This window comes from Lactuca saligna, chromosome 9, assembly GCF_052625555.1.
Source record: "Lactuca saligna cultivar CGN05327 chromosome 9, ASM5262555v1, whole genome shotgun sequence".
NCBI lineage: Eukaryota > Viridiplantae > Streptophyta > Magnoliopsida > Asterales > Asteraceae > Lactuca > Lactuca saligna.
This window is the reverse complement of record NC_136425.1, coordinates 41,653,529-41,725,617: the sequence shown is the minus strand read 5'-3', so window position 1 is coordinate 41,725,617 and position 72,089 is coordinate 41,653,529. Positions and strand designations below refer to the sequence as shown.

Sequence of the window (72,089 nt, the reverse complement as noted above, 5' to 3'; positions counted from 1 at the left end):
CCTATCCTTGATGTTGCATATGGAGTAGCCCTTAAGATAGAAAAATGAGAGACACCATAGACTTGGAAATGATACATATGGATGACTATCACATGGTATTGGGAATGGATTTTCTAGACAACGTATGGACATGGTCATTTGAGAGAGATGATACCATGCGTATCACTAAGGGTTCAATAATTCACATTGTATGCTTGAAGGGAAATAGGATTAGGTCCTAAATCCTATCAACTATGCAACTCAACAAAGGTCTCAAAAAGAGTTAGACAAAGTTTATGACAACCTTGAATGAGGAAGTTGTTCCCTCTAAGGTGGATGTTCCGAAGGAAAATAAGAACATAACATCACCAGTGTTGCATAAAAAGTCTCATCTTAGATGAAAAGTGGAACATGTGATGGAGAAACTGGATAAGGTGAATAAGAAGAAAAACACATTGATTCGTAAGAGCAAAGTAGAATCTCTCAACCAAACATGTAAATGAGATGATCATCTCAATGAAGGATCATTTCATAACATCTTGATATTGCGGGAATTTTCCAAGGCTTATAAATGGTACAAGCCACATGCTTACAAGTTTTCCAAAGGGAGACATAAGAAACTATAAATGATAGTTCAACGGGGTCAGGTACAATATTATGGTGCAACAAAAGGCAACTAGTTTTGAGGGGGAGTGTTGAAGGTCATCACTAGCCCAATGGAGCTTAATAGAGTTTATCCCTTTATAAAAAAAATGTTATAATGTTCTAGAACAATCTAGAAGATTCTAGAACATATTGGAAGCCTATAGCATATTCTAGAACATACGAGAAGATTCAAGAATATTATAGAATGAGATGGAAGACCGTAGAATGTTATAGAACATTCTAGAAGACCATGAAAGACACAAGAACAACCTAGACTTATCTAGGAAATTATAGAACATTCTAGAAGAATATATAAGCAAGCTATATATTAGATTACGGTAAAATATTCTAGAATAATCATGAATGTATGTAGCTTGTAAGAAGATCTAGAAACTTCCTATAAGGAGGTGGAAACACTTATAAATAGGTATGGAACTCATTTTCTCCATCCCATCCCAACATCCAAGTATCCAAGGAACACTTCAAAAAAATCAAAGTGTGTAGTAGTCTCTCAAAGTGTAAGTTTTTCTTAAGTCTCTTAATAAAAGTATTGTTGTTTCCCACATAAAGAGTCGTGTTCAACACTTTCTCATTGCCATACCATGAAGGGGTCAAAATATTTTTTTTATCTTTTTTGATGATCATGCGCCAATTTTCTTGGATATGTCCAATGAAAAACAAGTTTGGACTGTATTAAATATACATATGATTCAAACCCAATTTTCTTAACACATAAATATGTATGTGCTAACAAGTTTGAATGTTCTTTCATTGACTTCCTCTACCAACAAGGCATCACGTCTTAATGCTCTTATTTGGGAACTTCTTAAAAGAATGGTAGAACCTAACACAAACATCTCAATATCCCAGATAATGTTAATTCTTACTCTACTTATCTCTACTCGGTACCTATAACATTTTTTTGGGTAAGACTGCTCTTTTAGTAGTCGACACCATCAATTTCCATCCCATTACTATTCTATACATGAAGCTTTGGATAGATAACCTCCTAATTATAATATTCTCAAAGTAGGGGGTTATACTTGCCTTGTCTTACTACAACCATATGAACATACCAAACTTCAACCCTATTATTGTGTTTATCTTTTTTTGGTAAATGATATCAAACAAAAAGTATATCGTTATTGGGAACCTATCTCTAAATTTTTTTTATCTCATTATGTTGTCTTCTAGGAACATAAATTATTCTCCTACATTCAAACTTTTCAGTTACAATATGATTATTTTCCTCCCTTCTTTACCGATACACTCATTCAACTTTTTCCGACATAACCATCCCTTTCTATGACACCTTTAAATAATAGTTTCCACCACCAACTGATTCCTCACCATTGTCTATCTTTGAATCTTTTTCACCCGTTGACTTTCATCTACCCTCCACATCATTTGATCATTCAACATTGTCTACTTGCTACTCTACTCCTAACTTCCCTCTATGGACTCTCCTAAAATGTTGGCCACTCTTGATGATTTTGCTACCAAAACTTGTTGATCCACTTGAATACATAATATACCTTATTATATTTGTGATTACAAGTGTTATCCTATTCTTTTTTTCTTCCCATGCACCATCTTTGCATAGAATGTTATACATGAAGAATTACATGTTATTAATAAGGCTCGGACATGGGACATTTTTCCTCTTCCTTTTAGAAAGAGAATTGTTGGCTCTAAATAGAATCATTGGCTCCAAATAGATTTACATTCAAGGATATGGAACTCCAAAATGAAAATGAAAGAGGAATTTGATTACAAGTGTTAACCTATTCTTTTTTTCCCACGCATCATCTTTCGTATAAGAGGCATATATTGACCCACTTTGGTAGAATGCTAGATCTAAAGAATTACATGCTTTTATTAAGGCTCAGACACAGGACACTACCCCTCTTTCTTTTAGAAAGAGAATCATTGGTTCTAAATAGGTGTTCATTCACGGAAATGGAACTCTAAAGTGAAAACGAACGAGGAATTTGAAGTAGATGTTAGCATTTTAAAGTCAAAAGTTGTTGGGTAATCTTGGCATGGTTGGCTTATTTGGGTTGAGTTGATGAGTCACAGTTTTAGTTAGATTAAATTTAGTTCTAAATTGGTTATATGTTGACTAAGTATTAGGAGAATAGTGTGCGTTAGTTGCCACTTTTATAGGGAGCACATGCACATGCAACCTTTGTTTTTTTGTTTGTTTCTTTAGCTATAAATAGCACACCTTGTAGTCTATTTTGATGTGGGAGTAACAATAGCAAATTTCTCATCTCCTCTCTTTTCTTATTTTTAGTCGTGTATAGTAGTAAAAGTATACCAGTTCGTTTCTTTCTTTCATATTTGTTCACAGGTTGAAAATGATTTTAACCAACAAAATTATGGAACTTAAAAACGAAACTACATTGGTATAAGTGGAAAATATTTATGAACATTATATCTATTTTTTTGCAACATCTCGGTTCCTAGAAGCTGGTATATGAAGAAAGGAAGGCTGAGGTTCATCTTTTATGGAATTTGGTGTTTTTCTTTTGTTAAGGAAGCATGTTTGTTTAACTATGTTGTTACAAGTCCTACATGCATGGAAACATGTAATTTTCTAAGGCACATTTCTACAGTTCTATTGATGTAAATTGTTATAGTTTATGCAGTCCATGGATTATAATATTTGAAGAACAATTACAAGAAATGGCTCAACATGATATACTAGGACATGAAAACTAATCTAAATTCATTCATCTTGTTGAGTTCTTGCATTCTTTATTCTTACCTTCAACCCTTTTAGTTAACTTCTTCTTCGCAATCCTCTTTGATATTGTAGTAGCATTTGGTTTTTAAAATGGTACATCATTCTCTATATTATAATGTAAGAAGAAGATAATGATGTATATCTCCTTGGGGAAGTTTATATAAAACCTCCTTCAGATGTTTCTCATCCACATGATCATGTTTGTTATCTCAAAAGGGATCTTTATGGACTCAAGTGGCACTGAGGGTCTGGTTTGAGAAATTCAACACCATTATTTAGTATTTGGGTTTTACCACTGATAACTATCACGCTAGACTGTTCATTAAAACGACTTCCTCGAGTACTTTCTTCTTATCTTCTATGTGGATGACATGATTATTACAGGTAGCAATGATCACTGTATTCTTAATCTAAAACATTCATTTTATTCTTATTTTCATATAAAGGATATGGTTATACTTCACTACTTTCTTGGTCTTGTAATGCTTCAACATGAACATGAACTGGTATCTATTCATCTCAAGCAAAAGAGGCATATGATCTTCTCTCACGTGCCAACATTACTGACTGTAAAGTCATTATTACACCATTAAACTATAAGTTTTTTTTCTCTCACTGGATGATGGTTTTTTCTACGGATGAGCAAAAACTGACTGCAAACCGAAAAAACCAAAAAGAAACCAGAAAAACCAAAACCGAACAAATAACCGATGAGTGTGTTTCTTTATTTTGTAACTACCGAATATTTGCAATGTGGTTCGGTTTTGCATTATATATCGTACTGAAAAAATTGTGGTGCACCATTTGTAAAAACTAGATACCAAAAACCCACTATAAACTATGTCACATGATATATTAAATATTTAAATAATTTATATATTATCAATTTAATATTTATAAAATATATTACTTTTTTATGTTTTTTTTTTCAATTGTGTCTCATTAGAAGAGGCAAAGAAGGGGATTTCATTTTTTGCCCTAAGAATCTTTTTTTTAATGGAAAATATAATATACTCCTAAACTACTCCTTAAATTTCGCATATGTCCACGATGAGACTTGAATTCTCAACCTGAATTAAGAAGGCAAACACCTGATATCGCTGGACTACAAGCCTTTTGATAACTCTAAGAATCTAAGTCACCGTAAAGTAGCTTTACAGTTGTTTCGGTCATAAATTTTTTTTAATTTTAAGTGGTCACAAATATATATTGGTGACGTTTTCTAGCATTTTAGTTACTAACTCTCTACAAATCCATTTTATATTTGTGTTCGACTTATTATAAGCCCAAAGAATACTATTATAGTCGATCAATTTTGTCGTTTTAAAACTGTCCCAATGTAAAAACCACATCATACATATTGTGGTTTTTTAACTAAAATGAACCACATAGTAACCGAACTTCAATTCAACTAAAATCACACCAATCATTAAAAAAAATTGTGCCGTTCTAGCAAGCTTTTGTGTGATTTTCGTTGTGGTTTTAGTCAAAATTGCACCACCCTCACCCATAATTCTCGTATATCTGATCATACCCTTTTACCATTAGCTCGTTAGTTCACTTGTCTACCTAATTGTTAATTTTCCTAATATTTCTTTTTTCATTCATATCTTTATCCTATTCATGGTTTTCTATCCGAACAACTACTATATTGTAATTTTGCATGTCATACAATATAGTAAGGGTCCCATATTTTTTTTGGTCTCTACTCACCTCATCCATAGATATTTCATGCCTTCCCCGGAATAGAATGGGATGAAGATCTCAAGTTTCCGTTTCTTCCTTGGTGATCTGCTAATTTTATGGTGTAGTAAGAAACAACTATTAATTACACGATCTAGCACTGGAATTGAATATTGTGTTTTTTACACCACTCATGAGCTTGTATGGTTGCACCGGCTTCTACAAGAATCTTTCTATCCCTTCATCGACCATCATATGGTATGATGATAAAAGTGTCATTCTGATTGCTCACAATGACATGTTTCATGAGCGCACCAAGAATATTAATATCAATAGTCATTTTGTTTATCAATATTTCTCTCATAACACTCTTACTTTAACTCCTATCTCATTTACCAATCAACATGTTGATATATTTGCTAAAGCTCATCGTCACTACTCTTCTTTCCAAAATCAATTTGGTCGCTCATCATTGAAGGACTCGTTTTGTCATTTATATATAGTTTAATAAGAGTATTGATTCTTTGTAATTTCATCTTTCACTTTTAATTACTTTGGAAAAGAAATACAAAAATATTCTCTCACTTTCAGCTTTTCTTTGTGGTGACTAAAATCCATTGGTGTTGCATGTAGAATATTTCATCTTAAAGACTCGTGTGTTAGTTGACTATCGCATTGTATTTAGTATATTTGTATATTGTTTATATTTGGGATAATGACTTAAAAGGATATATATTTTTTTGATTTGTATACATTTGATCACTGACTTTTTTCTGTTTACATTTTACCATTTTACTTGTTTTTTATACACATTTAGTCCTTATAACTGGCTACTCCAGGTTATGCAGAAAAAAATGAGTTAATAGGGAAATATAATTTTTAGTTTGTATACATTTAGTCCTTAATGTTTTTGTACATATTTAGTCCTTATAACCGGTGTCTTCAGATTTTGCTCTTGACATCCTACGTGGGACAATCACTAATGAGGTATTCTCATACGTGACTCATCCTTCACTTATATCAGCAACATAATTCATGAATATATCAAATAATGTTAGTGCGCTAGTTTTCTCCAAGTAGAAGATGTCTTCGACTTCATTTTCATCAATTTCCATAAGAGACAACGAGATTCTTTGTCGTGAAAGTGCAAATTCGACTTGGGAGGAAGCAGTCACAAAGAATCTATTTATCTGCTATGGAGTTAGATGGAACTTTTTGCTAGAGTTTTTTTTTTTTGTCTTGGAAGTGCAAATTCTTTTAGTTTCTTCCTTAATTTTTTTGTCTTGGAAGTGCAAATTCAAGTTGGGAAAAAGCAATCACAAAGAATCTCGTTGTCTGCTATGGAGATAGATGAAACTAAAGCTAAAGACATCTTCTGCTTGGAGAAAACTAGGGCACCAACATTATTTGACCAATTCGTGAATTAGGTTACTGATATAAGTGAAGGATGAGCTATGTATGAGAACACATCATTAGTAATTGTCCTACGTAGGATGTCGTAAGCAAAATATGAAGAAACGATTTATAATGACATAATGTGTACAAAAAATATTAAGAACTAAATGTATACAAACTGAAAAATGTATAACCATATTTAATCATTTTCCACCTTAACCTTAACCTGTGGTAGCCAGTTATAATAACTAAATGTGAAAAAAACAAGTTAAATGGTCAAATGTGGACAAAAAATCAGTGACCAAATGTGTACAAATCAAAAACTATATTACTCTTTTAAGTCATTGTCACTTTATATTTAGCCCATGTAGTATTTGTATGTATCGGCCCATGGCTTTGTCATTGTGTGTGTGTGTGTGTGTGTGTGTGTATATATATATATATACCTTGTTAAATGGTATTAGAGAATTATTTTCAACCCTAAGCAGCCGCCTTAACCTCGCTCTTTTTTCTTCTATCGTTTACTTATCTCTTCATCAGTAAACTTTCTTCCCTCTTTCTCTTCGATGGTTTCTCTTATATAAAAAATTATGGTATTACTAATATTAAATCGGATGTTCCAACGACTATTGATCTCGACCAACTGAATTACGATGTTTGACGTGAGTTATTAAACATCATTGCATTGGAATGGTCTATCGGGTCATGTAGTTATTGCTAATGACAAACCTACATATGAGGAATAGACTAGACTGAACTCTATTGTCAAGTCTTGGATGTATGCAACCCTATCTCAACCCCTCCTACAAAAGATTATGAAGAGGGATCAAACTGCAAGCAACATTTGGAAGACCCTTGAGGATCTTTTCTGGGACAACAAGGATTCTAAACTGATTGAACTTGACAATGAACTTCATAACATTGTGATGGATGATTCATTCGTCACTGAATATTTCTCTTAGATCAAGACCGTCAGCAACCTTCTCGACAACATCGATGTTACGACTCTCGGCTTTGGAGAACAACACTACCACTTATTTGATCAATGCACTCTCACCAAAATTTAACTTAGTGGAAATCATGATCCGCCATAAAATTCCACCGCCTTCATTCTTAGAGACTAGGTTGATTATATTATTTGAAGAACAACGTATGTCACACCCCCAAACCAGGACTGCGGAAACGTCTGGGGGCGAATGACATCATTGTATAGTATCACAACAATTGAATATGAATGAAGCATAACAACCAAACAACATACACTGAGATAACTCACTTACATTGTTTACATTTTGTATTTGTTCATGAAATTACACAAAAGTGACATAAAGTATGAAATTCCAAAATGCAGAAAATCCGGTTCTTAGGTACCTGCTTACTGGTTCCCTGAGAATACAAGTCATTTTGAAAATCTTCAACATTGAATGTTGGTGAGTTCATAAGCATATTTGTATGAAAATATTTGTAACGTTCTTGTTTAACGTTCTTGTTTGAATGACTCTAGAAAACCATATATTTTCTATGAAAATGGTTTGTAAGTCTCGTTCCAAAGTTGTGAATATATATATATATATATATATATATATATATATATATATATATATATATATATATATATATATATATATATATGCATGTCCTTTGTTTTCTTTTGTTTGTAAATGTAAAGCGTACGTTCCCAGAAAATCCAATATTTTCCTATAAGTAAACTGTAGTCTTAACCCTAAGACCAGAAGTGTAAGTGAGTGTATACTAAAAAATGATATGGAATTTTATATTTTAATAAAATTGGTGATGTGTAAGCTTCCCGTAAACCAAGGTAGTATTGTTAATTCTCTAAGTGAGTTCTTATAACCATGTTTGATATGACTGTTATGCCTGAATGTCGTTCTTCAGGTGTCATAATTGGTAGACTTTGGTCACCCTAGACTTGTCGGTCTAACTGTAGCGAACAACTGAGGTGTGGGGTTGTCAATCCCGTATAGATCTATACACAACGGTCTCTCTCTCTCTCCCTCCATGAGACTTTGGTTATAAAGCATGACTTAAGGTGTACGCTAGGTAGGTATGGTGAAGACGGTGTCTCACTAGAGCCTTAACGGATTTACGCGAACTTTGACTCCCATTATTGAATAATGAAAATGACATTACTAATGTAAGTTTATGATTGAAGTTTTATGTCACGTGTTTTTCTAGCTTTTATGACATACAGCTTACAACTCATGCTTTAAAAACTTTATGATAGGTAGATTATGACACGCGGATCTTTCTGTCATAAATTCTGTTTTGTATACTATTTTGGATTAAACTATTTATAATACTTTTTATAAATAATCATTAGTGAATATGTATAAGTGTAACATATGATGTGAAAATAGCACAATATCTTAGGTTTTAAGCCATCATAATAGTGACACATAGTTACGACTATTTTACAAAAAAAAAAAGACTTATTTTTTAGCAAAATATCAAGCTTTGTGGTTTGTTTAACACATCATACCCGATTTGTAAGTTTTGTAACACCAAATATTCTCTTTTGTTTTGACTCTAATATGTCACGATTTTTACAATACACATATAGTAACCTTGATATTTATTATATTCAACATGTGTGTAAAATATAAGAGTTAAAAATGCATGTGTCCAAGAGTTAAACATGTTTGGGCATAGCACCCATATTTTTGCCATTGTTGATTGTACAATCATAACCACAAAACTTTTATAACACAAAGATGTTATAAACATTTACTTTATGATTTTATCATATGTTAATAAACTTTTTATTCAAGAACTTGTTCCATTTTCAACTCATAACTATGATGCATGTAAATAACAAAAGGGTAAACAAGACTTGACTTGTATTCTCCCTCCCGAAAAGTATGAAAAACACGAAAATATGAGGGTATGAAGCTCTCCTTGATTTTCATGTGGTACGAAGAACAAGAAAGAAGTTGTTGAGCCTAGCTTTGTGTAGCTTGAAGACCACTCTAGATTGATGATGCTCTAGAAAGCATATAGATGAAAATGGGTGTGTAAATGGAATGATCTTAATACTACATGTATATAAGCTCTAGAGTTTTACAAGGAACCTACCATGTTTATAAGTTTTTGAAGAAGAATCCTTGAAGATGGCACACACACATGAATTTTTAAGGGAGGGATGGGAGGAAATTCTTGAGAATGTGTTGGAAGAAAGTGTTTGATGTGTGTGTGTTGTGGTAATTGGCTGTAAGTAATAAGAGGGGGAAAAGGATGGGTTGACTTCTTTGATTTTTGAAGGGAAGCTTGCCTAGAAGTATGATGGTCCATAACTTAGTTGTTTGTGCAGTAAAAATGAGGTGGCAAGCGTTTTGCAATTTTTTTATTTTTGTTAAATGGGTTTTCATTTTTGGCTTGGCCCATTAAGAGGTTTTCGGTCCATTAAAGCCCAAAGGTAGAAGGGTTTTCGTTTTGGAGTATGTATGTGCTTTTTAGGTTTAATTGGGTCAAATAAAAGGGTTATCTGCCCAATAAGGTCCAAAGAAAAGTTTCCGGCCAAATAAGGCCCAAGGAATAGTTTTTGGTCCAATAGGGTGTTGGGCCAAGGCCCAAAATTGAGTGGGCTTAGCTATTGGCTCGAGTTTTGGGCTTGCATGAGGCTATTTCAACTTGATTCTCAATGGATGCATGTATGTAGTCAAGTAACATTGTAGTTTGATGTTGCAAGGTTACATAGAGGAAATTTTTGTGCATGAATCACCATCTCAACCCTAAATTTGCTAGTTGTGACATCATCCCCCGATATGGGGAATTTCGTCCCGAAATTTGTTCTAAAGTAGCCTTTACGAACTAGGGAAAAGATGGGGGTACTTCTACATCATTTGGTCTTCACGTTCCCAGGTGAACTCTGGTCTTCTCTTGGCACTCCATCGGACCTTCATGATAGGAATGCGGCTTTGCTATGTTTGCTTCACTTCCCTGTCCATTATTTCAATGGGTTCCTCGACGAAATGATGGTGTTCATTTACCTCAATCTCATCAAGCGGGACAATGAGAGTTTCGTCAGGTAGGCATTTCTTTAGATTGGACACATGAATGATAGGGTGTACATTGCTAAGTTCTGGTAGTAGCTGGAGTTTATAAGCCACGAACCAATCCCAACAAGGATTTCAAGGGTCTGATGTATCTTGGGTTCAATTTCTCGTGCCTTCCAAAGCGTATCATCCCTTTCCAAGGAGAGACCTTTATTGGTACTGGATCGCCAACTTGGAATTCCAAGGCCTTCTGTTGCTTACTTGCATAATTCTATTGTCAGTTTCTAGATGCCTTTAGTCGTGCTCGAATTTGGGTAATCTCTTCGGTTGTCTCTCTAGTGATTTTAGGGCCGGTGACAGTACCGTCGGGTACTTTCCATTTGGCTAGCCATGTGTTGGTCATCTCAGCCCATCACAGAGGTGGCCCGGATTTGCGTCCTATCTGGTGAGGTGAATTGATGGTCATGGCTAATGAGGATTGAGTACTTGATGCCCCAAAAGAGTGTCTCTAAACCATAATGCAAACACTATTGTCACCAAAGTTAAGGTTGCATGTGGTGTAGTTAGCCTTATAATCCTTAGGTTGCCTTGGGAATTTCTTCCTACAAAATTCTGAGCTAGTGGTATGCCGACTTTCATTCGTTCCTTGAGACTGGTTGAATAGGTCATCGATTCGGGGTAAGGGGTATTGGTTACGTGAGTGGCTCTAAGAGTTGAGTCGATTCCAAACTCAACTTAGCATATGGGTAGTATTTCCGAAAGATTTTTTGGGAACACTTTGGGAAGGTCATAAACCTCTGGAATATCCTTGATGACTTTCGCTTCCTGCTCCCTATTTCTATTGTGGTCCAAGAAAGAGTGTGGTACCCATTACATAGATACTTCTGAGTCTAGATGCAAAGGACGATTCAGAGGTTTGTGTCAGGTTTGTCGCTATAGATAGCATGGGTTTCGTTATTTAGTAAGTTAAGTCGAACGGCTTCTCGTAATGTATGATATGGGTTTGGCGAGGGCTTATCTAAAACATGTAAATGGTCGCGTCAAAGTTTCCTATTGTTACTGATTTTAGGTCGATTTAGAAAAGAATATTCGTTTAGAGTTAGAGTGTACCCTAGGTATGTATTTTTGGTGGTTTTAGTTTTTCTCCTAGTCATTTCTACCAGGATTATTTCTGTGAATGAATTAGGGTTTTGATTTAGCATGCGATTATACCTTGGGACTTATGATTTTCCTTTCCGCATCTCTATTGTAAAGTACACATGCGTATGAGTTAGTTGGGGAGAAGTGTACTGGTAATCACAGCGGGGTATTTCATTGCTTCCTTGGGCTCCATTGTGGCAATGCTTCTGATGTCTCTGACATCTTTGTTCTTAGTCCTTGGGCACTCCCTTTTGAAATTCCCGGTCTCTTCGCACTCGTTGCAAACCCGACTCATTCTAGTTTTAGCGGCTTGGGTGGCCTGTCCCGTTGGCACTCTACAACAGCGAGTGGTATGCCTTTTTCTATCGCAATTCTTGCAGTGCATCTCTCGGCAAGTTCCTTGGTGATGGAAGTGTTGGATTAGGTGTCTAAGTTCATAACTATTTCTGGGATGTACATGACCCGGTTGGTATGGTCCATTTAGGTTGCATGGCATTACAACACAGAGAAAGGATACTTAAGGATTATTAATATATTATCAGTTCTAATATATTAATAATATTATTTAATTAGTATTGATCAAATAGTTAATTTGGAATTAATTAAGTGATCAAAAAGAGACTAATTAAATACATGGGGTTGATTGTGTAAATAATCTATACTTATATAGTGGGCTAATGATCCATGGTTTGTATGGATTAGGCTAAAACCCATAAGGTGCTCCATGGATAATCCATGGAGGTTACAAACCAATGGATCATGGAATATGAAAAGCCATGACAATTAGGGTTTACATGGTGTAACTCTACTTGTGCCACAACTATATAAAGACCCCTAGTCTAGCAAAATTGGCACTACTTGTACAAGATAGAGGGCTAGCTAATTTTGAGGTGTAAGTGACTTCTCTCAAGTCTATTCCAAGAGTTGTAGTGTTATGTGAGATATTTGAGGCATCACACTTGAGGTGCTAGGCTTACAAGGTTCTTAAGGAATCCAAACTACAAAAGGTATGTTATTCTTCTACAATTTTTGTTTAAATGTTCCCCATGGTATGCTAGATAGGTTAAGAACCTTGGAAAATGAATTTTGCATGTATCATAGTAAAACATAGATCCAAGGTTTCTAGGGTTGCATGTATACCTTAGGAGTGTTAGAATGCTTAAAACCCAACAGGAAGTTACACTTGTGGCATTTTAGGAGGCTTCCAACATATGGTTTTCTCGATGTCGAGGTGGTAGGGTCAGTGGGGGTATGGGTTGCTACAGCTTGTTGCCTTTTGGTAGGTCCTTGAGTCGAACTGCCCCTTTCCCATTCCATGACTTTCATTTATTGTTCTTATGTTTGTGGTTTGGGGTATCCTTGTAGGCAGCCGTTCGTTGGTGCCCTTGGTTATCACTACAATTGGAATTGTCGACACCGATTCCATTTTCGTTTGTGTTGTTAGCGTTGAGTTATGCCATGAAGACTGTCATAGCAGCTGTCCCTGCAACTTGGAAAGTAGAGGAGTATATCTGCAGGATTGGTGATTTGCTAGTTGGCCGCTTAGTGCCATGCGAAGGCATGATTCTATTATATGGCGAGAAACGAGCTCGTAAGTAACTGTGGTAATTTCTAGTTGTATCTCATCTATAATTATAGATATACATTTATGTATGCACTTATATAAGTCAACTGTTTTGTTGTATGATTTTGAATGTTTCGATCTACATTCCTTTGGTGTATTTATGGTAATAAGTAGTAGTAGGTATTGGTCGATCGTTAAGTTTAACAAAAGAGAATATAGATATTAGTACAATTAGTTGATTCGGATCACATGGGTTCTTGGGGGGTGTACCTCTCTTGATTTACTACTACTAGTTGTAACGAAATACATAATAAACCAAGGACATAGTACAAGTAGTGTACTTACTAGCTCACTTGGCTATCCTAATCTATCATATGCCAAAATAGCGCATAAGGTGCCTTTCCATTTTGCTCATTTCACGAGTGGCCTCTTCCGCTCTCTGTCCTGCTAAGGATGCCCTAGCTCAGCCACAATGATCTGTTGTCTCAGGATGACCACTTCCTCCTCTAAAGAGTGTAGACGTTTTGTAAGGTCCTCCTGCTCTACTTGCTGATTCAATATTGCTCCTGAATAGTGTTCTTGCTCTTTGTGGAGGCGTCGAATTCACATTGTTGCACTCCAGGCTTTGCCTCCAACCTCCATTAGTTCATGATGGAGAGCCTGAACCTGGGTGCTAGTTGGGCTACTTGTGGTACAATTGGAGGTTGTGCTTGATTCATGAAGGTGCTGGGGCCCGGGGTGTGGTGTAGTGGGTGCACGTCCAATGTGGATCGTTAGTTGTTTCCTCTACCTATGCGTGTAGCTAAGCTGCTCCTTGTGGAGGTGCATCCTGGACAAGGTGAATGTTAGCAACGAAGCTTGCCCTTGTATGAGGAATATTTTCTTATTAGGTATGTTCATTCCAAGAGAACTTATATTGGATGTTTACGTACCTGGGAGGAGAGAGATAAAAGGGTCTCTTGCCCGCTCTTGTTAAGGTAAGGCTCGCTAAGTATCTCTTCAACACCTTCATCCTCGTTTGAAACCTCATCAGAACCCTCCCCCTTGTAGTTCCATATCTTGGTATTCTTCAGAACCCACTTCTGGGTTCTCCCCATGAACCTCTTCTGTCTCCTCCTCGATCCACCCATTAGCTACTATGGCATAGCAGTGGGGGTCTTCGTGGTGAAACTTAGCCATGTTACATGTGTGAGAATAGAGGTATGAGAAATATGTAGGGGGTGTAAGTGTGTGGTTCCATAGTATCCTAAAATACTCCTATAGTATTTTAAATGTTGTGTTTGATTTTGGGTATCTTGGTGTTGGTAAGTGTAGACTTGTCGTTTACTACGAATATTTCCCAGCATATGTTAGTTACACCTCGGATAAATATAGTTGATCATGCTATATTTATTCAAGGTCTGATTACATATCCCGAGGCCTACCCGTAGTGTTCAACTCCTTATATGACTTTTATAATGTACTTATTATGACACTGTTCCTGGTATATATGTATGTATGTATACTTTTATAAGAATACTTATATTTGGAAAAAGTATATTTTTAGTCAGAGTATTTTAGTCCTATTGTATTTATAGTTGTATATATTGTATGGTTAGATATACTAGTTCACTATAAACAATGCTCTGATACCAATCTGTCACACCCCCAAACCAGGACGACGGAAATGTCCGGGGGCAGATGACGTCATTGTATAGTATCACAAAAATTGAATATGAATGAAACATAGAAACCAAACAACATACATTAAGATAACACACTTACATTGTTTACATTTTGTATTTGTTCATGAAATTACACAAAAGTGACATAAAGTATGAAATTCCAAAATGCACCAAATCCGGTCTAACTGTAGCAAACAACTGAGGTGTGGGGTTGTCAATCCCGTATAGATTTATACACAACGGTCTCACTCTCCCTCTGTGATACTTTGGTTATAAAGCAAGACTTAAGGTGTATACTAGGTAGGTACGGTGAAGACAATGTCTCACTAGAGGTTTAACAAATTTATGCGAAGTTTGACTCCCATTATTGAATAATGAAAATGACATTAATAATGTAAGTTTATGACTGAAGTTGTATGTCACGTGTTTTCAGCTTTTATGACATACAACTTACAACTAGTGCTTTATTAACTTTATGATAGGTAGATTATGACACGCGAGTCTTTCTGTCATAAATTATGTTTTGTATACTATTTTGGATTATATTATTTATAATACTTTTTATAAATAATCATTAGTGAATATGTATAAGTATAACATATGATATTAAAATAGCACAATATCTTAGGTTTTAAGCCATCAAAATAGTGACACATAGTTACGACTATTTTACAAAAAAAAAGACTTATTTTTAGTAAAATATCAAGCTTTGTGGTTTGTTTAACACATCATAACCGGTTTGTAAGTTTTGTAACACAAAATATTCTCTCTTGTTTTTACTCTAATATGTCACGATTTTTACAATACACATATAATAACCTTGATATTTATTATATTCAACATTTGTGTAAAATATAAGAGTTAAAAATGCATGTGTCCAAGAGTTAAACATGTTTGGGCATAGCACCCATATTTTTGCCATTGTTGATTATACAATCATAACCACAAAACTTTTATAACACAAAGATGTTATAAACATTTACTTTATGATTTTATCATATGTTAAGAACCTTTTTATTCATGAACTTGTTCCATTTTCAACTCATAACTATGATGCATGCAAATAACCAAAGGGTAAACAAGACTTGACTTGTATTCTCCACCCGAAAAGTATGAAAAACACGAAAAGATGAGGGTATGAAGCTCACCATGATTTTCGTGTGGTAGGAAGAGGAAGAAAGAAGTTGTTGAGCCTAGCTTTGTGTAGCTTGAAGACCACTCGAGATAGATGATGATCTAGTAAGCATACACATGAAAATGGGTGTGTAAATGGAATGATCTTAAAACTACATGTATATAAGCTCTATAGTTTTACAAGGAACTTAACAATTTTATGAGTTTTTGAAGAAGAATCCTTGAAGATGGCACACACACACGAAATTTTGAGGGAGGGATGGGAGGAAATTCTTGAGAATGAGTTGGAAGAAAGTGTTTGGTATGTATGTGTTGTGGTGATCGGACGTAAGTAATAAGAAGGGGAAAAAGATGGGTTGACTGCTTTGATGTTTCATGGGAAGCTTGCCTAGAAGTATGATGGTCCATAACTTGGTTGTTTGTGGGGTAAAAATGAGGTGGCAAGCTTTTTGCAAATTTCTTTTTCTCTTTTTTATTTTTTTATTTTGCACATGCCCTAACCGAAATCCTATAGGGTTTTCGGCCTTCATGGCTTCTTAAATGGGTTTTCGGTTTTGGCTTGGCCCATTAAGAGGTTTTCGGTCCATTAAAGTCCAAAGGTAGAAGGGGTTTCGTTTTGGAGTATGTATGGGCTTTTTGGGTTTAATTGGGTCCAATAAAAGGGTTATCGGCCCACTAAGGCCCAAAGAAAAGTTTTCGGCCAAATAAGGCCCAAGGAAGAGTTTTTGGTCCAATAGGGTGTTGGGCCATGAATTCTTGGGCTAAGGCCCAAATTTGATTGGGCTTAGCTATTGAATCGAGTTTTGGGCTTGCATGAGGCTATTTCAACTTGATTCTCAATGGATGCACGTATGTATTCAAATAACATTGTAGTTTGAATTTCACTAATTTGATGTTGCAAGGTTACATAGAGGAAATTTTTGTTCATGAATCACCATCACAACCCTAAATTTGCTAGTTGTGACAGCATATGGAGCACAACAATCATCGCTTTGGTCTTTCTTCTCAAAATGATTATGCATCATCTCCTACTATTTTAAATGTAAGTCAATCACATCAGGGGTTATCAAGTCACAACGATCATAATAGAGGTGGGTAAATACTGTCCGACAATATCGAGTGGGAAGAAACGATGACAAAAATCATAGTAGGGGTACTGGAATTTCGTTATTGGGGCAAATCATTCATTTTGCTGGCTTCATGACACCAGCGACAATTGGATTTGGTATTCGTAGGCAATGCATACAACGCATCCTTTAAATTATGTTGTTGGATCCCTAGGGCAGCCTTCTTCACGTGACCTGTTACCCTCACCAGCCGAATACCGTTCTCTTTATGGCCTCAAGAAAGCACCTCGGGTTTGGTTTCACCGCTTTGCTTAGTTCATTACACAATATGGATTTACACATAGTCGAAAGGATTATTCTTTGTTTATCGTCAGGGCACTCAAACAACATATCTCTTACTATATGTTGATGACATTGTGTTATACCACTTCATCCTCATATATTCTTCAGCAGGTCATTACTACTCTTCGTTCCGAGTTTTCCATGATAGACCCAAGCACTATCAATTACTTTCTTGGCGTTATAGTTACTTGAGACCAGCATGAAATGTTTTTGCCTCAACATAAATATGCTACAAAGATTCAACATGCAAATATGCTTAATTGTAAGCCTACTTGCACTCTAGTTGATACTTTTGTCAACCCCCCCCCCCCCCCCCCCCCAACCCAAAATAAAAATCCATGATCCGACTTTATGTAGAAGCCTTGTAGGTGCCCTACAATACACGACTTTCACCGGACCATACATTGCATATGTTGTTACGCAAGTATGTTTATTCATGCATGATCCTTAAGAGCCTCATTTCACAACTCTAAAGCGTATTCTTTGCTACTTATAAGGCTCTTTGGATCATGACCTTTAGTTATATGTGTCTCCTTCTCATGGTCTTATAACATATTCGGACGCAGGTTGGTTGGCTACCCGACCACTCGACGGTCCACCTCCAGATACTATGTTTTCCTCGAAAACAACCTTCTCTCATGGTTGTCAAAACAACAATGCACTACATCTCGCTCCGGTGTAGATGATGGATATCGTGGCGTTGCAATTGTTGTTGCGGAAATCAGTTGGCTTCGCAACCTCCTTCGAGAGCTTCATTATCCTCCATTATCAGCCACTATTGTTTAGCGCGACAATGTATGTGTACTTATCTACTAATCTTGTTCAACACCAACAAACAAAGTATGTGTACTTATCGACATTCATTTTGTTCGGGACAAGGTTGTTATTAGTCATGTGCATGTTCTTCATGTTCCTTCATCATCGGAGTATGCAGACATCTTAACTAAGGGTCTACTCTCTACTTTGTTTTTTGATTTCACATCCAGTCTATGTCTTTATGTATCAGCCCATGACTTTGTCATTGTGTATATATACGTTTAGTCTTTATGTATCAGTCCATGGCCTTGTCATTGTGTATATATACTTTTATCTAATGATATATACTTTTATCTAATGGTTTCCAAGATTATGGAAAATATACCTAATACCTTGTGACGTCATGATTAGTTGCTATTTTGTTAGTTTACCTCATTGATCCTCTATGTTCGGTTGATGCATACTTGCCTAAATTTCTTGTATTGTAATGTTTGGCGTCCGTCTCTATAATTTTGTTTCTTTGTATTCCTATCAGTTATCCATTGTCTAAGGGGTTTGTTTGCAATGTTAGTCAAAGTGTAGGGGGGCTAAATTCTTTTTGTCAGCTTCCAGTGCTCTACAATATACAAGTGATGGCCCACTTTCACAACAGCCGTTAACAAGTCAGCTCTTCCTAGTCCCCACCTCATCCTCTATTAGATACCCATCCCCAGGGCACACGATTGACGTTTTTGCTCAATCTCTATCCGTCCAAAACGAATTCCCCTTTTCATCTCTTGTATATATCTGTTACCAATTGCCCAAAGTTAGGTTTTTACATATTCTCTCTCAATCTTTATTCCAAGAACCCACAAACCCATCTTTCCTTTCAACAATTTTCTGATAATTCATACACGGGTTGATCGATTCATCGGCATAAAAAGATGGAGCAGTCTGTTCTTGATAGTATAGTTCGTAGGTTGCTTGAAGTTAAAGGGAGACCTGGTAAGCAGGTTCAACTTGCCGAAACAGAAATCAAGCAACTTTGTGTTGTTTCCAGAGATATTTTCTTGCGACAGCCGAATTTGTTGGAACTCGAAGCTCCGATCAAGATTTGTGGTATCATTTTCGATTTTATTTTATGTATCTGTTTGAATTTCGATTTTACGTGATTTTAAAGGTTGATTTATATTGGATTGAAATCAAATATAGTTCAATACATGATTAATTTTGTTATTTTGTTATAATCCTTATGTGCATAGGGTTTGAGTTTTTGTTTACTCTGTAATGCTTAATTGCATCTTCTATCATCAATTTAAGCCTTGACCTTTAACAAACAGACCCCTTTTTTCATTATTGGAAATATTCGATTATTTTGCCTAATTTTAATAAGACAGTGTCAAATGGTTTCGAAAGTTGACATAGTGTTTTATAAAAGGTTTTCCTAACTTGGATGTTTTTATAACAATTTCTGAAGTCCATTAACCAAATTAGAAATGTGGCAAAGGTGCTTAGTTGTTATTGCAATTTGCTCTTTCATATGGACATTTCATGCAATTAGTTTTCATTCTAATATGTTTGATTGTAACTTAATATTATATTACAAATAGAAATACATTGGTGCTACATCCTTCACAAAATCTGTATCAAATTTCCTTCTAAAAAGTTCAAGCCATGACCTAAAAAGTCTTTACTTTTTCTAAAAATGGCATTAATTTTCTTTTTGAATTCTTTTGGTGTGGCCTTTTACTTTGAACATCTTATAGTTTATTTTATCCAAAGGTTATAATTTCTATGGTGGAGTTACTAATAGTCTTTCAAACTTTTATGTTGTGAAATGTTTGATGCATAGTGAATAAGATCACTTATTAGAATCTTTGCATTTTTGTAAGTTTCTAAGTACTAACATACATTGTTTTATACCATATATGGATGTGTGTTTTATAACTTATTATGTGATTAGTGCTTTTAATTAGGGTAGTAGAGTAGTATAGGCCCCCTTTGTCCCTTTCCCCCTACCCTTTTCTCTCTTGTGTGTGTAAGCTTTTTGCTTTATTGTCAGTATCTGCTTTCTGCTTTATTGTTTGTATCTGCTTTCTGCTTTATTGTCTGTATTTGCTTTCTGATTGTTTATAATATCAGGCGACATCCACGGGCAATATTCGGATCTTTTACGCCTATTTGAATACGGTGGACTACCACCTCGATCCAATTACTTATTCCTAGGTGACTATGTTGACCGAGGGAAACAAAGCCTAGAGACCATATGCCTTCTTCTTGCCTACAAAATAAAATACCCAAACAACTTCTTTCTTTTACGTGGAAACCATGAATGTGCTTCTATAAACCGTATATACGGATTCTATGATGAATGTAAAAGGCGATACAATGTTAAGTTATGGAAGATCTTTTCAGACTGCTTCAATTGTTTACCCGTGGCTGCTCTTATTGATGAAAAGATTCTTTGCATGCATGGTGGACTTTCACCCGATCTTAATAATTTGGATCAAATTAGAAAGTTGAAAAGGCCAAGTGATGTTCCCGATGGTGGTTTGCTTTGTGATTTATTGTGGTCGGATCCTTGTAAAGATGTTAAGGGATGGGGGATGAATGATCGTGGAGTTTCGTATACTTTTGGTGCTGATATTGTCACCGATTTTCTTCAGAAACATGATCTTGATCTTGTTTGTCGTGCTCATCAGGTTTTGTTATCTTCACTTTCTATACATAACAAATGATTCATCATTTGATGATAAATGCACATTGAGAAAAAGCTTGTTTGAGTTTAGGAATATTTCAAAGTAATTTGATATAGTTACTAAAGCTATGTTTTGCGTACTAGCTGAAAAGGTAGCTTTTAGCTGAAAAGCTAACTAATAAAAAATGATGTTTGGTAAAAACTAACTGAAAGATATAAAATGACATAAAAGGAATTTAGAAGAATAGGTTTTTTATAATTAATTAAGGGTATACTTGGAAAAATTTTAAAAAACTCTTGAAAAGCTAGTTTAAATAGCTGTTTAAAAAGCTAGCTTATAAGCTACTTTTTGGCTTGCCAAACATGACAGCTTAAAAAAACTCGAAAAATAAGTTGGCTTATCAGTTAGCTGATAAGCCAACTTATTTAGGCTGTGTTTGTGACGCGACAAACACAGCCTAAATCCTGATATGAATTGCAGGTAGTTGAAGATGGATACGAGTTCTTTGCAAATAGGCAACTTGTAACGGTTTTTTCAGCACCAAATTACTGTGGAGAATTTGATAATGCTGGAGCAATGATGAGTGTTGATGAGACTCTTATGTGTTCATTCCAAATCCTAAAACCCGCTGAAAAAAAGTCAAAATTCAACTCCGGAATCAGCCTCTTCGGTAGCACAACAACATCTAAACCCGGAAACACTCCACCCGGAATCAAGGTATAAAATGTCCAAAACGCCCTCCATTATATGTGTACGATTGTTGGTTTTTTATTTGGTTACGTTTTGCAGTCTTTTATGGGAGCAAGAGTATGAGACATGAAGGATGCCGATATTGAAGGGTAAAATTGGAGATATATATTAGGAGGGAATTAATAAAGGTTTTACCTTTTGATTATCTAAAGATGGGGTTGAGATTAGGTGAAATGTTTTTATTTGTTGTTGATGGTTGTATTGTATGTAGTTATATATATATATTTATATACGTACCCCTGATCCCTAACCACATTTCTTGATAAATTACGGGGGCAAATAAAATGGTGAGTTGGTATAATTTGATTTGCTAATCTATAAATACGTTTTAAGAATCTCATATTTGGTTTTTGGTAGTGTGTTAGAGGGTGAAATTATTGATAGAAAGGTAATAAGTGCCAGCTTTCAAAGGTAATAGAAAAGAAGTCAAACGGAAACAACGAAATTATCAAAGATTAATAGATTCACAATCACCAATTCATTAATAAATGGTAACACTATCAACCTTCATGGTTCTTTTACCTTCACCTTCAAGTATGGCCATTCTTTGGCATATATTTGGGTTTTAGTTCACTTGCATCTGATACCATTTATTGGAACAATTTGGATCAAGTGTATGCTAATTAAGAGGTTCACAAAAACTGTGGTGTAACTTGGGGCTTTGTTGCTGTAAAAAACAGGAAGAAAAGAAACAACAAAAACATAAGAATATAGGTGAAGAGAAGTTGACAAAAAGCAAGTTTTTACTTTAAATTGAAGAAGACATGAAACGTAGAGCTTAAAATTCATTAAAAGTGTAATGGGATTTTTAAAAAAGCCTAAACACTTCTAATATTTTAATAAGCTCTGGCTCGAAAATGGTTATCAATAAGCTAATTTAGCTCAATATGCATACACCGCTGAATTGCATCCCAAAACATATTAAAAAAAAAACATCGGATCAGAAGAGCTTGACAAGCTTAAAAATCAAAAATGGTGAGGCGAGCTGAAAACGAGCCGAATCGGGTCAAATTATAACCATCGGGTGATGAACGCCGTACAATTTACAAAAGTGGTCTTGGAAATTTTTGTTAATTTTATTTTCATTATCAAAAGTTTAAAGAACAAAAAAAGGCATGTTTTTGTTTTATATCTTTAGTGCAATATAAATATTGCATAAGATCGAAAAAGAAATGAATATATTCGATCAAATCCAAGTGTTTTTAAAATTACACTTTAGCATCTCTCGCATAAAAATATTTTTTAATAAAATAAATGTTTAATAAAAGTTACAAAAGTAATCAAAATAAAAGACTTTTAACAAGATAACCACATGTTTTACTCTTTATACAAAGTAATCATATACTTCACTAGGCATGTTATTCATTTTATGAGTTTGTTTGCAAAATAATCATAAAACTATAACGCAATTCTTTTGAAGGTTGTTAAGAGAATGAAAACAATGAAAGATCCGATCAACAACCCTCTTAAATCTTTTCAGTTTATTTACTGATTTTTTACTTTGCAAAATTCTCTCTAGATTTTTTTATTGAAGGATCAATGACATAAAAGCTCTTAAGTTTGTAATAAATATTTGGTTTTATCTTTTAGACTTAGGGAGCGTTTAATAACTTCTAGCTTCTAGTGTTTGACAAAACGCTCCGTTTTGAACAGAAAGTCTCGTTTGACTCTACAAGCTTCTAGTGTTTAGTTTAAACAAAACGCTTCAAACTCAAATGTTACTTCACGTAACGTTATCTAGCTACCCGCTACTAACAGTTTTTGCCGAACACGCTATAAATATTTGTTCTAGGTTCCTCACGTAACTCAAATGCTATAAGTGTTATATCTTTTAAAGCTTTTTGTTTGACATTTCAACAAATATAATATGAAAAAATAAATATTCTCCTATATTTTCTTCCTACTTATCATGTTATCCATGTGAAATTGTGACACGTGTCATATTTGGATTAGATTAATGATATTTTAATACACTTGTCATCATTTCAAATATTCATATTCTAATCTTCCTATACTAATAAAAAAGTAGTTTGTTTGTCATGTATCATCATGTTAGACATTGTAATTAATATCATGTCACTTGTCAATCTATTAATTATCCATTTCAAATTTTATATTTTAAATTTCTCATTTTAGTTACATTAAATTAGTAATATTAGAGTAAAAAATAAAATAAAATGTATATAAATTATAAGACGATATAATTTTACGTATTTGTTTGAATCAACGATTATAATTTTATATATAACTAAAAATATCTCTTAATTAATAAGTTATTTAAAATAATTAATTAATAGTTTTGATTTTTTACTTAAAAAGTTTAATTAATTTATTAACCGTGATTCCCATGTGTTATAAAGTAGTATTCTAATAAATGAATAGTTTTAATCTTCTGTTATTAAATGTCAACTTCTCATTAATATTATATCATGTGTCATGTAGATATATTAAGCAGCTCATTTCACAACTCAAATTTACATTTTCTAATTATATATTAAATTTGAAGTTATAATAACTTTAAAATTTTGATATATCTCTTAATTAATAATTTATTTAAGATAATTGATTAATAATTATAAATTTTTATTATAAAACTTTAATTAATTTTATAACCGTGAAATGGGTTATAAACTATATGTAGGAAGAAAAATAGGACGATATTTAATTTCTCATATGGCATAACTTAAATACATACATTATCCACTTTAAACCACATAAAAAACCCGACAAATTGTGTGGAACTCAAGCTTCAAAATAAGATCCTATATCACAAAACTTACTGATTATACTTCCGTCGCAACGCACAGCTTCAAAACCTCGTTATTATAGATGGTTTTATATACTAAAAAAACTAATGTTTTAAAAATCGGTTTTTTAGTTGAACGGATATGACGATTAGTTTCCGGTTCAACCATCGGGTCAACCCGATATCTAGAATATTCATGTATTTTCTTATTTTTATGTATACACAAAAGTTCTAACATTAAAAATACATATAAAAACAAGTTGTAGATCACTCTAAAGACATTAAAAATATATACATAACCATTCGTTTTACATCAAAAAAATAAAATAAAAAATATAACACCGACACAAAATATAGTTATAGATATATACACACATCAAAAAACTTCATAACATTTATCATATTTTTTTATGTTTATGAGAGATTTATATAAATGTGAAACAACCACCAAAGTTTGTTATGCAAAATGTTTCATTTCCATATGTTTATTATTTTTTATTCAATTCATCTGGTTCAACCGATTGGTTTGATTTTTTTGTAAAAACCAATCGGTTAGTTCCGATCTAGAAATAGACTTAAAACTGGTATTAGTTAAATCGCTCCCTTCACCGGTTCCCAGTCCAACCTGTTCAACCGGACGGTGTGAACCTGTTTTTAAAACATTAAAAAAGAACCCAATAATACTTGCTTTTCTAACACAAAGATTGTAAATTTAATCATATATTTAAGTTTTTTTTTTAAACAACCCATCTTACTGAGAACCTTTTGCAATTATGTAATATAACAAGTAGATAACGAAACAATTCTAAACTGTAATATGAAAATGGATCAAGTAGAGTTTAAATTTTTAAATCAATTTACCAATTTACTAAAGTTTACAACATGCAGGTAAAATCAAATACCATTGTTTTTTTTTTTTTTTCAACCAACAGTTAACATATTATGTTAAAAAAAATATATGAATATGTTACCCCTAAAATAAAACAGAATTCTCACTTGCTTGGATTGTGCATACAGGCACTTTACTTACTGATGTTACAAATTAATTTTCTTCTCATGACCTTAAATCTTTTTTGAAGTTCCTAATTAACTCTTTATAACAAAGTACAATCCTACTGCATATTATCTCATGCCAACTGTACGTACATCCGCAGCATCACACTAGTTCTTAACAAATGGTATACCACATGGACCAGATTTGTACTTTACTCAAAATGTTTGTATATAATGTGATCGATAAACCTCCAGCATTCCTATTTGACTCTTGTTCAAATTCTACAAGAGAGGATTGCTATTTACCTTCTGAGCTTTTTACAATGACGAGTCTTGATGCAGGCATACTTCCAGTTCCACACAATATTTCGGCTTTTACAAAAGTACATAATGTAACTTCAACTCCTTTGTCTATACCCCGATCTCATGGTCGATCACCAAAGAGAAAAACTAAAGTTGCAATAGTTCTCAGTTCCACAATTGGAAGTCTTATACTTGTTATTGTGGTCGTAGGTTTTTACTAAATTCATAGTTCAAAAGAAAAGTATGGATAGTGAAAGTGAAGAAGAGTATCTAGATCAAGTTTCAGGAATACCCACTCGGTTTTCCCATGAAAAACTAAAAACAGCCATAAAAAGTTTCAGTAAAAAGCTTGGGGAGGGGGGATTTGGATCAGTTTTAGAAGGGACTCTCAAAGATTGCAGTAAAATGTCTTCAAGGTCTTGTGCATGTTGAGGTTGAGTCCATCACGTGAATCTAGTTCAACTTAGAGGATTCTGTGCTCAGAGATCACAACGACTTCTCGTGTATGAATTCATGAGTAACTGATCATTAGACCAGTGGATCTACAATGGAGACCGGAAGCAGGTTCTTGAATGGAAATGTAGAAAGAAAATTGTTCTTGATATAGCAGAAGGTTTAACATATCTTCATGAAGACTATAGGCAAAAAATCATCCACCTCGATATGAAACCTGAAAACATACTCCTAGATGAAGATTTCAATGCCAAAGTATCGGATTTTGGGTTGTCTAAGCTCAAGAGATCACAACCAATGTTGCCTTTAGATCGAGGTTCTTGTGTATCGTTGGAAATGGACTAGAAGATTGTGATGCAGACATAGGAGATGAACATGAACTTACATTATAAAAGCATAGCATTCTGATGAATTTGGATCAACAATCATCATTCCAGCAGCTCTGAAGTTATCTGACATTCCCCACTTTGAAGAATCGGAATCATACTAAACTAGAGTTGCTTTGACATGCTTGTTTGTGGCCGAAGTTGAGCTTTCCATGTAGATCCAATTATCCGATTGCAGTGAGATTCAACAGTGCAATGGGGTGAACAGGATAATATAGCAGGTGGCATGATATCAGATGCACTGTTGGTATGAGGTGCAGGTTCCATTACAGAAGAATCCACAGGCGAATGATACGTTGCGAAATTTCAAAACTATAGAAATACTGTCTGTTACCAAAGATATACCATCTTCAGTCCAAAACTGCAAATACGCGAAGCAAAAAAGTAAAGAAAAGGAACGAGAGAAGAGAGACTCACAGCGGATTTCAATAACCTTCTGCTTCTTCTTAAGTCATGAGATTCGATTAAGGAATCGCTTTTCAAAACCGAGCTTGAAGATGGTTAGGTCAATAAGGGGTGCTATTTTATAGACATTCGATACTTCATTCCACTTTTTCTTTTTGTCCATCACTATTCGTATTCACCCATACCACTTTTGCTATTTTACAACACTCCATACTCCATACTCCGTTACACTTTTTGCTTTTTGTCATCACTATTCAGTATTTTACCCACGCCCCTCTTGCTATTTTACAGACACTCCATACTCTATTCCACTTTTCGTTTTTATCCATCACTATTTACTATTTACACATGCCACTTTTGTTATTTACAGACACTCCTTACTCCATTCCACTTTTCGCTTTTTGTCCATCACTATTTAGTATTCACCCATACCCATGCCATTTTTGCTTTTTGTTTATTTAGTATTCATCCATTCCACTTTTGCTTTCTTTTTTCTTCTAAATCACTCTTCACAATTCAGTATTAAAAAGGGGGTTCGGGTTGGACAACATTATTTTCCATTTTCAAACTATGTTGTATTGTTTCAATTTTTAATAAAAATAATAATTTTAAATTTTAACTTTTTTTTATTAACAAAATAACAATCAAAAAACAGAAATTAGTAATCTAACCATAATCTAACCATATATATATATATATATATATATATATATATATATATATATATATATATATATATATATATATATATATATATATATATATATATATATATATATTGAAAATGGAAAATAATATTGCCCAACCCGAAGCCCCTTTTTAATACTATATATATATATATATATATATATATATATATATATATATATATATATATATATATATATATATATATATATATATATATATATATATATAGAGAGAGAGAGAGAGAGAGAGAGAGAGAGAGAGAGAGAAAAGGATAGCCAAATTTCTATGAGGATGATGAGATGGCAGAAATTGTAGTTGATACTGGATTACTAGTCTAATATTGTATTACTATAAATCATAGAGAAATAAAAGAAAAATTAAGTTGAGAGGCAAAATAATCATTTTAAATTAAAAAATGAAACCGGGGGAATGAAAACAACAACAGAACTCTTTTTTGGACCCAATTCCAAACAAATGGACCAGATTTGTAAATTTATCGAAAAGTTTAAATATAGAAAATGTGCAGTGACTTGGAAACAACGAGGAATACGATATACCACATGATTTTTCCACCATTTAACGAGAGGTAGACTTGGCCCGAAATGAGTCAATTGTAGCATGTACTTGAGCTTTTGGAACCTCCTCATATGTTAGCTTAGATAATTATTTCATATGTTTAATTTCATATATTGTTGTGGGTTAATTATTTAGTGATGAGGGCAGCTTGGATCTGTAACTTTTTCTTTGGCTTCTTTCTCATCTTCTCATCCATCCCTGCTCAACGTGATTACTTTTCTGCAGATCTTTCGACCACATGGATCAACGATGAATCTTCTAACCCTTCCTCCACTTCCTCAGATGCCACAAGCGTCACAGTCATTCTTCTTGAAAATTACAGCTCTAGCAGTTACGGATTCACTTGTGGCTTCTTCTGTAATGGAGCCTACACAATTTACCTCTTTGCCATTCTTCTCAATCAATATGATCCAAGAGTCATATGGTCGGCCAATCGAGACAATCCGGTCAGTAAAGGTGCAATCCTGAATTTCACTGCAGCGGGAGAATTGGTGTTACAGGATGCCGATGGAAGCATAGTTTGGACAACAAACACTACAGGGAAATCTGTTGCTGGAATGAAGCTAAATGATAATGGAAATCTGGTATTGTTTGATAGCCATAACTCGATGGTTTGGCAATCTTTTGATCACCCAACAGAATGTTTGGTGAAAGGGAAAAAATTATATCAATTACAGAAGCTCATACCTAGTGAAGATATGCAATCACATGGTATAGAAGTTACAGAGATGATGAAAGTGGCTTCATGGTGTTTGCAGACTGATTTTACGAGAAGACCTTCAATGTCATATGTGGTGAAGGTGTTAGAGGGAGTAATGAATATTGAATCGAACTTGGATTACAATTTCTTGGATCCAAGAGTGCAGAAAACAGCAATAGATCATGAGAAGATCTCGAAACCAATGTCGCCTTCCATTCTATCAGGGCCAAGGTGAGTTAGAAGAGTTAGAATAAGGTTCTTGTTGATCAATTCTTAGGATCCTTATAATGCTTTTGTCTTTGTTTTTTTCAAGAACAATTAAAGTGAAACTTATGAACGCATTTCCTTCCAAGAGATATCCATCTCTTTATGTTGGACGGAGTGGCAGCGGGTTGGTGGCTCTTATGCACATCTTGTAGAACCAATTCTCCGATCGCAATGAGATCCAGTATTGCACAGGTGCCAATATGATAGTCTGGGTTAGCACACCAAATGACTAGATGGAACCTATAGCAGGTGGAAACGATATTCGATGGTGGAGGGTCCATTGCAGAAGAATTTACAAGCAAATAATGTGGTGCCAAATTCCAAAATTATAAAAAGAAATTATCGATTACTTAGAGGATATCATGTTCTTCTCAAAGCAAACATAAAAAACTGCAATAAATTGACCAAAAATAAGAAAGAAAAGGGAAAAAAGAAAGAGACATGCAGTAGAGTTCTCGAGCATAGATAAAAACCCTGCCACTGATAAATTTTCACCTACTGATTATCCCTATTCATGAAAATCAATTGAGGGGATGGCTTTTGATCAACCGAATTTTAAATGGAAATCCAAATGCCCCATTCCTAAATATTATTATCTCTCTTCCAAATTAATTGTCTATACTTAATTTTTGAAGTATTTATTCTTCAATTTTAACTTTAAATATTTTTTTTTGATAGATAATACTTGATGCAAAGTATAAATGAATTATATTTTAAATGTTTTTTCATTATTGTAAGTTTCATCAAGTAATATATAACACAAATAAAAATATTTAAGATCAAAATTGAAGAAAAAAAGTTCAAAAATCAAAAGTTGACAAATAATTTTGGACAGAGAGAGTATAAGGTTTAAGTTTTGAAAATGGGTTGCAATTAGGTCAAACTATAACCATCAGGTGATGAATGTCGTAGAAAAGTGGTCTTCGGTTTTGGATTGTCAAAGTTTACAAAAAAAACTTTAGGTTTGCTTAATGTCATGAAAGAAATATAAATAATTAAATATTGCACAAATACTTTTGGAGATTAAATATCTTCCTATCCATTTGAAATGATGATAAATGTATTAAAATATTATTAATTTTATCTAAATATGAAACATATCATCATTTTATATGGATAAGAAGAAAATATAATATGATATTTAATTTCTCTTTTTTTTTTTTATATCAAAACCATAAAAAATGTCTTAATTATTTTTGTAATTTTCTCAAACGTTAAATATATTTAAAACACAAAAGATTAAAAAAAAAAGCAACTGAGTCATTCTATGTCTTATAGAAAAACATATAACTAAGTTTGTAATTTACTCAAAAATAATTTACCTTGAGATGTGAGCTTGAATTAATGACAGTAAAAAAAACAGTTCAACTTTCGATTGCAATAACGACAGAAGAATGATTCAAGCGACTGAACTTCAATTTTTTGTAGGTATGTATAGATTATAATTCATACCCTAATGATTGTATATTGGTTTTTTTTTCTTTAACTAACTAATGATTAGATTATAATTATACATTTTATATTTATTTACTTCATGATAATATAATAATGTTTATAATTTTTTATCTATTAGATTGTGGGGTGTGGTAATGATATTACAGCCAGTATGCATACGTGGAGCATATTACTGCCGATGAACACCACCCCTTATCCATTTGATTTGTCGCGAGTAGCTTTCATCGGTGAAAGTATATCGATTTCTCTTTCCTCTTTTACCATTCAAACCAGGGGCGGAGCTACTATGTAGCCCGGGGTAGCCCGGGATACCCCTCCAATTTTCTTGTCAAATATAAATTTCGTGTGTTTTTTTTTCGGAAATCCGTCACAAATCCGTTGGAAATCCGTCACAATTCGTCACTAATCCGTCAGCAATCCATCACAAAGCCTGATAATTATAAATTTAGTGTAAATTCACTGGTTTAGTGACGATTTTGTGACGAAAACTTCTTTTGGTAACAAAAAATTTCTAATAGTGCAACGACTAAAGAATTTGTGCAACTCCTGATTTTTCTTTCTCGGTCCGCTAGTGATTCAAACTCTCTATTTCTTACTCATTCACTCTAATCATTTTGTCATTGGAAAAAATGACACTATCATCTTATGTATCTAATGGTAAAAATTGTGTGACGCTTATGTATCTAATGGTAAAAATTGTGTGACACTACATATGTAGTGATAGTGAGCGAAGATAATGATGTCGTTGCGTTGGAAAGTGTTGATTTTGTGACGGAAACTTCTTTTGGTAACAAAAAATTTCTAATAGTGCAACGCCTAAAGAATTTGTGCAACTCCTGATTTTTCTTTATGGATCCGCCACTGATTCAAACTCTCTATTTCTTCCTCATTCACTCTAATCATTTTTGTCATTGGAAAAAATGACACTATCACCTTATGTGTCTAATGGTAATAATGGTAAAAATTGTGTGACACTACATAGTGATATTGAGCGAAAATAATGATGCGGTTGTGTTGGAAAGTGTTGATTTGGATTCCATTCAATTCATAAATGCTAGAATGTATTACAACTTTTTTTTTTAATATTTAAGTTTTATGGTATTTTGATATTAGATGAATTCAATTAAAATTTTGAATATTTGGTATTTTTATTCATTGTTGAACACAATTAAACTTTGTATGTTTAGTATTAAATATTAATTGACTAGAGAGTTGGGGTTTGAGGAAAAGTTGTTAGAAGTGAATAACAAGTTATAAGAGTGTATAAATTTTGATTCCATTGTTAACACATGTAGTCATCATCATCATGCAACAATTGAATTTTAGACAAAGATGGACGATTCCATATCTTTTCTACAAAAAGAAGGTCAAGTACATTCTCATCATCATAACTCATTGCAAAGTTCTATCCCTCCCTCCCTCCTAGTTGATTAGTTTCTCATCTCTTACCATATTTACAACGTTTACTTCTCTCGTCATTATTTATTCTCCAAACATTTACAAAACTGATCATTACCTTATTCACCTACAAGCAAGCTTTATCTTACTTCTTATGTTTTCTTTATAGCTTGAAGAAGAAAGGAGCATATTTCAGTTTAAATCAGCCACTTGATCGATTCGCACCTCCATTTATAACCCATGGATGCCCTTCAAGAATATTCAACAAAATCATTCAATCATTACCCAACAAACACTCACAGATTTTCAAATTATGAAAATAAACCTTAGAAGAAAACGAGATATATGTCTTACTTGAAACTTGTTCGACTGAAAATCGCCTAGAAGCATCCTTGCAAAGCATTTTCCGCAACAGATCCTTCGCTTCAGGTGAAACTGACCTGAAAATTCTCGCCGGAAACCTTAAATTCCCTCGCAAAACAGCCTCAAATGTCTCAACCGACGTTTCACCATAAAACGGAGGAACTCCGCCTAATAAAATGTACAGAATCACACCGGCACTCCAAACGTCGACCTTCTCATTATACTCTCTCCCCAACAAAACCTCCGGTGCAACATAGTACGGCGTGCCAACTACTCCGGTCATCGTTCCACGTTCAGTCATCCCGAACCACTCCGCCGATCCGAAGTCCGCCAGCTTCAATTTCCCGGTTGAATCAAATAACACATTATCCGGCTTAATGTCCCGATGTGCAATGCCTAATCTATGACAATAACTAATCGCTTCAATCAACGGAGTGAAAATCGAAAGCGCTTCAGACTCTGAAAACGCGCCACCGCGTTTCGAGATGCGATCGTAGAGATCCGGACCATCACAAAGATCAACCACCATATGGATCCATTTCTCGTCTTCGTAGAGACGATGAATCTGAATCACATGAGCTTTTCCGGCGAGGACGCGGAGGACTTTCGGCTCTCTGTTGACGCATTCCCGATCCGTGGAGTCAGAGAGGAGACGCTTGTCAATCGATTTACATGCAAAAGCTTCACCAGAAGTTAGTGAAAAACAACGATATATGATCCCGAACTGACCTCGGCCGAGTTCTTCACAGAGCTTGTAATCGTTCTCCAAGCTCTCTGGCATGGCTGTGGTCGTCACATTAACTCCGACGGCTGTTAATGAAGAGAGATTTAGAGAGAAGATGGAGGAGAGCGGTGAAGTCCAGGTTGCGACTGTGTGAGGGAGAGAGTGGTTATAGAGAGAGAGGAAGTGAGCAAACAAATAGTATGCGAACGGTTAAATTCGGTACAGGTTTTAGGCGTGAGGTGACACGTGCCGTAAAAGACTGGTGTTTTCTCACGTGGACTGTTGGTAATTGATATGACAAATTTGCCCTTTTGTGATGTACACGTGTCCTGGTGTCGCAGAGTACATAGGCGATGAGAGGTGATGTGTATCTCGTCCTTGTAGTTTGTGTAAATGCTACTTACAGCCGTTGCAGTTTAATACCTTTTTTTCTATATAAAAACTGCAACATATATGCATTGACGTGTCTATTTTTTATTATTATTCATTTGTAAAATATATTTTTATTGAAAGTATGTATGCACAGCTGTACCCCAAAATAAATTTTATATATTACACTTTATATATTAATTTTCTATATATAAATAATATTAATTATCTTGCACCCATAGTTTGAAACCTCTAATTATCCCCTGCAACCCCTGCTGTAAAATCCTACGTCCGCCTAGTTTTTTTTCTTCTCATGAATCAAAGCGATCTTATCAAGAGTTTAGAGACAATAACAAGGTCGATTCCACCATCCATTTGAAAACTTTAAAAAAATAAAAAATAAAATTCTAATTTCAAGAGGCTTCATGCTTTTATCCATATTTTGATTGTTCAAATGTTATTTTAAATTTTGATTATGTTTGTATCCAATATTAAAATTTCTGACTCCGCCATTGTGTATACATATATGGATATCAAAATAATAGACATTATTTGTTCTCAGATTGCTTTTATATTAGCTGATACATAATAGGTTTAGTCTACGATAAAAAATCTAACGATTAATGAGTGAAATTTCACTCATGAGCTTTATCGTTCACACCTTGAAACACATAAAATATTATTAGTTACATTTATTGATCTTATATATGGGCTTTATAATTAGCTAATTGTGAGCCTTTAGATGGTACAATTTACAATTTATACAATAGGCTTAAAAAATCGAAAACAAGCATAATAACAACTCATTTCACCTTGTTTTAATATTGATATACCATCATAAAATAACACGAAGTAGCTAAAAGATGAATAAGAAAAAAGTACATCTCAATAATAAATACGTATTGGGTGTGGATGATAAATTATTCATAATATGAAAATATCTAATCATGTTTATGAAATTGAGGGACTGTTACGCAATTAAAATTGTTCATGAAAAGCGTTGGGTTTTGATTTGTTGGATGTCACGTGTGTGATAAGTGGAAAATGACAAATTTGTCATATCTCATTCCCATCGTGGACTCCGTGTCAATATAGGTAAACAGGAGTTGTCGACCACCTTATAACAAGACGAGTAATATGTAAAGTGTAAACTAGCTTTTTTATACATTTTACTTGGTAGTTATTTTTAAGGTAATTTACGGGTTTCCTTTTTATTTTTTAAAAACTACGTAGTTTGTATATAGGGAAAATGACTCTTGAGGGTAATTAACTTTTGCGTTTGTACTCATTTGGTCCCTTTTCTTTTTTTTGTATTCAATATACCATCGAACTTGTTGTTGGTGTTTACCATAGCCCTTTTGACCGGCTTTTGACCTGTGATAGCCGGTCAAAGGGTTATGGTGAACACAAACAACAAGTTCGATGGTATATTGAGTACAAAAAAAAAAGAAAGGGACCAAATGAGAACAAACGCAAGAGTTGGTTACCCTCCTGATTCATTTTCCCTTTACTCATTTACAACAAATCTCACATCATCTCCTACTGATATTAATGACTTTATCATATTCATTCTTGCTTCTCTTCAAAACATAACTCACGAAAGGACATTATTCATGCATGTACAACTTTGTAATGCACTTGAATATTTATTAGGGGAATCTTGACTAAGTAGGCGTATTTCATGACTACATTTACATTTGCAATCAAATGATTTATCGTATCATGGATTCTAGATAAGTCTACAAACGAGTGGAATCACAAGTGCTGTGATTTTTGAGTTTACTTAGCTTTAAGATCGAACTCATGGGATAAGATGTTGGATAAGGTGTCTAAGTTCATAACTTATTTGGTATATACTTGATCCGACTCGGCATGATCCATTTGGGTTGCACTTCACCCGAACTATTTATGGATAATTTTATGAGAGTTATACACATATGATTATTAATATATTATAAGTTATAATATATTAATATGAAGTCATGTTATTTAATTAGTCTCAGTCTTAAATTAATTATGAATTAATTTAGAGATTAAAAAGAAGACTAATTAGATTGTGGGCTATTGGTTTTATATGGTGTGGGCTAACACTCATTTGTTAATGGGCTAGGCTTGTATGGAAGTCCATGGATGATCCATGGAGCTTTTAACCCATGGATCCTTGGAAAAGGAAAGGTCATGGGTTATTAGGGTTTCACCCTAACCATGCACACTATATAAGCATGCTTATGTTGCATGAAATAGCTACTAGTGTGTGTGTTTGTGTGTGGTTGAAATTATAGTGTGTATACACTCTCTCAAAGTTTTCCAAGTGTTTGTGGTGATTTGTGATTCCATTTGAGGCATTCACACTATTGGTGCTTGGCCCTCAAACTCCTTAAGAATCAAACTCATCAAAAAGGTACGTAATCTCATCTAATTCTTTTATGTTTAAAAGTACCCCATGCCATGTTAGATAGGTTATGAACCTTGGAAAATTATTATTTTTCATGTATTTAGACAAACATAGATCCAAGGTTTATTAAGGTTGCATGCACACTTAGGAAGTGTTAGATTGCTCAAAACCCAACATAAGATACAACATCAATATGTACAATATTATGGTGATGTGTCTACAAAAGCAGCATGATATTGTACATATTAATGTTGTATCTTATCCCATGAGTTCGATCTTAAAGCTAAGTAAACTCAAAAATCACAGCACTTGTGATTCCACTCGTTTGTAGACTTATCTAGAATCCATGATACGATAAATCATTTGATTGCAAATGTAAATGTAGTCATGAAATGCGCCTACTTAGTCAAGATTCTCCTAATAAATATTCAAGTGCATTACAAAGTTGTACATGCATGAATAATGTCCTTTCGTGAGTTATGTTTTGAAGAGAAGCAAGAATGAATATCATAAAGTCATTAATATCAGTAGGAGATGATGTGGGATTTGTTGTAAATGAGTAAAGGGAAAATGAATCAGGAGGGTAACCAACTCTTGCGTTTGTTCTCATTTGGTCCCTTTCCTTTTTTTTGTACTCAATATACCATCGAACTTGTTGTTTGTGTTCACCATAACCCTTTGACCGGCTATCACAGGTCAAAAGCCGGTCAAAAGGACTATGGTAAACACCAACAACAAGTTCAATGGTATATTGAATACAAAAAAAAAAAAGAAAAGGGACCAAATGAGTACAAACGCAAAAGTTAATTACCCTCAAGAGTCATTTTCCCTTGTATATATGAGGTTATCAGGCATAATTACATGATCAATTAAACATAAATTTGATAGATGTTAAATCAAGTGAAGAACAATTATTTGGAGAAGATACATCCTCTTGCTTTTAGAGTTCATTGATGATTTCATGGTTATTTTCACTTCTATAAAGACGCTTTATTGATTTTGTAGCTGACAATCTCATAATTCTTTTCACTTCCATAAATATGCGTTTCTGAGTTATTGATAAATAGATCTTGTTCACACATGCTGATTATGTTTATAAAAAAACTATAGAGATAAATGAACATGATGCTCAATTTCCATATAATACATCTCTAAATGTGTTATAAATTCTCATAATTGTAACATATGAGAAATTACATGACCCTTAAAGTTTGACTTTAACACTTTATATCTATCATACTGCATAATTTAAAATGTAGAAACTTAATGTTTTACTATAGAAAATGTTATCATACAAACTTTTTAGAAACTTAATGTTTTACTATAGAAAATGTTATCATACAAAATGTAATTATACCTAACATGTAAAGTAACATTACAAAATAATCATAATACCACACTAATAATTATTTTTCAACATTTTCTACTTGGTCAGGTGACTATTTGTATACATAATTTATTATCTTGGCAAGTTATTTTCATATTGTTTCATATTATGATATTAACAGCAAAACCGAAAAGTACAACATAATGTGTCGTTTTTAGACACGGGATCCCTGTACCGATTATATTTTAGTGTGTAACATCCCAAAAATCATGATAAAATTTTTACTTTTCAATTAAAGTAAAATCATTGTTTCAATCAAAACCCAACTCATAAAAACTAATTATCAGGTACAATTATCCCAAAATCAGAGTGTCATGACATCTCCAAAACATATCGCCGAAGGATGTGTAAGATCACGCTTTCAATTTGCCCCTATCCTCTGAAGTACCTAAAACCATAAGATCAAATTATAAGCCAAAACTTAGTGAGTTCCCTCAAAATACCACACACAAACAAACAGATAACAACATGCATATATGAGCCTTCAGCCTGAATGGACCGTATCGTAGGGCCTGTATCCTATCTGGACTGCTCTCTGGGCCTTTGACCTAACTAGATCGCCTTGCAGGCCTTCATTCTATCCGGACCGCCTCAACCCCACAAACCATAACATGTCGACATATACATAACAATCAATAACCAGCAAATACATGTAATCATACATATTTACAAGCCTAACACATATCCAATGAATACAAGTAATCATACATATCTAGCTGTCAATCATATAACCAACATAACATCATCTAATATACCAGGATACATAATCCAGTGGGTCGACATTGGTGCCTTCGACCCACGAGTATAGCGAAGAAAACTCACCTCACAATCTGAAAGATAACTGAAATAAATGATCCTCCAAATACCGACTCTACAAGTCACCTATACAACAAAAGGGACCTAATCTCAAACTACAACTCAAATTACCCAAAATGCCCCCAAGTCAAACTTGGTCAACTCCCTGGTCAAAGTTAAAGTCAAAAAGTCAAAGGGTCAATACAGACTGAGTACACCCTATGTACTCAGTCACTACGCTCTGCGTAGCGAGGCCCTTCCTAGTTACGGGGCTCCAATCTAGTATGTGCAGTGTACTGGTGCTGAACCCAAAACTTCACGTCAAGTCCTTAATGCATAAAGCCAACTCATCAAACTTTAGATCTAGGTGAAAAGGGACATTTTAATGGATATAGTCTCTGACTGTATCTATTTGCATGCATACAAAAGGGTATAAAATCAAACCCTATGTCTAAAATCCATCCAAGGCCCCAATATGGAGGAATGAGAGTGATCAATATCTCATTTTTATGAATCCATGAACTCAATACTACGTAAAACTACACCTCAAGGACCTGGGGTAGCTCATACTCCACTAGACCAAGACTGTGGGACCAAAAATGTACATAAACTCTAGAACTAGCAATATCTTAGAAAATAACTCATCAAGTTCCAAGCTTTATACCTTATGGGGATGCTTGAGGCTGAGATACTTTTGGATCTGAGTTGCCTTGAACTTCCAAGCTAGTCTACCACCTTCTTCCTCCTTCACAAGGACAAGAAACACATTTGAAGCTCAAAAATACACACCAAGGGAGTAAGGTTTGCAATGAACGTTTTTGGGAATTAGAGATTGATGGGGAAAAAGGTCTCAAGGGAATTAATGACATTATATAGGGCTCAAACCCTAAAAATTTAGGGTTAAGCACAGCGGTAGTACGCCCCCGACATACCAACACACGTCCTTACATCCTAATTGAATGAGTTACGCCAAGCATAGCCCTACCTTACACCCGATGTAAGGACCAAATTGCTAATAATTAAACTTTTAGGCCAAGAAAAAGAAAATACTTGAACAATGAGTGTTACATAGTGCTTCTAGGAAACATAAGATTAATTTAAGCTAAATGAAGTTAGAGTTAAGTGGTAATATAATATATGTGTATTTTATAAATTAAGCATCCATAAGTTATTAATATAAACTGTAACATCCAAATTCTCGATACCTATTTTATTATTACTAAAAGCTGCTTATTCATTGAAAATCTATAAACTAAAAAATTGTGAATTTATGTTGGGGCGCCCATGCCCATTGGTGGGATGACTATTAGGGTTTGTGGGACTTTTCAAAGCACCTTAACTCATATGAGCTGTGATTTCTTAGCTTCTATTAGCCCTAGAACATCCCTTGAGAGAAACCCTAGCCTCCTTTGAGTGTTATGAGCTGATCATATCTCCTTGAACCACTTTTGGTGTTCATTTTGGTGTTTTTAGTTAAGCTTGAAGATCAAGAAGGTTTCCTTTGTGGCAAGGAAAGTTGTTCCAAGTGTAGATCCAGTAAACTTACTTCATTTCTAGACCTTTGTAAGTATAAAGTTCTCATCTGACTCTTTATTTCATTAGATCTTGTTATATGTAGTTTTTGACACTTTTTGGTCCATTTTGCTTGTATTCTTGGAGTTGACAGAACCCCGGTACCTTTTGATCACCTTGAATCATTCTCTAGACTTTTGGGCTTGGAAAAATAGGGTCTTGTGCATTCCCATTAATTCATGCAAGAGTTAAGGTCTATTTAGTTATTTTGGAGTTCCCCCAACATACCCCTCACAAAAAAATACATACAATGTACACAAACAAGGCCTATGACATAGGGTTGGACTGTCACCGAGCCTACAACATAGAGTTGGACCGCTCCCTAGCCTATAACATAAGCTGGACCGCTCCTTTGGGCCTACAGTGTTACTAAACTACCCATTAGGACTATAATATCTACTAGACCGCCTGGGTATCTTGGCCTTCAACACAAAGCAAAACTGCCTCAATCGAACCACAATATGTCGACATATGCACATAAATAAATAACCTACTAGCACGGGTAACCACACAGTTCTACCAATCTAACATATCAATATAGCATAGAAACATTCTTTACGCAAGGATACATAACATAATCTAGTGGGTCGACATTAGTTCCTTCGACCCACGAGTACAATGAGGAAAACTCACCTCAAAGCCCAAAAGATAGCAGAACTGATCACTGCTCCACATACCCGCTCTACAAGTTACATATACATCAAATAGGGACCAAGTCTCAATCCATTACTCAAAATACCCTAAAAGACCTAAAATCAATCTTGGTCAAAATTAATGGTCAACTTCCAGCCAGATTACGCCATGCGTAACTGTATTACGCCCAATGTATCCTGCTGTTGTCCAACTTTTTCTGCTTAATATATAAAGTTAACCATCCAATTCTCAGATCTGGTTCATGTTAGTACATGAAAGTGTCCCTTATACAATCCGATATGTCTAGCCATTCCGAGATAGTCATGGTTTCGAGATGATATAGAGATTCAGAGATAGTCTTTTGTCTGAGATGAAATGTTTAGAAGTAAAGACTCTAAGATTAAGTGTAGAGACTCCGAGATCGTTCCTACTTCGAGATGAAGAGTCCAAGATCATCTTTATTTTGAGATGGAATATTGTTTCAAAGATAGAGTGAATATTCATAGATGAAATGAACACTCCAAGATGAATAGTTCTAAGATGACTCAGATTTGGAACTTAGTCAACTTACTCTGACAAGAAGACAATTCTTTTGGTTGTATTCCATTTTTAGCCTACTATTAGTTTAGATGAAATCCACTTTATCAAAATTTAATTTACTGTTCCACACACTCTTTCTTCAATGTATTGGTCTTGTTGTGCATCCTTTGGCTATAAAAAGGAGTGTCAACCTTGTACCCCAAACACCCACAAATCAAGAATCAAATAGAATCCTTCACTTCTATCATTTTTGTCAATTTTCTCATATATTCTTCATGTTCTTAATTACTTTACTTTGCCCATACTTTGATTTACTTTAATTTTCTTGAATGCTTTGTTGAGTTATTTACTTCAAGTCTTGACTGGTTTAACCAGACTTGACTGGATCTTTAATTACTGGGAACCATTTACATTAAAGGTTAATTCAAGGTTTATGTTTGTAAACATTGTCCATGCATTTAATAGAGTTAAAGTACTTATAATTGGTATCAGAACCTAAGTGGTTGTCCTTTGAATCTATATGATCAAATTATAGTTGATTTAATATTGCCTTGATATTTTAATCATTTCTGTGTTAAGGATAAAAGTTGTTCTATATACCACTTCAACTCTAATATCTTTTAATATTAATAGATGCTTCTAATCAATCTCAATAAATGTATTCAATGTAGATGACAAATAGCGTGGTTTGCCTATCATGTGCCCCATTGCTAGTTGTTAAAGAGTATTATCATTAGAAAGTTAGAATGGAGAGATTTTTGCTTGGAAAAGAAAAAAGGTGAAGAGATATGTAGGTCAATGAAAGAAGGTCCCCATGTTACTATAATACAAGTTGTTATAGATGATGTTTCCACTATCATGGGTTAAGATGAAACACGACAGGAACCTCTCATTGTGAATGACATCGACAAGATCCATGCAGATCAGACCGCTTTCTCTAAAATGGTGTTTGGTGTTCCACCATCTTCTCTTTGAGCACATTAAGTTGTGCAAATCTGCGAAAGAGATACGTGACACACTTTAATATTTGTTTGAAGGTTCAAAGAATATGAAGGACAAGCGATTGAAATCTATGGTAAACGACTTCGACACTTTCACTACCACTCCTGGTGAATTGGTTGCCTATACATCAAATCGGTACAGAATCATTATAAACAACATGATTGTTCCTGGTGTTATTCGTGCTCCGTTTAAGTACAACCTGAAGTTTATCAATAGTTTAGGAAAAGGATGGGGAAACTTCAAATGGTGTCTTCAGATTAATGGATCTTTGAAGAAGTTGAACCTCTATCGGTTGGTCGAAGAACTAAAAGGCCACGAATCTAATGTTGCTCAAACATTGAGAGAACTCTCTAGAGGTCCTATTACACTAGTCAGTTCCATCAACACACTTCTTCCAAAACTAGTTGTTTCAGATCCCTTTAGAGTTACCCCATCTGTTCCACCTGTTCAACTTACTTAACATATTCCAAACATTCCTTATGAAGAAAACCCTAATCTAGAAGCCTTTGATCCCGAACTTCGTTTCCAGCAAGGGTGCACACTTCTCTCAATGAAATACAAACAACCATGGAATCCTAATAAAAAACACATCACAACTTCTATCAAACTCCTCACCAAAGCAATTGTCAACCTTATCCTAAACTGACTGAAATTCACCTGCTTATCGACCCAAAATTCTGAACCGTACCTCGAAGCCTCAGGAAGTTCCAAAATCAGCCAATCTAAAGATTGTATGTCATAAATGTGGTCTTGGTAACCACCATGCAAAGGACTACTTAGCTGACGATCTTCCAAAACCAAAGTTGAAAGGCTCTTCTTATTATGATCGGCATGATCAGGAGTTAGTAGAGAGGGAAAAGGCTTTTATCACCACTGATTTATGAAATGTTGATGGGTATTGGTCATCTGGTGATGAGCATATGTAGCACCTGGTTCTTGGTATGTATTTTATTCTAGTATCTTGCATTTTGGCCTTGGACTCGGTGAGTTGAGGTCTAACTCGTCGAGTCGAAGCGTATTGGACACAGAATCAATGACCTACTCGATGAGTCCGCGTCCGGACTCGGTGAGTAGGCGCTGTCCGGAAAAAACCCTAGATGAGGGTTTTCACCCTATTTAAAACACTTATCCAGCCTCCCTTTTGTCCCCAATGCTTCCAGAACTCCCCATAGCAAACCCTAGCCGTTTTGGAGAAGAACTAAGGCATTTTAGTGGATCTTGCTAGTTGTGACCATAAGGAGGGAGGGAAAGGCTTGAGGAAACAAGTGAAGACCAAGGGAACCTGAGTTTGTGCATCTTCCACAGTTCATTGGAGGTATAAAGCTGTAACATTGCTCTTTCATTTGTTAGATCCCTTTTGGGGGAGATTCAGGGCTTTTATAAGCCACTTTTGGTGAACAACCATGATTGCAAGCATGGTTGGGGGTTGAGGCTTCAGAATCAAGTCATTAAGGGAGTCACAAGGCAGTTAGGGGTTGCTTTTGCACCCATCTAAGGTCCCATGCATCATAAGAGCTTATTTTATGTCCTTTTGAGCTCAAAGTCCCATGCATGCACATAAAGTTTGTAACTTTACGTGCTAGAATGATTGAAGGAGCTTAGATCTATTTTGGTCAAGAGTTGTACGCTGGAAATCGAGAAATGAGACTCGGACATGCCCGAATCGACGAGTTGTTCTTGGGACTCGGCGAGTTCGAGGCAAAACTCCCTTTTTCTGTTAAGGATTGAAGGAACCTAGTTAAGCACTAGAAGGGTTTTTAGAGGGTCCAAGGGAGTGACCCAACGTATTGGACTTAGCCTTAGATCTGGAGTTCATGGGACTCGACGAGTGCAAGAACGGACTCGGCGAGTCCAACGCAATCTCCTTACAGTTGAAGATGAACTCAAGACTCAACGAGTTGTTCATACAACTCGGCGAGTCAAGGACATGACTTGTTTATCAGATGAAGGTGAACTCGACGAGTTGTTCATCCGACTCGGCGAGTCGGATGAAGATTCATTCGATGTTCATAAAGAAGGGGGAACTCGTCGAGTCGTTTCTAAACTCAACGAGTAGAGTCGTGGATATGGGTGGGTAAAGAGTTAGGGACTCGACGAGTTGGCGACCCAACTCGACGAGTCGGGTCAACTGGAAGTTGATTTTGACTTGGACTTGGTTAGGGGTAAAATAGTCATTTTACCATAAGAGTAGATATTAGACTCTAACTGCGTGTTTTTTTGGGATTATAGCCGGAGGGTTACCGGAGCAACAGTCAGTCAGTCGTCAAACAGTTTTTCAGCAGTCAGCCTTTCGAGGTGAGTTACCTTCCAGTAACGGTGGGTCTACGGACACAATGTCGGCCCACTAGTAGGAGTTGGATGTTAGATGATTGTCTTTGTGATATTCATCTAGGTTTACTGCTACCTGTTATGTTATATGCTTATATGATATGTGTTTATGTGGTAGTAGTAGTAGGGGTGAAATAGTCACCGGTTGTTGGGTGAAATAGACCGACGGGTACATCAAGCACCCTAGAATGGCTTGACCTGGGTAAGTTAGACACCCCAGAATTCTCAGACACCCCAGAATTGTCTGACTTGGATTTTACTAAGGTTTGACCTAGGGGTATTTTAGGTATTTTGACCTATATACTGAGATTGTGTCCTTGAATTTGTTAAGGTGATTGGTAGCGTTGATCTCGGAGCGGCTTGCTATTCAGTTTTTTTATTTGTCTGTGAAGTGATTTTTCTCACTATATCCATGGGTCGAAGGAATCAATATCATCCCATTACTTGTGATGTGGAATGCTAGTTGTTTCTGTGATACTTGCATAAAAGAATAGGATTTTCCCCCTGAAAATTGTATGAAAGACCAGGATCTGGCCTCTAACAGTTATATGAAAGACCAAGATTTGGCCATCGGCATTGCAAGGAAAGACCAAGGGGGTAGCCTATGGATCTAGTATGTAATATCGGGATTTGGCCCTTGGCATTGCAAGGAAAGACCACGGGGGTAGCCCATGAAACTTGTATGTTTTTGGTATATGGTATTTTGAGAAATTCACTAAGCTTTGTGCTTACAGTTTATGTTTATGGTTTTAGATACTTCCGATTCGAAAAGGAAGGGTCCGACATGATGGCACAACATCCTCCCCTCATGATTTCCGCATTTGAAATAATTATACTCTGATGTTTGAATATTATGACTTGATGTTGGTTTAAACAATTAATGAATGGTTTAATGGACTTTCAAATGAAAAATTTTATTACCATTTTCGAGACGTTACAACACAAAACTCTCCAACTGTATCTGCTCACCTCTCCTTTATGCCATGATTGATACTTCATATATCCAAATAAGATAACATGAATAGCAAATCTCAGTCCACACCATAATTAAACTAACTCTCTACTTGCCTGAGGTATAAAATTCCTTCTTGTATCGCATTTGGATTTATTCCTAATAATCCTAACGTTCACCATCACTTGAATTCAACTGCACTTTGTCAATCCCATAATTGTTAGATTTCCGAACCATCTCACAACCCTATCTGATGACAAGCACAACTAAACTCCTGATCGAAACGGACGAATCGCCCATTCAACAACTCATTTGCCAAAAGATCGATGTACTAAAAGTCCGCTAATAGATACCATTCGATTTCTGCTAGCAATCCCAATGGCTGAAACAACCCATGCGACCAACACTTTCCCATTTTTAAGAGTGATACGCTCCCACTGCTCATTCCCTACTGTTGGTATCAATCATCAACTTGTGCCTTACAATAGCTAGCTTTTCTTTATATTTTTATACGTTTTTTTTTCTTTCTATTTTTAATACTAAATACTAAAAAAAGTACAAAATACAATTGGTGGTGATGGCTTTTGTAGCGACGCATTGTGTAAGTGGCAACAAAGCGTTAATGACAATGTAAGGAGCATTAGCGGCGACATTCCTTTAGCTGCGATGGAGAGCATTAGCGGCGACCTTTGAAACATTAGCGATGAACCAACAGATCTTTTAGCATCGACAACCTGGAACGCCACTAAAAATCGCTATTCTTGAAGTACATAATACCAAATGAAGTTAGCCATCCTCCCAATTTGATTAGTTTTGTGAATAAATTTTCATAATTATTGTTAGTTTCGTGAATAGCCTTCTAACTTTTGGTAATATATTATTTGGATAAAAAAAACAGCAGCAAACTAGTAATAAGTAAATAACAATGTATATATATATATATATATATATATATATATATATATATATATATATATATATATATATATATATATATATAGTCCATAGAACTCTAACTTAGATTTTTGTTTTTTTGTAGTACTTGTTGCTTTAACAACACAATTATTGGAGTTAATTCCGAAGATACAACAGTAATTTGAACTTTGGAAATTTTTATATTTTTTTTTATTAACAGTTCACATATGATGGTTGATTTACCAAGCAGCATGTCGTACAAAACTAAGAATATGTTGACGGAATATTGTTTAAGAGTCTTGAATGCACAAGTATTCGCTTTCTTGTCTCCTAAATAAAAAAAGTCTTCTAAAAAGATAACTTCTATTCCTTCAACTGTCGTATACTCACCCATAACACCCCAAAAATGGTAACTTTGATCATTTTCATTATTTCCTTGACATATGTTAATCAAACCACAACCATGTCCTCAAACCCGGTTCACAGCCTTCAATCAATAGAACCACAAATGTCTACCTCCTACTTGGACTTCCTTTCGGTGGTCAACATGTCGACAATAGTACTCTGCATGGGCGGTTTGCTGGCGGTGTTGATCGCCCGATGGCTCAAAAGATGGCAGAACCCTAAATGCAACGGTGTGCTTCCTCCTGGCTCAATGGGTCTCCCGTTCATAGGTGAAACCCTAGGGTTGATCATACCTAGTGCTTCTCTTGACCTCCCTCCATTCATCAAAACCCGAATCAAAAAGTAACATACAATTGTTTTAATCTTTATCATGATTAATTACAAATTGATATTCCAATTAATATAATTATTCAGATATGGGCCTATCTTTCGTACAAATTTGGCTGGTAGACCGGTGATAGTGACTGCGGATCGTGAGTTCAACCACTTCCTCCTCCGGCAAGATGGTAAGTTGGTTGACACATGGTCGCTTGACACATTTGCGGAAGTGTTTGACCAAACAACACAATCTTCAAGAAAATACACGAGGAATTTGACTTTGAACCACTTTGGGATCGAGGCGTTAAGGGAGAAGCTACTTCCTAAAATGGAGAACGCCATAAACGATACACTTCGTGCTTGGTCAAGCCAAGATTCTACCGAAGTGAAAAGCGCAACTATCACTGTAAACCCTTTGGCATACTAGTATATATACTACACAGTTTATGACATTAAATATAACCATTGTTTGTTGCAGCTAACCATTGATTTCGCTGCAAAGCAATTGTTTAGTGGTGATCTCGATGATGCACCTCTGAAGTTAAGCGATATGTTCAATAACCTCGTTGATGGCCTTATGTCTTTCCCTTTAAACATCCCGGGAACTGCTCATCATAGGTGCTTAAAGGTATATACATATACATACGTGAACAGCTGAACGTGATTATTAAACTACAATCTATATATGATGGATTATTTCTAATGGAATTTGGGAATACACGTAGAGTCACAAGCAAGTGCGTGAACTGATGAGTGAGGTGTTAAGAAAGAGGCGTTGTTCAAACGAGAAACGTGAAGATTTACTCCATTATCTAATCAACGACATGGACACTGAAGATTTCTTATCAGAAGGGTTCATCATACAGTTGATGTTCGGGCTTCTCTTTGTGAGCTCAGATTCTATCTCAACGACATGTGCCTTAGCTTTCAAGTTTCTCGCTGAACACCCTGAAGTTCTAGATGAACTAACTGTACGTATCTATATCTATATACATATATAAAAGAAGACTTATTGATTGGCATATTCATGTAAATTTGTAAAAAGGTGAATCGATGTATTTCAGGCCGAGCATGAAGCTATACTCGAAAAGAAAGAAAACATGGATTCCCCACTTACATGGAGTGACTATAAATCCATGACCTTCACTCTTCAAGTAAAGTAATCTCAATATACTAGTATATGATGCACATATTTAATTTGTTATTTAATTACTACAAAATTACAGGTTATAAATGAGATACTCAGGCTAGGAAACATATCTCCAGGACTGCTTCGACGGGCCCTACAAGATATTTCAATCAATGGTATGCACAACTGGGCCCACAAAGTCTGATCCAAATCTGGTCCAGTCTTGGTGTCAGGGTGAGAACCGGGCCTATCAGGCCCGGTCCAAGTTTGTTAAGTTGTTCCGACTTATTTTCTGAAAAAACTAGTGGGTCCAAAATTCAACGGTCCAGCCCAAGTTTGTTAAGTTGTTCTTGATGAAATGTTAACATTTATAAGAATCGAAAATTGAATTTCAGGATATACAATACCTGAAGGATGGGTTATTTTGTTAGCCTCGGCTGCATTACATTTAAACTCTAGTGAATTCGAGGATCCACTAACATTCAACCCAGGACGATGGAAGGTATAAAGATATAAAGTTATTATACAAATAAAAGTTCATAGCTTAAGCTACTAGTTAGTTTTGCTAAACATATCAATTTTATATCTACACAATATATCCAACATAAAATGTAAAATGACAAGAATAGTCCCTAAACTATATATAAATACAAAAATAGCTACAGTAATTATTAGTCCCTTGAATCTTATGGTTTCTTTTGCATTTTTAATTATTGTAGGATTTGAACCCAAGTGTGGTCGCAAAAAGTTTCATGCCCTTTGGTTCGGGTATGAAGCAATGTGCCGGTGCCGAATACAGTCGGGTCTTCTTAGCCACCTTCTTACATATTCTTGTCACAAAATACAGGTATGGATCTCAACATTTTAGGCTTGGTTCATGGTCTGTTTCATGATTATTAACAACTATTTGTTTTGTACAGATGGGAACTAGTCAACGGCGGAAAAATTGTTAGAGCTCCAATTATAAGGTTTCCAAACGGGTTCCATTACAAGATCACACCCAAAACATAACCACAAGGCTTTAGGATCTTTTCTATTGTACAAAATGTTTTTTTTTTTTTACAACTTTGATGTATAAGTATTGTAATAACTAATAATATGAAAAATAATCAATCGTCAACCTCGGCTTTAATCTCCCTTTGAAGTTCCTCTTTATATTCCTCAAAACTACCTCCAAACGCCTTCACATGTCCATCATCAACCACCCAAATCTCACTCTTTTCTTCATCATCACAAACCCTAGATATCAATCTAGAATCATGACTAACAAGAACAACACCACCTGTAAACTCATCCAACGCATCAGCAAGTGCATCAATACTCTGCATATCTAAATGATTCGTAGGCTCATCAAGAAGCAAGATATGTGGTCTAGACATCGAAATCGATGTAAAAACAACTCGGGCCTTTTGCCCACCCGATAACTTGGCAATTGGGCTTAAATGGTTATAGCTCACAAGCCCAAATTTCCCAAGTTTGGCCCGAACCGCTTCCTGTTTACTAAACCCGTCTTGATCCGGGTGAAGCCGAAGAAGATATTGAACCGGTGTTTCTCCCATACTCAACAGGTCAACAAAATGCTGTGAGTAACGTCCGATTCTTAACTTTTGACTCCTCCTTACGTCTCCGGTCACCGGAGTTATATCTCCGGCAAGGAGGTTTAGTAAAGTCGATTTTCCTGCCCCGTTTGGGCCCACTATCGCGACACGTGTACCCATATCGATCCCGACGTCAACATTCGAAAGCTTGAAGTCGTCTCTTTCAGGGTAACTAAAGCTTACTTCAATAAGCTGTAACAATGGTGGTGTTAATTCGGTAGGTTCAGGGAAATGAAACTGAACTGTGTAATCTCTCCATTTTTTTGGAGCTTCAAGAATGTCGCCTTCTTCATCAACCTTCCCTTTCCTTTTCCCTTTCCCTTTCTTTCTGGCTTCAAATTTAGCTCGATCTTTCACCTTTTCTTGTTGTTTCTGATTCCCGGATCTTTTAGCAGCTTTCACTTGCTTGTCAAAAGTTTCGAACTTTTTATTCATTTCTTTACGTCGCTGTTCGTATCCGTTTTCAAAATCGTCAAAATTACCACGGTAGTGATGGAGTTTCAGATCGTGAAGATGGATGATTTCGTTGCAGACGGTGTTTAAAAAGTCGCGATCGTGTGAAACGACAACTAGGGTTTTCTTCCATCGACATAAGTACTCTTCTAACCAAAGAACAGCTCGAAGATCAAGATGATTTGTTGGTTCATCAAGTAACAACAAAGTCGGTTGCATTAAAAGCGCTTGGGCTAACGAGATTCTCATCCGCCATCCGCCGCTAAACGACTGTGTTGTCCGGTGTTGCATCACTGTTGTAAACCCTAAACCCGCTAAGATCTTTGAAGCTCGAGCTTCTGCTGAATCCGAACCCATGATTTGCAACTTATCGTATAATTCAGCCAGTTCTTCAGCGTTATTGACTTCATTATCATCGGATGGATTTGATTCGATGAGAGCAACCTTTTCACGGAGCTCATTAAGCTCTTTGTTTGCTGAAACAACAGCTTCAATGGCGGTTTTCTCATTACCGACTATTTCTTGATCTACCAACAGGACGTCTATGTTTTTAGGTCGAGGAATCTTCTCCCATTTCAAAAGCTTTAAAAGCGTCGATTTCCCCTTTCCATTAGGCCCGATTAATCCATACCTTTTTCCATGAGAGATTTTCACAGATGTATTCTTCAATAACTCTTTCCCACGAACAAAAACAGATAAATCATCGACTGTTATGTCTTTTACGTTCGCATTTGCTTCATCTTCACCATCAAGAACAGAAGCTCGAGCACCAATCACCACTGTAAATGCATTTGGATCGTCCTTTAGAGCCTCTTCTTTCGCCTGTTCTAACAATTGGGCAACAAGCATCTCTCTCTTTTTTCGTTTCTGCAACTCTTTCTCAGTTGTGGATAAATCAAAACTCGTATTGTTGGCCCTCTGTTTTCTACTGGATTTTTTGGTTTCTTCGTTTTGATATTCATCTTCGGTAGATAGATAGTCTACCTCATCATCTTCGTCATCATTTGAAGAAGGAAGATCAATGTCTGGATATGATTGTAACTTCGGACGATGTTTTGGCTTCGATTTACAGGTAGTAGAGCTAGAGGATGATCCTTTCTTTGCTTTATCGAGTTTCTGATCCATGCTGGCTAGCAATGCTGAAACCGGAATCTTCTCTTTTGTTCCTTGTTTATCATTTGTCTTCGTCTTCTTCTTTCCCATTTGATCAGTTGACTGTAAAAATCACCAAAAAAAAAACCTCCATGAATAAGATGTTGAATCTTTTCGACTATGCACAATTATCAATGCGTTCATGTGAACAATAGTATAACATTAGCTGATAAAAACAAGAAATTAATCAAAACCCTGATCACCTACATTCAACGCTTAGAATCAACAATTCTCCAACCTTGAACGTCAAATACTAGGCTATAGTTTGATTAATCAACCCCAAATTCCACAAATTCATAAATCTTGATTAATGAATTACAGATATGTTCCGGCACTTAATTACCTGAATTGATTGCCCCTTTATCCTGAATAGCTCCGGCACTTGCGTGAATTAATTGATGAAGTATTAGGATTTTTGTTTCTTGACGCAATGCAACTTGTTATGGGAATCGATTCGATTTGTGTATACCACAAGGTGATAGACTTTGAGACGGGTTGGGTGAGTTTGCATTTTTTTTTTTACTTTTTTTATAATATTCCATTCAAAAATTCAAAAAAATATATAAGTACTAGGCTCATCCCCATGTTTTGCACATAAAATAAAAGAATATGTAAAAATATTGATATGCGAATTTTGCATAAAAATATTGATATGTGAATGATGTTGAAATGTAAACACGTCAATGTAATATGAATGTAAATATCTATTGGCTTAAAAAGTTTATATTACTTTAATTACGTTATTGCAAATTTGCAATACTCTCTACCCGAACTTTAATAACAAGTCACTGTAATATGAATGGTGGAAATATTTATTATGAGGGTGGGATATCCATATACTAAATAGAAATATTATCCTCATAGTCTTCTTTTGGTTTCCCACCTCGATATAAATTGATAATGAGTGTTTTTAATTTGTTTTAGTTTTAAAATTGATATACACTTATAACAATTCAAAGTACATATGTTTAATGATAGATTTTAATTTGAGATAAATGATGTAACCTTGATTTATCTTGAACCACATTTGTTTTACATGACCTTACATGTAGTATAGATTTTGAAATAAGAGATATTAACAAAAATTACCACTTTTTCTTATATATGGAAAATAACCATTTTTTCATATTTGAAAATTAATCATTTTATCTAGAACACGTAGTAATGGTTGTTCTAAAGTTGGTGATTGGTTTGTAAGATTTGACATAAAGGTATTCTGGAATCTAACATTGGGTACATTTCGAACGGACACATACATTTCCAACTAGCATACATACACTTCATACTATTCAAAATTCCAAATTAACATTTTCGGAGTGGAAAAACCGGTTTTATGCATGATATCTTGGACACTTGTGTAGATGTTTTGCTTTAGAAATTTATTAGATGGTATTTAAATTTAGATTTCTATGATTGAAAATGAATTTAAGTAATCATTGTACTTGTTTGTAGTTGTGGACAATGAATAAGCAATCAAATGCATTATATTGCTTCAGATTATACATATTATAGTATAAAATTAATCAACGATATCAATTTTTGAAAAATCTAGCCAATATAGTAATATCATCCAAATACAAAGTCATGTTGTGTCCTGGTGCATGATTGACCAAAGCGCAAAGGTCAAAGCCCAAAGCAAACATGATGACAAACAATTTTTTTGTTCTTAACTTAACTTTTGGCCAGACCAACAAATAAGGAGCGTGTAAAGTGAAAGTTTGGAAACATATGGACGATAGATGTATTCTAACTATAATGAAAGGATACAAAGTGAAATTTTAGAAGCACGCCTTTAGAAACTAAAAATTGAAGCGCAGGGAGAGTTAGCAGGTCACAGAGGCCTGCCATCGTTTCTTCAGATCAGGAATCTATCACTCCGCTATAACTCTCGGTTAGTTTTTACTCCCTTCCTCCATATCTCATTTGATGCTAAATTGATTCAAATTGTAGGGTTTTAAATCATACTGTTTCCAACTGAGCTTTTTCTCTTTGTGCGCACCAACTGTTTGATGAAACGACTAGATCTTTCAAAACCAAATTACTCTTTAATTCTTTAATGTTTTTGGGAAAACCCCCCATTTTTATAACTTTCCGATCATGGATTTCTTGCAAGAACATGGATCATTCAACTCATTAAAGAAGGGCATTTTGTGTTTAGATTTGTTGCAATGGCATCCCTCTTACAACTTCCAGCTGATGACTCTGTATTGTTACGTATAACTCATTCTAATCTCAAGACATTCTCTACCGATGCTAGATTCTCACTTGAGGTATCCTACTTTCTGCATTCATCATAGCACCAATCTTGGTGCTTAAAAAAATATTTATCATCTTATTTTCATAAGTTAATTGCTGTTTTTAGAGCACAGTAGAAGCTGTTAAAGACAAACTATGGAAAAAATGTGGCACTTCTGTTGCTTCAATGCGCCTTGAACTATATGATGACACTGGTGTTAAACTATCAGACATAACTGATAATACAAGACCTCTTGGCTTCTACTCTCCACTAGATGGGTGAGTATGTGTGTGTGTGTGTGTTCTCTTGTGAGGTTTCCTTCTTAATTTATTTTACATTATTGTAGATTTCGGCTACATGTTATAGATCTTGACCCTTCATCTGTAACATCTGGTGGGTGGCTGGAGGATACTTCATTGGTGGAAAAATACAAGATTTCTGATGAAGCATATGATAAACTTGATGGTAATTCTTTTATAAAAAATTCTCATTTAGCATAAGATAAACATAAATTGTTATATATATGTTTGTAGGCACATACAGAAAGTTTAAAGAAAAGCTTGGACCTCGCAGTAGTTCTGTCCAAGAAAAGGTATTAATTTTATTTATATATAAAAAAAAAAAAAAGGAAGTTGTATTAGATAATAGAAATACTAGTCTTTGTGTGATATATTTTTGGTTTGACTATTGACTTTTTTTGTAATATTTGACAGATGGATGATAGTTACATGGAAGATATTTCTGCAAATATCAAGGTTATTTGTAACCAAGTCGATTTTGATGATCAATAATCCCAAGTTGAAATTACGTATTTGCCCTTTATCATAGGTGGGAGATAGATGTGAAGTTGATCCAGGGGCAAAAAGGGGAATTGTGAAATTTGTGGGTAGGGCAGATACACTTGCACCTGGTTTTTGGGTTGGAATCCAATATGATGAACCATTGGGGAAACACAATGGCATGTAAGTGAAATAATACATAAATTCAAATTGGCTTGTTTTTTAGACATTTTGTAATAAAGTTCATTTTTTTTTTTTATTCAAAATATTTTTGGTGATGCTGACAGGGTAAAAGGGACACGGTTCTTTGATTGTCCCCCACTCCATGGAGCCATGGTTAGACCAGACAAAGTAAAGGTGAGCAACCATTTCTATAAATTTCAAACTATAATTTTAATAATTGCTCCATACAATGTTTTTTTTAGTTGTTCTCTTACAGTTATCTCCTAAATGGTGTTTTTATGCAGGTTGGTGATTATCCTGAAAGGGATCCCTTCGAAGAAGAAGATGAAATATGAGAGGTCTTGGTATGCGTGTGAAAACATCGGTTTATGTAATGCATTTATGAAATCTTGCATCTTGCTATTGAATTTTATGGAGTATTAATTTTGTTAGAATCGTAAGAATGTCCTTTGACTTGTACTTATGCAAAGCCTAAAAATATCGTTCATTACTCGTGTAAGTGTAAGTTTTAGGTACTAAAAATACGTGATGACACTAAAATCAGCAACACAATGGATGTTTCTTCAAATGTTGTGTAAAGTATATTTTGTCAAGAGACTTAATTTAGACAATTAAGATTTAATAACAGTATAATTTAACCGATGAAAAAGGATAAACTTTATCTTTCCTGGTTACTCGAATGAAGCATGGTGGTAACATATATTTGTTATTTGTGCTTTTGTGTACTTTATATCTTCGATTTTGGTTAACAATTTTCCTTTGTGTTGTCGTAAGCTGAAACTTTTTATTAAATTATCCGTCAAATATAGTGTTGTTTTTGTTTTATGAACAATGGTGCATAAAACTAAGTTACATATTCTCCAAGTAGTTGCCAATCTAAAGAAGAAAATAAGTAATAAATTGATGTAGTCTTCAAAAGATTTGGTTTTATTATATAAAAAGGTTTATCAGCACAGCTTGTTAGTTTGAAACATAAAAATAAATACTTGTTAGTTTGAAACATAAAAATAAATAACTATTTAGTAAAAACATAATCAGTGAATTCTAGATTTCTTTGTCATTAATAGCAGGTAAATAGTAGCTTCTATCACCTTGTCTCGCATACGCCTCAATTGGGGGCACAGAGGCGGAGCCTCTATGGCACTTTTCCACAACCTCTCCTTGATGTGTATGCCTCACACGCTTTTTTGAGTTGTCCCCCATTTCATCTTGCATATTCTTCAGATAAATATACCAAACACTTCCAATTTAGAGATTTATTAAATAACAAACAAGATATAATCAAGATTGTATACTAAAAAACTGATAAACAATATCATCTAAACGACCCATATCAACCTACTCTAAGGTTGATTGCAAAACAACAGTAATAATTTGGGTGTGTCAGGGTTGAACCCTAGACTTCATGTGTAGAATTTCACACTTCAACTACTAGGTTGACGGGGCCCAAAACTATATACTTAACTAAACATCAATGTTGTCAACCATTACGATCCCTGCCGATGCTATTAAAGATGTATTTGTTGATCCAAGAGCTTATTCATAAGCCAAATCACAAGCTGATTCAAAAGTCGCCACCTAAAATATGACATTTGAAATCAATCAATAACAAGAGTTTTGAGATACGTTCACTGAAGCAACAATATTTGACTCGAAACGAAAAGCTATAGTCTTATAATGCAAATTAAAAGATAAAATAATAATTAAAAAATACGAGACATACTATTTTCCAAGCCTCTATGAGACCATTAGTAACAAATTTCACTTGACGAAGATTGAGTTCAGAGTTGCATAGCATGCGATGTTACACCCCCAGCCATCGGTGGAATTGTCGGGCGAGTGACTTAAATCGAATATTATACACATAGCATATATTAAACATTACGACATTCACTTAAAGGTTTTCACCACGTATCTCGTACTTATATCTTACATTATTACATGTTTTACTACGAATCTTCATTGACGCGAAAAGAGGACATAAACATAATTTACAACAGAAACATAAGTTGGTGATCCCATACTTCTTGCGCGAAATTTCTGCCTTAATCTCCTGAGAAAACATGCTAAAATACGTCAACAAATTTGTTGGTGAGTTCTACAGGTTTTGACTATATATATATATATATATATATATATATATATATATATATATATATATATATATATATATATATATATATATATATATATATATATATAGAGAGAGAGAGAGAGAGAGAGAGAGAGAGAGTTTTGTATATAAAACAACAATATTTATTTTCGAGACAACGAAATAACCATTTTCCCCTTTTTGAGTTTTATTTAACTGTCACATAATTAGTATAAGAATTAAGAATTAAATAGATTTTTGGATCCCCAATTTATCATATGTTAATTATTACTAACAGTTTGTATATCGGTTAAATAGATTTTTGTATATCAGTTAGTTTGAAATCTACAAGATATCAGTAAGGTAAACTTCTCATACTTTCCTTAATTATTAACCAAATCATACTAATAATTAATTTTAAAACCAACGAGGTATCAGTAAGGTAATCTCTTCTTACTCTCCTTAATTCTTAACTGAATCGTGGGGTAATTTGCCCCTGAATAGTTATTCCAATTTCTGTGGAATTTGGGTTTTCAGGTTTATACAATGATTTATAATTGAACGTATGACACCACACTCTTGCACTGACACCTTAACACACTCTTGCACTGACACCTTAACAGGGCATGCTCAAGCTATTCACCTTAGGATAACACAAGTTAATGTTTAAATGGTACTAACATCAACGCCAAAATTCGTTTCGTCAGACATAGTTGTAGTTAGCAACTCCCAAGCGGGCGTCGAACAATATAAGGTCGTTAATATGACGCTTATACTTGTCGTTAGTCGTTCTATGCAGATTAACAGTTATAACCAGGAGGGTTTTTACCAAGGAACATTGCGTTTTTGGATTTACCCTATAAGATGGTTCATATTGGGATACACAGTGAACGTAGGTATCCTAGCTTTGACATTCGTTGTTAGTATTTTACTAAAATATTATAATTCTTTGTCGTTTAGGAAAACGACATTCGGTAATGCCAATAACTTCTAGAATTTATATATTAGTCGTATTTTAATGTCACATTACTAAAATATCATGTTTTTTCTCCTTTTCTTTTCAATTCTCTCCTTAAAATGGACTTGGGAATACAACTTTATACACGAACTATACCAAATGTATACTTTGAAAGAGAATCATTACAATAAGTGTTTTGCAGATTTAGTTACCAAGAAGAACAATATGGCGTACCAAAAATTTCGAAGGCCTTGTGCGAAAATCAAAATGAAACCCCATAATTTTCATTTTGTAAAATAATATTAAATTATTGTGCTACTGTTAAATTCAAAACTTACAAAGTTTAACAAAAATCCCGTAAATTCACTACCACAACATCATGTCTTTACTTATTAATTATAAGTTGTAATTGTTACAAGCAATTATTTTAAAAATAAATGATTAAAAGTCAACGGATTACTATTTTCTAAACACTAATCTTCTAGTATTTTTATAAGAAAATTCATCTATCACATTTTCAATTTTTCATAATCAATGTTATCAAGAAATTCATTCTCAACTGAAATTAAGAAACACCATTTAATCTCTCTTGAGATGGTCAAGCACATATAAAATTTTAAAAGCTTTAGTTTTGAAAAAAAAAAAATTGGTTGATGTAATTATAACGAGAATAGTCAACAATATTTTATATAATAGATAAGAAAATAGATAAATGTTTATCATTTTCAAGAAATTTAGTATTCCGATAACTGTATTATTATTATGTTCAAGTGGTAAATGTTTTTGTAACAATTTGAGTTCGTTGAATAAATCATTAACATTGATATCTGAGATATGACCATTTTGCAAACTTTTTTCAAGATTTTTACAACTTTTTTTTAACTCACTAGTATTTAGTGACTTCAACTTTTTTCTTGTTATTAAGAAACCAAAAAGATATTCATATCGTTTATATTGTTATATTATTCAAACTTTTCCTTCAATGAACTAATAGCTTGATCAACTATGTACACAAAATATTAAATTATGAATGACTCATGAGGTGAAAAGTTCATGTATCTGTTTTGATGACCCAACATCACTCTCGTTGTATTTTTTTTAATTGTTATTTTATTATATTTTTCAACAAACACCAAATCAATTTATAAATAAGAAGTTATAGCTCCCGCACAATCTCAAGCCTTGTCAAATTCATTCTCTCAATAGCCGTTAAAAAAACTCAAAAACTACTCTCACGCTACTCTTTGTCTCATCAATACGCACAGTCTCAGATTAAATTTGTTTGGTCAGGTTGTTTACTTTAACCAATATATGATACCATATAACCATAACAAGTATAAAGACAAATTTGCCAAGTTCTTACTCTCTTAGACAGATAGCTTCGCTTTTGATATTTAATTATATATGTGTCTTTATTAACAAGTTTATATAGAGCTTTTATTATTTTAGGACCTTAAGTTGCTATTACTTTCACATTTCAATTTTACTTTCTCACCTTATAGATGACAACGATTTTAAAATGAGACTTTCTTGTGGAAAAATAACTTGTAGAATTTATGATTCGATTTTGATTTTTTAAATTAGATTTTTCGGGTAAAGTGTATATGAAATCATTTGCTAGAATTTATATTAGAAACAAATTTGTATTTTTCTTTGGATATAGATATTTTCTTTAAATTTATGATAAATTTTAGAATTTATGATTACATTTTGATTTTCTTTGATTTTTTTTTCATAAGTAAAATGACTTCAAGATTGCAAACCAATGTTACATTGTGTATATAAGTAATTGACATGGCTAATTTTCTAGAATGATAACACATAAAAATGTATTTTATAAAAATACCAACATCATAAATATACATACATTTGTCTCGAAATTCGGAGGCCCTCTAACCAGGGTCGAAGCCATAATTTTTTTTCAAGGAAGTCCTTATATATATATATATATATATATATATATATATATATATATATATATATAAGAAAAAAAAGATTTTTTGAGATTTTTGAAGATGGGCCTGGGCCTACCCTAGCCCATAGGTAGCTTCGCCCTTGCCTCTAACTTCAGAGGCCTCGTGCGACCGAACCACATGCACATGGGTACCAACCCCTTGAATTGCCTGATTTTCTCTCGTTTTCGTTTCTGAAATACTAGGAGTGGAAAATGGAAATGATATGTTTAATACTTTGTCTTTTTCTTTTATGCCCATCAGCCCTTCTTCTTTCAATGCTTTCCAGCTTTAGCCTTCTCTTCTTTTTTCCTTTTCATTTCAGCTTCAATGAACCATTACTCGAGTCCCTAGAAGCTACAACCTACACTTTCACTTTTTCATTAACATATTATATAAATAACTAGGTTATAACCCGTAGGAACCACGGTTACAAAATTAATTAAACCTTTATAGTGAAAACTCAATATTATTAATCAAATATTTTAAACAAATTATTAATTAAAAGATATTTTTTAGTTATATAAAATTATAATTGTTAATTTAAATAAATATATAAATTATATCATCTTATAATTTGTATTAATTTTATTGCAATGTTATTAATTTAATATAATTAGAATGGGAAATTTAAAATTTAAAATTTAAAATTGAGAATTAATATATTAATAAATGACATGCATTAATTAGGAAGACTAATAGGGTGACACATGTCAAAACTAGAATAAAAATATATATTTATTAAAAAGCCTAATAAGATGACACATGTCAAAAGGAGATTAAATGTATTCTTTTATTAGAATAGGAAGATGTTTTATACCGTCTTCCATTTATTCATCCACTTATAGAATAATTTTCATTTAGAGGGCTTTTTGTGAAAGCAATACTCTTTATTTTCTAATTAACATACTATTTGAACAACGTTTTAAGTACTCAAATATTCAGATTATATTCTACTGATAATATACTAGTCTAAAATTATGAATCAAATTGAAGTATTTTGGACGTGTTTAGCACAGAGGGTTTGAGAGTTTCTAGTTTTTAGCGTTTGACAAAATGCTCTGATTTGAACATAAAGCTTCGTTTGGAACTACAAGTTTCTAGCGTTTAGTTTAAACAAAACACTTCAAATCAAAATGATACTGCATGTAGCGTTTAATAAAATGTTACAAGCTACAAGCTACCCGTTACAAGTTATCCGCTACAGTAGTTGAACACGTCCTTTGTATGTGATTTGTGGTGATAATAAATAAATAATTATGGCAAGTAATCAAACATTCATGTTTTATTCTAATGAAGGAAAATAGGACAATGAGTTGGTTCCAAGTTGAAAATGATGACGAGTAAAATGACATTTTCTCGTGGAAATTAACAAAATTATGAACAATTTGTATCACACTAATGTTTAGGGAGTGGATTGAGAAACACAACACCTATAACTATAAGTAATTAATACACCCAAACAATCTCACAAGTAGTAACAAACATTGCATGGTACTCAAACTATAGAAAAATGAGAAATGTCTTGTTTCTTACTCTTATACGAGATAGTAAAAAAAACCCAACAACAACAACAACAGTAATAGATTGTCATAATTGGGATCGTCATCCAAATCAACATCACTATAAGTGTGTAATTCTATAGAGGATGTCGAAAGAAACAATATTCTGAAACTCAGTGCCTCAATGTTTCAAAATGAAAATAATAGCTCTCCGATGAATAGTAGTATGATTATATAGCAACACGATATGCCAAATCACGCTTTAGAGACTTAATGTCATCATTAGGGATGATCATATCATCTACATATGAGGATAAGACAATCTGATACGCCTTTATGTATTTGAAAAACAATGTCAATTCATGATAAGAAAACCAAGAAAAATAATCATCATCTACAACTTCTCAAACAAAGCACATAGGACTTGTTTAAGACCGTATGTGAATTTATGAATCGGACAAACTTCATCAGGATCATAAGCAATACATGGGGAGGTGTTATATTGGTCATATACATGTGAATAACCCACAAGATCGTGTAAGGGTTTATTTCGAGAACAATTTGGTTTGTGTAAGGATGTACAAGTGTATCTCTAAGAAGGGTTTTCATCTTACCATTTTGACCATCCACACTTGACAATGCTTATTAGAAAACATTTCAACCGCAATATCATATAGTAAATTAATTTACCGTTAGACAATATGTTATAAAATGCAGGATTTAGCAAAGTCCAATATACAATAAGTATTTTCAAATTAGAAAAGGGGGGTCGTTAATTTTTGACATTTGGTCCAATCCAAAAAATTGACTAGAATCTTATATTTATGTAACAACCCTAGCTCGCGAATGATGAAACATAGTATTTCTTTTCGGAATGTTTAGTTTACAAGACTCATGGGTCATTTTATATAATACATTACAAAATAATAATTAGTACTTATCATTTAAAAAAATAAATTATTTATGTGTCATTAAACACTTGGCTAATCATATGTATGTGATAAGAAAACTAATTTCACTTATAAACCTATGATAAGGCTAAGGAGTAGCCTCTACAGGAGCTCGGCAGCCACTAAGCTGGCTCGGTAATGTTGACGACTCTCTCTCTCCTTACTATCTTCTTCTTCTTCTTCTTCTTCTTCTTCCCCACTCCCTAACCATGAAAAAAGTTTTCTCCATCCTTGGTAGCCTGGTGAGATCAACACCAAACCCCTCTCCCCCTCCAACCAAATAGGTGTATTTTCGATACTCACTGTATTACTAACAACTTGAATGTATTGGTGCAAGCCAAACTTGGATAATGAATGATACAAAATTATGGATCTATAAAATTTATTTTTGCAAAAATCTGCTAGGTATTTGAAATTTTGTTGGGATGTCAATGCTCAAGCCTGGTCAAAATTTTGAAGTTCCTACGAAGTAAACTCAAACTATTTTTTGTGCTTGAAAGTTTGTTAAAGGCAAAAAAATACATTTAATCATATATATCATTTGTACTCTATATTATATATTAGATGAATGAGGAGTGGAGGCATATATAAGATCGAATTATAAGTCGATATGATAGAATGGCAGGGGCAGCCCCCTTGCAGGGTCCAAGGGGCAGAGCCCCTAGTAGTGGCGGGCAAGGTTGAGGGGCAACATCCTCGCGGGGTTTGGGGTAGCACCCCAAAAGGTCTTCGGAAATTTGAATTAGTTACCTTATGGAAAATCCAAACTCTAGTGGGTGATTATGGTAAAATTGATAAATCTTATCAATTTTGGAAACCATTGATCGTGCCATTAATTACGTGATTCTCCTAACTAGTTTAGAAGACAAGAAACCTTAATATGCCTAATATAAATACGACTCTTTAAGTGAGTCGTAAAAGAACCCTTCTTAACTATTCTTATTCTATACAAACTCAGAACCCTCTGGCGATTTGACTTGTGTTTCTGTGCCTAGATATACAAGTGTCCTTTTGGATTATCCTAAGCAGGATTTTCTATAACTCAGACATATGATGAAAATATCAGTTCGTAAAGTAAACTTACAAGATCCAAGAGAAATATAGTTCTCCGCCATCACCCTACATACCTCCAACATTTACAAGCTAGTAGGGAGGCAGTGAAGGGGTAAATTGATTGATTACGAAGGGATAATGCTTTAGGATTGAATCAATGTGTGATATGTTAGAAGTTTGTGAACATACATCAATACTTTTATCATATGCTTATTATAGTACTAGTAGTTTAATACTTACTCATATTTATTTAAGGATTTATAAATTTAAATGATATAAAATTGTTGGTTAATTTCTAGAACTTAGTTATGTCTCGTTCATTTTCTTATCAATTCAAACACAGAAAATTTAGAAGATGTATTTGGATAATCAATCTTGATGTTTGGTGTAGGAGATGAAGACATGATTCTCGTTATGATGTCCCAATTTGATGGAGATTTACATAGAAGATTTATTGGTGTTGTTGGGGATTTATTTCTTGTACCAATGGGGGTACCAATTATGTCATATTGGCATAGATACATCATACATCACTAAAAGTATATACAGTAACGACTATGTAATTTTACATAAATGGTCCTAAGGCCATATATATATATGGCGGAAATATTCCAACAAAAATATCAAAGAAAATATATGAACCAATTTGACAAAACTAATGAAAAAAAAAATTTACAAAATATTTCAAGAACTTGCCTAATGTATTTGTGTATGTTATCGCCTCAAATCAAACTATAAATGTTTGTGGAAATAATATAGTTAATGTCGTAGCCCAAATTCACAGAGAATCCTCGTTTGCGTCAACCGGAATAAATTTTACTAATATGTTATTTGACGTTTATCTTAAAAAATATAGAACTCCATATGTTTATAAGCTTATTTGACGCTCACCATGACAAATATAGAGCCACTTTGTCAGTACACAACCTTATGGGGAAGGATAAAGAAGCATTAACTATATGTACATCGTAAATATTTCATTACAAAATTTATAATAACCTCATAAATAAAGCCTGTAAATAGGCACAAACCAATACCACATTCGTGAATTAGAAAATGTGCATTTACTCAAATTTTCTACAGTTTATGACTATTGAACAATGCAACTATTTATATGTTAGCTTCATAATCCATTTTTTGCTATTGTAACAAGAATTACAATGGAGGTTGGGATAAACAATAAGCTATAAGCTATAAGCTATAAGCTATAAGCTATAAGAATTATAGTTTGGTATTATGTGGTTGTATCAAGTCAAATATTAAAGCTTGTCCTCTTAAGTCAAAGAAACCAACACCATAGTCTCAAAAAATGATGACTTGACAAAGAATTCAAATTTCTCAAAGTCAACCCAACACCCAACAAAAATATGATGATATCTACCATTGTCACTAACAGAAAAACCCTATTCTAACCACTAACTAACTACACAAGATTCAAACATTTCACAAAACAAGAAAAGCCTTAGTTAGATCATGTCAGTTGTTTAACCATCTCTTCATTACCCTATTTTGATCAGATGTTGAATCACCTCATTGCTCCAAACACCCATGAGCTTTTTTTTTTTATTTGTCTCAGTCGTTTCACAATCTCTTCATTGAGGAGTCTCATTACCTTATTCTGATTTGAATCATCATTAGTTAAAACGGTTTTAAACACATTTAATTCATCTAAATTTGCTTTCTTGAGCAAACCCGATACTATGGTATCATCTCCTGAGTTACTTTGATCTTCAGTATTTACAGATGAATTCCCAGATATATCATCATGGGATTGAGTGTGAAAAGGCCTTGATTCCCAGTATTCTTTACACATCTGATGCTTATCCTTTGATTGAATCCCCTATTAAACACCATTATAACAAATCATCAGTTCAATGTTTTCTCAAAATCTTGTGTTTTGTGGACATTAAATGGTACTTCTGACATTTGATTAGTAGTGAAAGACAATTATAATACGCGAAACTGAACATTCAAGATTATCTGTAAGATGAAAGGGGAGGAGAAACCGAACATTTCCATGCCATCAAGACTTCCAGAAGGTTGTAAAGGTGGAAGCTTTAATCTTCCCAACTTATGAAGCTTCAAGATTTCTTGATTAATCCTCTCCCTCACCATATCCCAACATTTCACAGCTGATAAATGGATAAACACTTCACTTACACAATTCTCCAAAGAAACCTTTAAAGAAACAATCTTTATATCAGCTTCCATTAAGGGTTCGAGTAAATAAGCAAGATTTATTAAAAAAAATGATTCTTGATACCATAAATATAGGTCTATCCCATCCTGCATCCAAGATTTCTGAAATGTAGTAGCATGTATTTGTTGGATCAAGAATATTTATATGCTTAACCCTACTCCGGAATCCTACACACAATTAAACATTTAATATTCCATTTTTCTTGTAGGATATAAATCATATAATAATCTTTTTAAAGTGAAAAGCTTACCTTTAGGATAAATGGCACAACTATCACACCATAACTTTCCTGATTGCACAATTCCAAATTCAAGAAGCTCAACATTGCAATTTAACCTTCTAACAACCTTAGCAATACAAGGACCTTTACGTCTTTTACATCTCTCAAGATTGTTTTGGGAGGAAACCATTTCTTGGTGGGACCCACGAGCCGGTAGTGTATCACTTTTGCAAGATTTGTCTTTTTTGACCGAATTTTCACCCTCATCATCACTAAGAATAATAACATCATCACTATTTTTCACAACCAAAGTCTCTTTGGATGGTGACTTTATCATACCCAAATCTTTAGGGGCATGGTTGGTTAATATGAGTCCAAGATCAAGTTTTCCCCATCTATAAATTGCACTTAATTTCCCTTCTAAAGCTTCAACAAGAATCCCCAAATCACTCATGTCATAACGAAAAAGGAAAAAGTTTGAGTTCAATGAACACCCACAAAATTCTTTTGCATGATTCAAGCAAGAATACTTGTTAGGTGAGCAATTATGACACCCTGCAGCCGAAAGATGCAAATCAAAATAACAAACACTGCATTCTCTCTCATTTGTGACATCAAATGTGGCTTCCATTTTTAATGCTTTTTGACCAGTTTTGCAAAGATAATCCCTCATCACATGCTCCATTTCCAAACGTTCCTACACACAACAAAAATCTTGTAAAACAAAAACCGTATAACATAATATACATAACAAACACATGACAAAAAAAGATTGTTACCTTGAGGGCTTTCAATAGGATCCCATCTTTCCCACAAACATCTTTCCATTTTAGGTTATCAGGCGTATTATTTCGAAGCAAATTCATTTCCCATTGAGCTTTTATAGCATCTCTTGCAGCTCCAAGCAAGAGTTTATCATGAGAAATTGACGTTTTTCTCCCTTGTTCACGATAAAGTTCAATTGCATTATGCCCATGAAGCAACCAATCAAAAGGAGCCACATTCACAGCCTCAGCACAATTAAAACCACAGTTGAATCCCGAATGATATGATCGAGGAAAAGTCAACACAAATTCTCCAGGATTTTAAATGCATCGATACACAGGCACCCCCTCAGATTTTAGTATTGATGGAGAAAGTTGAGTCACCTGAAATGAAATAATTCTTCAACTTTTACAATTCTGAAAAGTTTTCTTTAAAAAAATGTAGATTCATTCAAACCTATGACTTACAAGTTTATGAAGCAAATCTGGTTGTTGTGCAAAAAGATTGGGTAAATGCTTTCTCATAGCTTCTTCTAATTTAATGGCATCTTGTCCTGGAACACCTTACCATATTTTTGGATCCCCCCAATGCATGTAATTCATTGAATATAAATGATGATCTTCAACATGCTGCAATATGATGAAAATATGAAATGAAAGTAAAGATGCTAATATGCTATTATAATAAGTTATAATAAATTAATGAAAGTTTGTTGCTATATCTTTTAACTCACCCAACAAAAAGATGAGAAGCACATTCCTATATACAACCATGGAACCAAAACACCCGATATATCACTACTTTCATATGAGAGAACTGAACCTGGAAGCTTTGGGAAGTTATTCAAGTTCCAACCGGATTTTAAATACTTTTCATCCACACCTTCAACTTGTGAGGGCATATTGGGAAAACCACTACCAAATGTTACCGTTTCTAAATCAGCTCCATAAAGCACCTACATTGAAAAAAAAACAAATTATTTACAACTTACAAGTAACATAGACCTCAGATAGGAGGGTGTGGAGGCTTAAAATCAAGGTAACAAAGTAGTTTAGGTCCTAGTGTCTTTTCTTCTATTACTTTTTGTACAATATTAACCTTTTACTTTTGTCTCCTTTTTACTTTCAGCTTTATTGCTAGTTTCTATTATTTCTTTTCTTTTATTACTTTTCATACAATATTAACTTTTTACTTTTGTCCCCTTTTTACTTTCAACATCATTGCTAGTATCTGCTACTTCTTTTCTTTTATTACTTTTCGTATAATATTAACTTTTTACTTGTGTCCCCTTTTTACTTTCAGCTTTATTGTTAGTATCTACTATTTCTTTTCTTTTATTACTTTTCGTACAATATTAACTTTTTACTTTTGTCCCCTTTTACTTTCAGCTTTATTGTTAGTATCTGCTATTTCTTTTCTTCTATTACTTTTTGTACAATGTACAATATTAACTTTGTACTTTTGTCCCCTTTTACTTTCAGCTTTATTGCTAGTATCTACTATCTCTCTCACCCCATTCTTATGGGATTTGGGTATTGATGATGATAAAATAGTAAAAATTACAAATTACCTCGACATCTTCGGTAGGCTTCTCTACCACACGCCAATATTCACCCTCAATGTTTATAATAGAGGGTTCACATGATCTTTTAGTATTGGATTCATCCACATTTTTTCTAAAATATTGTGTTTTGAAATCATCCGCATATTTCTTGAATCCATCAAGGGTGAAACTTGGACCAGATTCGAACCCAAAATCATGAGCCATTGGACTCGAAGAACCAGGGGTCTCATGATCTTGATCAACACCTGCTTTTGTGCTTCTTCGCCTTCTTTTCTTTTTGTGGTGATTTGGTTTGAAAGATTTTTTCAAGGAATCCCGATTTTGAAGTTTGTCAACCCTTTGAATACAAGTGGAAAACATGGAAGTTTCCCACACGGTTTTTTCCTTGAGAGGGCATGGAGGTTTCCATGATGAAGGTGGTATTATACGACATATGCCATATACTTCTGCTTTATCGCGTATGCTTGCAATGTACTCTAAAGTATTCTCAAACTCCTGAAAACAAAATGAAATCCATTTACTTCATTAAGTCATGTATGCATACATAAGGTCTAGGAATGCATACATAAAACTAAATGACCATTGTATCCTTACATTCTAAGTTCTAACAAACAATTTTCACAATGGTTGGTGTCTTAATACATTAAAAGGCAAAAAAGGAACATGGTTGGTGTCTTAATACATAAAGCCAGGTTTTTATGGCTTAACCCATTAAGTCATTCTTTCCAAGATTAAGTAAAAAAGAAACAGTCATGTGTAGCTGTCTATATTAAGTGCTTAACCCATTAAGCTCATTAAGTCAATAAGAAACAACCTCTTAATATGTTAAGCTATATATAGTGTTTCCTTTTGACTTAATACACAAAAAACATCTCCATTAAATCCTAACCTTTTCATTCGGATAAAAAACAGGAGCCTCTGAAAGATTAGGCAACCGGGCTTCTTCTGGATGCCATTTTGCAATGACCTAAACACAAAAAGTTTCAAGCTTTAGCACATGAATAAACAAAAAGATTTTATAATCTGCAACAAAAGATCAAACCTTTTGGCAATTGCTACCCTTTTCACACCCACGTGTAACCCCACGAGATCTTGAAGTTTGATCCAGTATCATCAATAATGTGTCAAATATATGGACAGATGGAAAAATGGAAAAAGAAACATAAGAATTAAGTTTAAGGGATTACAATGTGTATGTGATTGAATGTCTTGGAATTAGACTCGTCTCCTGAAGAGCAATCAAAATTAGCATAGTTTATCCCTGGTTTACGCCTAAGAGACCTTTTTACTTTTTTATCCTCATGGTGCACGATTTCTTGTTCTTTTTTTGCTGTTTGTAATGCAGAACCAATTGTGGATGCGGGGGTATCATCGTCTATTCTAAAAGGTGTAAAAGACTCGAAACCAGGTGGAATTGATGGAATGTTGAGGCTCTCTTCTTTGAGGGGATGCCTAATGAGTTGTGTCCCCATCCCAATAGGCTTTGTTAGAACATGCATTCAATATTTTCTGGTAATCAGATAAGGGATTCAATATTAAATGTGAAATCTTTATATTCTTGAATTTTCTTTAAGAAATATAACGCAAAATGTCAAATCTTGATTTTTTTTTTTGAATTCCTGAATTCTTTTGAGAATTACAGCATTAAATATCAATTCTTGATACTCCCGGGTTCCTTTAAAGAAACATTTCAACACAAAATGTGAAATTTTGATATTCTTGAATTGGTTTAAGAAATACATGACAGAATGTGAAATCTTGATATTCTGAATTCCTTTTTAGGTAATACAAGACGAAATGTCAAATATTGAGACTATTGAATTCTTTGGAACAACACTTTAATTTGGTAATGCTTTGAGTGAATCTTTTGTTATCAAGTTAACTTTATGTTTTCTTTGTGAGGTTTGATAATGAAATTATTCATATATTGATGGATTTAGACTGTAAATATTGATCATCATAGGATATAAGCATCTTCAATTCTAGAACGTTCAATTTGCAAAATAGAAATTTCAAAGAACTTACATATCCTTTTCCCCAAAATGCAGCTCACACCCTGATGTTGAATATGGCTACAAAAATCAATCAACCCTAAAAATCAAAGAAACAATAAACCAGTAAATTTGACATGCACAACCGCTAATCAAATTGAGATTAAAATCAAAATCAAAATCAAAACAGAAATAAACAGCCAAGCCTAACCCGACCCGACCAAGATTCCTAACAGAACCAAACAAGCATCAAACACTCAAATCTAGGTTACAAAACCATAATTGGTTAATAATGGCAAAAAAAACAACTTATAATCTTGAAACTTGTCAGATCCCCAAAATTGGTATGAAACAGAAACCACAAATTACATCATTGTAGGGGACAAGAAAACACTAGATTGAAAAACAAATTGCAAGAGCATCTTAATATCCATGATGAAAACATAAAAATATCATAATACCTTAAACCTAATTAACACGCAACACAACACATGTATACTTTGGATAAAGAGGAATGAGCATGTGGTTAAATTGTTTAAAAAAGAAGATTTATATTTATACCTGTTTGTGAATTTATTTTGATTCCCCAACCAATTTTCTTGGATGGATATGAAGAAAATCAAAGTCGGAAAGGGGAAATTGAAGTGGGTTTGGTCAAGATTTTAGTTTTTGGGGGAAAAAGTTAATGCTTTTACAGGTAGACTGTCCAACCAAGGCATATTAACACAAAGTTTACCAGGGAAACATGAATTAGATAAAGATCTTGATTCTTGATTTACATATTTTTGTGTTTGTTTATCAAAGATAACTATGGGAGTTGCTCATTGTTTCAAGGGAGTAATGGATTTTGATGAGAAATTGGGGAGAAATTGGAAAAGTGGCCCAATTAGACGTGCGATTGAAAGGGTTTAGGGTTGCGTGAAGGGAATATAGACTTTATTCCGATTATTTTTTCTCTTGAGTTTGGAAGAATATTAATATTAATTTAATTTAATCAAAAATATTATTGTCTAGTTGGATTTGATGAACGGTCAAGATGGAGACATTCTTCCATATCTTCTTTCATAATCTAAAATATCGCGTTACATACAATACAATGGGCTCCCATTTGCCGGTTTCATTGATTAATGATACGAAGAGGAAAGTAAAAGATAAGGCATTGTAGGTTGCAGTTGCACTAACTATCTTTGAGTACATCAATGACCAAACTAAAAAAAAAAAAAAAGGTAATCACATAAATGACACACAAAATGGCATTATACTCAAATTTATTAGCTTTTGAATCATTTGTCAAAGTGACGATGATGTCCTAAATTTGACATTTCGAAGACAATGTTTCGGATTTCGAATTTTAGATAACATTTTGTTTAAACATTCATTTTGGATTGTATGCCTACGTGTACATTTCCCATGAATGACCGCCAAGGTGGACTATTTATTCAGAAGAATAATAATGATGCACTCTCGATCCCAAACTTATGTACGTAAACAAAGAAATCAACCATTTTGTTAGATGTTATTGTGGTATTAAAGCTAGGTTTTTAGTTTCGTGGATTGATTAAAATTTATAACAAATGTCGATGTTCCTTTGGTTTCCCATATAAATGTATATGGGGAGCTTTGTAGTCTTTCTTGTTATGTATGGTGATGACAAATTGTAACATCCAGATTTTTCAGGTATAATTTTCTAAGAAAGTTATGAGTTTTGGATGGTCACGACGTGGGTGAGGTATCACCACAACGTGGCGTGACCCGCAAAAGCACACATCTTATTTAGTTACCACGACGTGACAATATACTGGCCCCGACGTGGCGACTGTTTTTGGATAAAACCCTAAATTTCGAACTTAAGGCCACATTTAAAGGAAGTGATGGCTAGGGCTTCATCCACCCTCAGCCTTATCACCTCCAAGAGCCTTGAAGCAAACCCTAATCCTCTCTCTCTATCTCTATCTCCCCCCCCCCCCTACACACACATTTGAGCTTATCTTTGGTGTTTTTGGTGCACCTTGAAGGAAGAATAAGAAGATTTGGTGCAAGGATCAAGCAAGCAACACCTCCCCATCTTTGAGATCACCTTCTGGACCATTTGTAAGATTTTAGGATCTAATCTTTTTTATTCCTTCTTAGTAGATATAGGATTATTATGCATGTTTGGGTCCTTTGATGTGTTTTGAATGATTCAGTGAGATAAAGTTTTCAACTTTATGGCTTACCAAGGTCCCTTGAGCTTGTTTGTAACATCCAAAAAATTTAAGCCAAATTTAAACTTTTTCAAACATGAAACCAAATAGCGTTTTACAAAATGTTTTCAAAATATTATTCATCAGAGTGTCCCAGAAATATAATTATATGGATGAGGAGCGGTACGGTAAAGCCTTCGCCTTGCCATGATCTCCGGAAGTACCTGAAACAATAAATTGATTTATTTGTAATTTGTTTATTTTTATAGAGATACTCGACGAGTTGGGAGCCCTAGACTCGTCGAGTAGAAGCGAGATTGGATGCGGGTTTTAAGCCATCTACTCGACGATTTGAGAGCCCTTAACTCGGCGAGTAGGTCTGCCATAATGAAACCCTAATTTCGGGGTTTTACACCCTATTTAAGCAGCTTAATCCCCACGTTATGGCTTGATTTCTAGCCTCTAAGTCCCAAACCCTAATCCATAAAACCCTAGAGCAT

The 72,089-nt window shown here is 34.2% G+C and overlaps 5 protein-coding genes and 2 pseudogenes across 10 annotated transcripts; 4 read left to right on the top strand and 3 right to left on the bottom strand.

The window, feature by feature from the left end:
• The first annotated feature begins 18,852 nt into the window (after window positions 1–18,852).
• LOC145014960 (serine/threonine-protein phosphatase PP1-like) lies at window positions 18,853–21,899 on the top strand. The gene is made up of 4 exons (XM_078973407.1): window positions 18,853–19,229; window positions 20,253–20,812; window positions 21,290–21,526; window positions 21,599–21,899. The coding sequence occupies exons 1-4, from the start codon at window positions 19,055–19,057 to the stop codon at window positions 21,620–21,622; spliced, it is 996 nt and encodes a 331-aa protein (XP_078829533.1). The 5' UTR covers window positions 18,853–19,054; the 3' UTR covers window positions 21,623–21,899.
• A 6,192-nt stretch (window positions 21,900–28,091) lies between these two features.
• On the top strand, window positions 28,092–29,649 carry LOC145017306 (G-type lectin S-receptor-like serine/threonine-protein kinase SD2-5). The gene is made up of 2 exons (XM_078975358.1): window positions 28,092–29,042; window positions 29,125–29,649. The coding sequence occupies exons 1-2, from the start codon at window positions 28,249–28,251 to the stop codon at window positions 29,228–29,230; spliced, it is 900 nt and encodes a 299-aa protein (XP_078831484.1). The 5' UTR covers window positions 28,092–28,248; the 3' UTR covers window positions 29,231–29,649.
• Window positions 29,650–31,853: 2,204 nt separating this feature from the next.
• LOC145014130 (phosphoenolpyruvate carboxylase kinase 2-like) lies at window positions 31,854–33,198 on the bottom strand. Its single transcript, XM_078972504.1, has 2 exons — window positions 32,286–33,198; window positions 31,854–32,180 (listed from the first exon to the last, which is right to left on the bottom strand). Exons 1-2 carry the CDS (start codon window positions 33,073–33,075, stop codon window positions 32,134–32,136), a joined length of 837 nt encoding a protein of 278 aa, XP_078828630.1. The 5' UTR covers window positions 33,076–33,198; the 3' UTR covers window positions 31,854–32,133.
• Window positions 33,199–46,414: 13,216 nt separating this feature from the next.
• LOC145016269 (cucurbitadienol 11-hydroxylase-like) lies at window positions 46,415–48,769 on the top strand. The gene is made up of 9 exons (XM_078974644.1): window positions 46,415–46,653; window positions 46,726–47,035; window positions 47,108–47,257; window positions 47,355–47,600; window positions 47,694–47,783; window positions 47,856–47,934; window positions 48,154–48,260; window positions 48,478–48,605; window positions 48,679–48,769. Exons 1-9 carry the CDS (start codon window positions 46,415–46,417, stop codon window positions 48,767–48,769), a joined length of 1,440 nt encoding a protein of 479 aa, XP_078830770.1.
• Window positions 48,702–51,412, bottom strand: LOC145018056 (ABC transporter F family member 4 pseudogene; annotated as a pseudogene). 3 transcript variants are annotated; one of them, XR_013666804.1, is made up of 2 exons: window positions 51,305–51,412; window positions 48,702–51,024 (listed from the first exon to the last, which is right to left on the bottom strand). The product of XR_013666804.1 is annotated as an ABC transporter F family member 4 pseudogene, transcript variant X2 (transcript). The 3 variants fall into 3 exon arrangements; XR_013666805.1 differs by lacking the exon at window positions 51,305–51,412 and adding an exon at window positions 51,165–51,287; XR_013666803.1 differs by lacking the exon at window positions 51,305–51,412 and adding an exon at window positions 51,169–51,287.
• Window positions 51,413–52,701: 1,289 nt separating this feature from the next.
• Window positions 52,702–54,651, top strand: EMB2804 (tubulin folding cofactor B). 2 transcript variants are annotated; one of them, XM_078972532.1, is made up of 9 exons: window positions 52,702–52,852; window positions 53,120–53,231; window positions 53,324–53,475; window positions 53,544–53,662; window positions 53,731–53,789; window positions 53,911–53,952; window positions 54,026–54,159; window positions 54,264–54,333; window positions 54,444–54,651. In XM_078972532.1, the coding sequence occupies exons 2-9, from the start codon at window positions 53,130–53,132 to the stop codon at window positions 54,492–54,494; spliced, it is 729 nt and encodes a 242-aa protein (XP_078828658.1). In that variant the 5' UTR covers window positions 52,702–52,852; window positions 53,120–53,129; the 3' UTR covers window positions 54,495–54,651. The 2 variants fall into 2 exon arrangements, with proteins under 2 accessions (XP_078828658.1, XP_078828659.1); XM_078972533.1 differs by having other exon boundaries at window positions 52,712–52,852; window positions 53,075–53,231.
• A 9,374-nt stretch (window positions 54,652–64,025) lies between these two features.
• On the bottom strand, window positions 64,026–70,297 carry LOC145015551 (putative lysine-specific demethylase JMJ16; annotated as a pseudogene). Its single transcript, XR_013665928.1, has 13 exons — window positions 69,968–70,297; window positions 69,441–69,506; window positions 68,609–68,924; window positions 68,458–68,520; window positions 68,305–68,382; window positions 67,422–67,910; window positions 66,585–66,806; window positions 66,319–66,480; window positions 65,866–66,234; window positions 65,117–65,783; window positions 64,930–65,033; window positions 64,635–64,844; window positions 64,026–64,506 (listed from the first exon to the last, which is right to left on the bottom strand). The product of XR_013665928.1 is annotated as a putative lysine-specific demethylase JMJ16 (transcript).
• Window positions 70,298–72,089: the final 1,792 nt, after the last annotated feature.

Coding starts and splice junctions, on each gene's coding strand:
- EMB2804 (XM_078972532.1), top strand. CDS start 53,130: ATGGCATCCCTCTTACAACTTCCAGCTGATGACTCTGTATTGTTACGT. Junction 53,476..53,543: donor TTCTACTCTCCACTAGATGG/GTGAGTATGTGT, acceptor ACATTATTGTAG/ATTTCGGCTACATGTTATAG. Junction 54,160..54,263: donor TTGGGGAAACACAATGGCAT/GTAAGTGAAATA, acceptor TGATGCTGACAG/GGTAAAAGGGACACGGTTCT.
- LOC145014130 (XM_078972504.1), bottom strand. CDS start 33,075: ATGCCAGAGAGCTTGGAGAACGATTACAAGCTCTGTGAAGAACTCGGC. Junction 32,181..32,285: donor TTCAGTCGAACAAGTTTCAA/GTAAGACATATA, acceptor ATATTCTTGAAG/GGCATCCATGGGTTATAAAT.
- LOC145014960 (XM_078973407.1), top strand. CDS start 19,055: ATGGAGCAGTCTGTTCTTGATAGTATAGTTCGTAGGTTGCTTGAAGTT. Junction 20,813..21,289: donor TTGTTTGTCGTGCTCATCAG/GTTTTGTTATCT, acceptor TATGAATTGCAG/GTAGTTGAAGATGGATACGA. Junction 21,527..21,598: donor ACACTCCACCCGGAATCAAG/GTATAAAATGTC, acceptor TACGTTTTGCAG/TCTTTTATGGGAGCAAGAGT.
- LOC145017306 (XM_078975358.1), top strand. CDS start 28,249: ATGAGGGCAGCTTGGATCTGTAACTTTTTCTTTGGCTTCTTTCTCATC. Junction 29,043..29,124: donor TCCATTCTATCAGGGCCAAG/GTGAGTTAGAAG, acceptor GTTTTTTTCAAG/AACAATTAAAGTGAAACTTA.
- LOC145016269 (XM_078974644.1), top strand. CDS start 46,415: ATGTCTACCTCCTACTTGGACTTCCTTTCGGTGGTCAACATGTCGACA. Junction 47,935..48,153: donor ACAAGATATTTCAATCAATG/GTATGCACAACT, acceptor ATTGAATTTCAG/GATATACAATACCTGAAGGA. Junction 48,261..48,477: donor TCAACCCAGGACGATGGAAG/GTATAAAGATAT, acceptor TAATTATTGTAG/GATTTGAACCCAAGTGTGGT.